This window comes from Musca vetustissima, unplaced genomic scaffold, assembly GCF_032173495.1.
Source record: "Musca vetustissima isolate MV318-11 ecotype Yass unplaced genomic scaffold, APGP_CSIRO_Mvet_v1 utg489, whole genome shotgun sequence".
Classification (NCBI taxonomy): domain Eukaryota; kingdom Metazoa; phylum Arthropoda; class Insecta; order Diptera; family Muscidae; genus Musca; species Musca vetustissima.
Window position 1 is genome coordinate 46832 of NW_026877172.1, and position 72089 is coordinate 118920.

The 72089-nt window shown below is 34.1% G+C and overlaps 7 protein-coding genes across 7 annotated transcripts; 4 read left to right on the forward strand and 3 right to left on the reverse strand.

Annotated features, from left to right (window-relative positions):
• Window positions 1-1415: 1415 nt before the first annotated feature.
• Window positions 1416-2554, reverse strand: LOC133321772 (phospholipase A1-like). The gene is made up of 2 exons (XM_061530848.1): window positions 2470-2554; window positions 1416-2401 (listed from the first exon to the last, which is right to left on the reverse strand). Exons 1-2 carry the CDS (start codon window positions 2507-2509, stop codon window positions 1419-1421), a joined length of 1023 nt encoding a protein of 340 aa, XP_061386832.1. The 5' UTR covers window positions 2510-2554; the 3' UTR covers window positions 1416-1418.
• Window positions 2555-8777: 6223 nt separating this feature from the next.
• Window positions 8778-9871, reverse strand: LOC133321764 (phospholipase A1-like). Its single transcript, XM_061530841.1, has 2 exons — window positions 9832-9871; window positions 8778-9763 (listed from the first exon to the last, which is right to left on the reverse strand). The coding sequence occupies exons 1-2, from the start codon at window positions 9869-9871 to the stop codon at window positions 8778-8780; spliced, it is 1026 nt and encodes a 341-aa protein (XP_061386825.1).
• Window positions 9872-12119: 2248 nt separating this feature from the next.
• LOC133321765 (phospholipase A1-like) lies at window positions 12120-13250 on the reverse strand. The gene is made up of 2 exons (XM_061530842.1): window positions 13173-13250; window positions 12120-13105 (listed from the first exon to the last, which is right to left on the reverse strand). Exons 1-2 carry the CDS (start codon window positions 13243-13245, stop codon window positions 12120-12122), a joined length of 1059 nt encoding a protein of 352 aa, XP_061386826.1. The 5' UTR covers window positions 13246-13250.
• Window positions 13251-20483: 7233 nt separating this feature from the next.
• LOC133321767 (phospholipase A1-like) lies at window positions 20484-21609 on the forward strand. The gene is made up of 2 exons (XM_061530843.1): window positions 20484-20531; window positions 20612-21609. Exons 1-2 carry the CDS (start codon window positions 20492-20494, stop codon window positions 21607-21609), a joined length of 1038 nt encoding a protein of 345 aa, XP_061386827.1. The 5' UTR covers window positions 20484-20491.
• Window positions 21610-24116: 2507 nt separating this feature from the next.
• Window positions 24117-25254, forward strand: LOC133321768 (phospholipase A1-like). Its single transcript, XM_061530844.1, has 2 exons — window positions 24117-24156; window positions 24221-25254. The coding sequence occupies exons 1-2, from the start codon at window positions 24117-24119 to the stop codon at window positions 25252-25254; spliced, it is 1074 nt and encodes a 357-aa protein (XP_061386828.1).
• A 6395-nt stretch (window positions 25255-31649) lies between these two features.
• On the forward strand, window positions 31650-32730 carry LOC133321771 (phospholipase A1 VesT1.02-like). Its single transcript, XM_061530847.1, has 2 exons — window positions 31650-31692; window positions 31766-32730. Exons 1-2 carry the CDS (start codon window positions 31650-31652, stop codon window positions 32728-32730), a joined length of 1008 nt encoding a protein of 335 aa, XP_061386831.1.
• A 30014-nt stretch (window positions 32731-62744) lies between these two features.
• LOC133321769 (prokineticin receptor 2-like) lies at window positions 62745-63824 on the forward strand. Its single transcript, XM_061530845.1, has 3 exons — window positions 62745-62916; window positions 62977-63763; window positions 63821-63824. The coding sequence occupies exons 1-3, from the start codon at window positions 62814-62816 to the stop codon at window positions 63822-63824; spliced, it is 894 nt and encodes a 297-aa protein (XP_061386829.1). The 5' UTR covers window positions 62745-62813.
• Window positions 63825-72089: the final 8265 nt, after the last annotated feature.

The window sequence follows — 72089 nt, forward strand, 5'->3', positions numbered from 1 at the left end:
TTAGAGCGGTTGTTTAGATGATGATCGGTCAATTTTCCGAGTGTCAAATCCACCAAAACCTAAAGTGACCAATTTTTTATTGTATGGCTTTAAAATTCACTTCAAGAAAAAATATTTTGGAAAATATGCAAGACTTAGAAAGAGGAGTTGTTGATCTATAATCGGTAAAAAGGGTGCAAATATCACGAAATATTGCCCAGGCTTTTCGTAGTAGTTGTGTAGGGTATCATATGGTCGGCCCCGTCCGACTATACTGCTCCGCTCACTTGTTGTTTTTTATGCAGGTTTAAATTAATCTGCTTCTAAATAGTCATTTTAGACCAAGCCTATCCGGCCTCCTAATTTTTACTACTTTAACTGGTTTATGTACATGTTTATACCCTCAGCCGGTCAAAATCCAAAGTCATTCGCTGCTGATTATTTCAAAACTGAACTGGTCATGAACTCACACAAATTGCAATACTGTCCTTTATTGGTGCAGTGTATAAAACTAATGAAGTTTTCGGTTTCTCTTTTCCAACGAAAAATATATTTTCTACCTGCAGAATTCAGAACGTTTTGGCAATTTTTATAGCATTTGCAATGTTATGGTAAAAACAAAAAACAAAATTGGACTTGTGTTTTTTGATAAATCGCAGACATTTTCTTCAGAATGAAACCAGCATAAAAGACAACATATGTTGCAATTCTTGAAATTTGTTTCAGTGGTTTCGACATCCCAGCAAAAAAGCTTATAAAAGCCAAAAATATAAAATTTCATGGGGTTTAAAAGGTTTAAACGGACAGCATTTTTTGTGCTCAAAAAATTTTTGTTACATATCCGCATCTATCGCAGCATAGTATAAGTCGGTCGTGATGTCTCCGGCTGTGGATAAAATACTTAAAATAATGTCTACAGTACATTCATGTATTAAGGATTTCTTACTATCGAATTTGTAATAGGTGAGCATAAACATCACTTTCCAAGCATAACATTAACTCTTGATCCTAAAATCATTATAAGTCGTCGAACTGTTATAGGTCATACTTTTTTTTAATTACCTAAAAAGGGTTTTCAAATAGTCTCCCTTTTTAACAAAGTATGGGATATTGGTATAATCATAACATAATAAATAATTTTTGCTGTTGCTTAATTTTTGACAAAAAAAGTTTTGTTGGGTTAGATTATATCCGCAATTGTCTGCTTGATGGAATACACACACATACAATATGGGTACAATAGTTTCAAATATATATTAGAAGAACTGCATCACGTATTGTCTTTAAGTAACTGATATCTTATCTCCGAAAAAGTATGTAATAAATCACAAACATGAAAACATTTGCAATCTCCTAACCGATGAAAAAGAATCACACAAAAATATTTTTAAAAATATTTACTTTATTTAAAAAAACACATGCTACTATATTATAGTAACTTAAGCCAATTTGCCATATGGAGATTCCTTGTTGACGGGAACATAGAAATCACCAGCAACCATATAGGCGTTTGTATCGGCACCCATGCGAACGGAGCTATAAGTGGAGCCACAGCTCTTGGCAACGGCATCTTCGTAGTTTTCACACTTGACAGTGGTGAAATCGTCTTTAGCAACAGCTTCGGCAAAATATTCAACGGAACGGCTGTGGGAGCAGCTGCCAGTAACATCAATACCGCAACCAGGTTGAGATTTGCCACCGTTGGGGTAGAAAGCACCCTTGCCAATGGGTTTCAAGAAGCCCAATTTGCCGCCGTTGGTTTGAATGGATTCAACATAGTAGGCATCAGTGCTGGACAAACGCTTGTCGGGTTTGTCGTAGCTGTACAAGGGTAGGGCAGGGTCCAAACCGATAATGGTGTGAGCTTTACCGGTAGAAATGTTCTTGCCAGTGAAACCAGCAACATGAGCTCCCAAGCTGTGACCAATGATTTCCAAATCGTCCAATTTCATACCGTGATTCTTAACCAAGACATCAATCAATTTGGCAACCTTCGCACCAACACCGGGAACAGCCAAAACGGAGGAAGCATAATCAACGGAACGAGCACGACCCCAGTCGACGGTAATCATGTTGTAGTCACCTACGCTAAAGAAAGCATCACGGATACCATAGTTGACAAAGTCATCTTTGCTGGATGTCCAGCCGTGGATGGTGAATCTGGTGGGATGTGCGGGGTTGAAGGTGGAAGCGGAAATGGTCTTGGAGGAGGTGGTGATTTCTACACCGTTGGGGTTGGATCTGGTGTACAACAAGAAGGTGACAGGGTTGGTGGACAAACGTCCTTCTAATTGTTCAGCAGCTTCCAAGAAACTTTCGGCTTCATCAAGATCGACCCATTCGAAGGATCCATCAGCTTGGGGAACATACCAACCGTTTTCACCGTTGATACGTTCTTCCTCGGGAATGGCGGCAGCGGTGGCTATAATCAAACGCAAACAGAAAGTCAAGTTATGGTCACTTGTCCAGTTATTCTAAATGTTTTCTTACCGGCAGCTACACAGAGAGCGAATACTACGAAGTATTTCATGGTTAAACGAAATAATACAACTGATTCGTTCGAATACTTCCTCTTTTATACGAAATTTGCCATGGGCCGAAAAAGGGGCATGTAACGCTATCTATTCGACAAATGGCGTCACCCGTTAGCCGATCATGACATCGCGTGAATATTTCTTATCACTCAAGTACGCTTGTATCTGAAATCTGTGCAAAATGTTCCTAAACAATTTTTTCCTGAATAGCCAAATAAATGTCTTTGTATTATTATTCGAAATTATCTGTTCGACCACTTGAAAATATTAGTTAAGATTACTGAAACTATTTGTCCAAATTATGGTTTCTTTCTTGCTGTTGTTGTTCCATTCATATAATATAAAACAGTTTTCCTTTTTTTGAAGCGTGTAATGGATTTTTATTCTAATAACATTATCTGTCATGAACTCAACTATTTTTGAATCAAATAAATGCCATTGATATAGACATTACTATTGAAATATGCGATTTGGACAATTCAAAATAGTAGTTAAAATCAATAAAACAATATTGTAGGCTTGCTTTTATTATCATAGTGATATATCTTGACATATTTGGTATTATTTACCGATCGTTGATTGCTTGTTTTTAAATTTAAATCAGGTGATAAGCCACCACACATGAATTTTATCTTTCCTTTGTTAGGGTTTTCCAAGGGGTTGAGAAGCCAAGCCAATTGATAATCTTTAGTTAGAATCTGAAATGTAGATTTTCAAGCAAATGTTTGGAAAAACAATACACCGAAAAGGAATAAATTTCATGATCCGTTTAACTTTAGTCAAGGACTTGTCTTATTATAGCCAATATAATTGCAATCTAAAGGGGTTTAATACTCGTGGTAACCTAACATCGTGAATTATACTTTTGAATAAATAGATTGATACATTTAAGTATATAAATGTATCAATCTATTTATTCAAAAGTTGGTGTGATTGAAATATACATGGACTTTTACGTTTAAAATTTTTCGAAATCATAAAATAAAATATATATATATATATATATATTTTTGTGAATTTTTCTATCAGAATATTTAACTATTTATACCCTTCACCACACTGTAGTACAGGGTATTATGTCTTAGTGCATATGTTTGTAACAGGCAAAAGGAAACGAGATAGAAACATGGCTCCTTTTGAGAATATGCATAGAATCACTTTCTGAGTCGATTTACGCATGTCCTTCCGTCCGTCCATGTATTTTTGTGAACAAAGTACAGGTCGCATTTATCTGATCCGATTTGGATGACATTTGGCATATGTCACTTATTTTGCCCAAGGACGAAGCCTATTGAAATCGGTTCAGATCTAGATATAGCTCCCATATATATTTTCGTCCGATTTAATGTAAATGGTGCACCAAAGTCCCTATATATATTTCGATTTGCACGAAATTTCGCACAGCGTAATGAATTAGGTCTAGAATGATGTGTCTTAAGTTTCCTGAAAATCGGTTCAAATTTAGATATAGCTCCGTATATATTTTCGTCCGATTTAATGTAAATGGTGCACCAAAGACACTTAATATCTTTAGATTTGCATGAGATTTGGCACATCTTTCGGAATTGAGTCTAAAATGATGTGATTTAAGTTTCCTGAAAATCGGTTCAGATTTAGATATAGCTCCCATATATATTCTCGTCCTATTTAAGGTAAATGGTGTACCAAAGTCCCTTAATATCTTTCGGTTTGCCCGAAATTTGGCACAGCGTAATGAATTAAGTCTAAAATGATGTGTGTTAAGTTTCCTGAAAATCGGTTCAGATTTAGATATAGCTTCCATATATATTTTCATCCGATTTAATGTAAATGGTGAACCAAAGTCCCTTAATATCTTTCGGTTTGCCCGAAATTTGGCACAGCGTAATGAGTTAGGTCTAGAATGATGTGTGTTAAGTTTCGTGAAATCGGTTCAGATTTAGATATAGCTTCTATATCTGACCAAATGAAAAATTTAGAGTCGGGTGCAGAATGACATGTTTATAGATCAAATTTCATCTTACTGGTCCTTGAAAAATGCGACGTCTGTTAGGATTCATCTGTTGAATATACCCAAAGTGGTGAAGGGTATCATATAGTCGGCCCCGTCCGATTTTACTACTTTCCTTACTGGTTTTACATTGATAATAGTTTTGATAAATTTCCTCCTAAGTTCCTTTAACAAACTGTATGTACTTTATGGAACGAAATGACACAATTGCCATGTCCTATATATAAGGGCAGTTTAGTTTAATATGAAATATGATTTAATTATTAATGCACCAATAACAATGGCATTCACTAACGGGGGTTTTTTTACTAAAATGATTTTTAAAAACAAATTTAAAAATGCTTGTCATTTCATAACATTCGTTTATTTTCATGTTATGAATTGAATAAACATATATACATACATATGTATATATTTAGTTGTTTACATTCCGTACATAATGTTAGAATTGGACATAAATGATTTATTAGCCATTCAACATTGTCATTTTCTTTATCGCAAAAGCAATGATATGTGGATGGAAATTGGTGGAACATGTATCTGCAACATTTTTTCGGAATCAAACAATTCTCAAAACACGTAGCGTCGTTTTTGCCTATAACCTCAATAATCGTCAGTCAAATTCGATGAAAATTGGCAGTTTATTTCCAGTTAAGCCATTAAAACCAGCGACGAAAAACTGAAAACATCGGACCAGGATTTGGTATACCTCCCATACAATTGGTCTTAAAAAATCGTTTTTTATGTATATAAAATACTCATTCAACATCGATGAAAATTGGCAGTTTACAATTGGAACAAGGAATACATATCATACAAAGGATGTTAAAAAACAAGTGAAAACCAGTGAGCGGAGCAGTATAGTCGGACAGGGCCGACCATACGATACCCTACACAACTACCACGGAACTCAAATTTTCTGCGGATGTTTATTCTGAGCCTGGGCAATATTTTGTGATATTTTCACCCTCTTGCCCGATTAGAGGTAAACAGCACCTCTTCCTCACACTGACATATTTTCCGAATATTACGAGTATTCAGTACAGTTTTTGTCCAGATTCCCTTCACCGTGGTTTGTGTTGTGATGTTCGGCTTTAATTTGTGGTCTTTAGATCGACTCGAAAATAACACAAAAAATTTTGTTTTCGGTCCACTTCATTCCAAAATTAATATCTGATCATCACCGAAAATTATAGGCGTTGTCCTTGACCATAACTGGAACCTCATGGAACATTTAAAAGCGATCAGCGCTATAGTTCCGCTCTCTAGAGTGATAATGGGTTACTAAATAATATACGAATACGGAGATACGTGTAAATATTTAGGTGTAACTCCCACATCCGAGCACATACAACAATATAATTGGTATTAATTTAAAGGTCAACCACTCCTCTGGGATATAATATAAACTTCTCGGGCCTATGTCCTTCATGGGTAAATATATACGTTATAGAGTACAAATTTTGTAATTTTTCACACAAAAGTCAGGGCCCATTTGACCCGCTAAATATTGACCGATCTATATGAAAACAGGCATGCTTATTCTCTGGCCCAATCCCCTTCTCCGTGGAAAATTTCACGATGTTCGGGCCATTATTGCGGCCTCTGAAGCGACCAGAAAAACCGACAAAAATTTAGTATTTGGTCCATTTCATCCCCTAAATATTAACCGATCTTCCCCAAAAAAAATAGGGGTCATCATTGGCCAGAACCCATCCTACATGCAAAATTTCGTGAAGATTGGTCCATAACTGTGGCCTGTATCGTGTTTACAAATTATAATGGACAGACGGACGGACGGACACTCATGTCTAGATCGACTCAGCTAGTCGAGATATGACGATCGGTATACTTAAAGGTGGGTCTAGGACCAATATTTCGCTGCGTTACAAACTTTTGGGGCTGCACAAAGCTATAATACCCTGACAACATAGTTGTATAGGGTATAAAAACGTCAAGTACGGCCGGGCCGAATTTGAATACCCTTCACTATAGGTGACATAACTTTAGACATTCCTTTGCAATATAAATTGCAATTTAGATTGCAAAGTTATGTCTAAAGGGGAACTATATTGATTACATAGCTAGGAATTAGCGAATATTTGGGGTTATCATTATATGAGGGGCTATGGCTAATTAACCCAAACAACGCCAGATATTTTTACGTCAAAATCTTAACTTTAATTTTAAAAATTAAATGTTTTTAATTTATTTTTGAATAAATTTAATTTAAGTCTGAAGTTGGAGAGCATAGAACATGATACAACAATCAAATAAACTAAGTGAATTGATATTGCCATTGTTGGTATTGACGGTATCGTTAAATGAGTTAATGGGGCTAAGCCTAAAGGAGGACCAAAGTTATATTCACACATTTCCTAAAATCGGAAGAAAAAATATATGGGAGCTATATCTAAATCTGAAAACGAAATTTAGCTCATCTTCTAGACTCAATTTAGTACGCTATGCGTGTAAATCAAAAATGTAAAGGGTCTTTGGTACTTTATTTACATTGAATCGGACGAAAATATATATAGGAGCTATATTTAAATCTAAACCTGATATTCACGAAACTTAACACACATCATGCTAGACTTGATTCAGTACGATATGCTGCAAATCGAAAAATATGTAAATACGAAAATGTATATGGTAGCTAAATGTAAATCTGAACCGATTTTTCCCAATTTAAATAGGGACGTACTCATACAATACAAAAACAAATTTGCATTTAAAGATTTAAATAATTTTAATTCGAATGAAAGATTGTTTGTTTTTTGTCTCTCCTGGAAAATTGTGAAATTGGGAATTATTGCCTTTACATGTTAAAGTGGGCCACACACCTCAAATATGTGCGTTCGATCGGTGTGAAGCTCCTAGCCCACACACGTCAAACGGATCCACTAAACATCATTTCACATTTATTTTTGAAGCGTGGAGATGGACCGCGATAGTGATGACGGAAAAAAGACGAAATATTTTTATTTAATATAAATGTATTAAATACTTTTATTTTATTCCGGGAAAAAAACATTTTTATTTGCCACACAGTAGAATATGTGTAAAAACATCAAAAAAAACTTCCAAATACATATGTATTGGATTTGTCAGACGTCAAACATGTGCGCGTCGCACAACGAAAAATAAAAATTTTTAATTTCTTTCGATCGGTGTGCGCACCGGCAATTCGGTGTGAATACCGTACCACAAACGTCAAACATTGCTTCGGTTCACACCGATCGTATGCACATGTTTGACGTGTGTGGGCCACTTAAGCCAGCGATATAGAACCTATACTAATAGAAATTAGTTGGTTGTTTGGAACGTATAAGTACTGTTATACTACATACGCTCGATGATGATATTGCAATATGTGGAATATAAAATCACACCGAGCTCTATAAATATGAATTGCTACTGATAAGTAATCGTTTTACTGATTTTCAAAAAATTACATTACAATTACACATTTTACCATATTCAAGAAATAAAATTACGCACAAATCAATTAAATATAATCTTACAATTTTATTTCCTTCCATTCATGAAAAAATAACTTCTTTGTGTTCCAATCATAAAAATAGACTTTCACGCCACCTTTACGTCGATCGTCTTGACTGAGTCGTGGCATTTCCCAAATTGTACTTATATGACGTCGTTTAGACATCGTAAAGTAATATATCTTATATTTTATATTTTTCTTATATTTATTTTTATATTTTTTACTTAGGAGAAGGTTCAAAATATCCTATCAGACGTTCACATTAATACTAGCAATTGTTTTTGCTGAATATCTACTTGTTTACATTGTTTAAAATTATCAACCAATTAAATGTGACTAAAATAATTTATTAACCATTCAGTATTGTTTATCTTGCAAAACAAACAGTAGCAATATTTTGCACTGAATGTAAACAATAAAAAAATTTCCATTTTATAGAAGTGAATACAGTTTTCACAAAAAAAATACATCTACATTGGAATTTTTAGTCGGGTTAATCTGCTTCGTTAGGTTTTTTTTTAACGATCCGACTTTAACCTAAACACGGAAGGTACTAAAATGTTTTCATTTTCATTCACTTTTCAAGTTATAGTACTAACATATGATTAAAATACAACAATACGACTAAGTCCACTGATAAACATGATTGACAAACTGAGGCTTAGTTATTGTCTATTATAAAATATTATGAGAAACTATCCAATAAAACACTACAATACCAATGTGTCAAGAAATTTATTTTATTACCATTTCATTCCAAAACAATAGCAGTTTAACCCAAAACACCAAATGGATATTCACTGTGCACAGGTACATAGAAATCACCAGCAACCATGTAAGCATTTTTCGTGGCACCCATACGAACGGAGCTATAGGTGGAGCCACAGCTTTTGGCAACGGCATCTTCGTAATTTTCACATTTGATTGTGGCAAAATCGTCCTTTTCAAGAGCTTCAACGTAGTAGATGACAGAGCGACCATGGGAACAGCCACCAGTAAGATCAACTCCACAACCTGGCTGGGTCTTACCACCATTGGGATAGAAAGCACCCTTACCAATGGGTTTCAAGAAACCCAAAGTACCACCGTTGGTTTGAATCGATTCAACATAGTAGGCATCAGTGCTGGACAAACGCTTATCGGGTTTGTCGTAGCTGAACAAGGGTAGGGCAGGGTCCAAACCGATAATGGCATGAGCTTTACCAGTAGAAATGTTCTTGCCAGTGAAACCGGCAACATGAGCACCCAAGCTGTGACCGATGATTTCCAAATCTTCCAATTTCATGCCATAATTGCTAACCAAAAAATCGACCATAGCGGCAATTTTCTCACCAGCTCCAGGAACACCCATAACCGAAGTAGCGTAATCGATGGAACGAGCACGAGTCCAGTCAATGGCGATCATGTTGTATTCACCCTTGCTCAAATAGGCCTTGCGAATACCAGAGTTTACATAGTCATTGCTATTGGAATTCCAACCATGGATGGTGATTCTGGTGGGGTGTTTTGGATTGAAGGGGGAGGCATCAATAGACTTGGTGGTGGGTTCAATTTCATGGGCAGTATTAGGATTCGACTTGGTATACAAGTAGAAGTAAACACGATTGCTTAACAAGCGGCCTTCTAACTTTTGGGCTTGATCCAAATAGGCTTCGGCTTCATCAATATCGACCCATTCGAAGGATCCATCGGTTTGGGGTACATACCAACCGTTTTCACCGTTGACACGTTCCTCCTCTGGGATGACTGAGGCACAAGCTGAAATGAAGGATTATTTGGAATACGTTGGACAGAATTTTAAGAAAACAATAAAACACAGTACTTACCGGCCGCTACACAAAATGCGAGTAGTACGAAGTATTTCATGGTTAAACGAAATATTATTAGATAATTGTATGCCAGTCCCTTATATACACTGTCCTATCTCTATTTCAGTTCTATCTATTTCATTGCATCGACAGATATGAAATCTACAATTGACTTTATCGGCTTGATGGTATGCAATTTTTAGTCGCGTATTTAAAAAAAAATGCTTTGACTAGTTCTTTCTTTATCGATTTAAAAATGAATGTTTTTAAACACAAACATACTTCTTATCACCAATAAACCTGCAAATATTCCATAGCATTAATTATCATATAATGGTGTTATCCTTTTCAAACTCGCCTTATTTGTATGTACATAGAAAATTAACTAGAACCACATTATTTACACATTACAATAGTAAAGTTCCATAACTAATTACATACAAGAAAATACACATTTCGAGTACTTAAATATATGCCAAGCCATAAGTAGGTCATATATGATAAATGGACATACTTATAAATAATATTCTAAGAATGCCTACTTTTCATCCCTTCCCTGAATGAGTGATAGTTTTTTAACCAACCATTATCATTAATAATTTATTAAAATTGTGACTTATACGCTTCAATATTTAGTAAGTGTAAGGGTTGATACTTTGGATTTTCATAATTAAGAATAAATTGTAAGATACAAATGGTTATGCATTCTTATAATTGCCGTAAAAACCCGTTTGTTTCGGTTAGCATAGCTACTTCTCTCCATTCAAATTTCGATTTTTATTAATGTGCGCTTTTATGATTTTAATTTTTCTATCTTCACGAAGATATCACATTGGAGTAAATGGAGTCCACTGAGTAAATGGAGTCCGAAACTATCTCGGAAGCTGGTCAGCTGAATGAGTACTGTTAAGCACGTTCAACAGCCTGAGATTTTGAATATCAGGTAGTGGCCATTTAGTTCCTTTTGTCTCTTATAGTACAAATTTCCAAAACTACCTCCATATCTCAACACTACATGTCAATTCTGACCGCAGCAGAAATCTATATGTTTACTAAATTTGGTACCAGTATTACCTATCGTTCTTTTGTATTACTTATTTCCAAAACTAATTCCAAGTTTAATAATTCGAAGTCTATTGTTTTACCCAAATTTTACCAAATATAGTACCAATTAGTTGAAACTTTCCAATAGAAATCATATTTCCCAATTTCAGGATTCCAGCCCGACCGGTTCTCCAAATCGAAATCGTATCAAATTTGGTTCTATACATTTGGTACTATACATCCAAATCCCGTTCTTCAATAGTTCTCTTAATTCCAAGTTTTATGATTCCAGCTCTATGGGATCAAATAATTTCGAATATTATTATATTTAGTACGCATCAATACAAATTTCCATTACTACCTACAAAATACAATCCAATAGAAATCTTTTTTCATATTTTCAGAATTCCAGCTCTATTGGTTTACCCTAAACATAAATTGTACTAATCCCACACCCCAACAGTGACCCTGACTCCAAATTTCAGAATTCAAGCTCTATCGGTTTATCCACAATTCAATTTGTACTAAATTTAGTACTGCTTACTATTTTTCGTATACATGCGTACACATGTCCAAAACCACCTTCTTATACCGAGCAACATTCTCAACATTCATTCGCATTCCAAATTTCAGGTTTTTAGCACTATCCGCTCATTTGCTAGAAAAAAGTACAAAATTTAGTACTTTTTAGTTACATATAGTTCGAATTTCCAAAAAAAACCTTTAGAACATCTATCCTACATTTCATGTGTAATCCTCATTCTAAATTTTCGCCAAATACAAATGGTACCACATTTAGTACTTTTTAGCACTTTTCGTGCCGTTCTAGTATGAATTTCTAAAAAATCAGCCTGACACCGTCGCGACGCGTCGGACTAAGAGTGATCCTCACCCACCCTCACCCTTGACCTGCCAGCAAACTTGATACAATTTTATGCAAATTTTTGCTTCAAAGTTCATGAGTGGCAAGGAAGTGTAGAAACTGTCTGCTTCACCCAATTGTACACTTTGCTCAAACTTTGCCTTTTCAAACAACTATTCACAAAATACGCCTTGAAATTATTTTTAATTTATATTTTCTCTTGGAATTGAGGGATGCTCTGGCAATGTACTAGGTCAATGCGACACAATTTTAAATTTACTTGTAATATGACATTTGACCCCAATTCGATTCTCAGCCTTAATACCAAGTTCAATATATTAAATTCCCACCAATTTTTAATTAAACAATTTATTTTTCACAAAACATCATTCAGATCGATTTAACCCAAAACACCATAGGGATATTGGCTATTAACTGGTACATAAAAATCACCAGCAACCATATAGGCATTTTTATCGGCACCCATGCGAACAGAGCTATAGGTGGAACCACAGCTCTTGGCGACGGCATCTTCGTAGTTTTGACATTTCATGGTTGCGAAATCGTCCCTTTCAATGGCTTCAACATAGTAGGAAACAGCCCGACTGTGAGAACAGCTACCAGTAAGATCAATTCCACATCCGGGTTGTGTCTTACCACCATTGGGATAGAAAGCACCCTTGCCAATGGGTTTCAAGAAACCCAAAGTACCACCGTTAGTTTGAATGGATTCAACATAGTAGGCATCAGTGCTGGACAAACGCTTGCTGGGTTTATCATAACTGTACAAGGGGAGAGCAGGGTCCAAACCGATAATAGCATGAGCCTGGCCACCGACAATATTCTTGCCAGTGAAACCAGCAACATGGGCACCCAAGCTGTGGCCAATGATTTCCAAATCTTCCAATTTCATGCCATAATTTTTAACCAAGAAATTGACCAAGCTGGCAATTTTCTCGCCAACACCGGGGACAGCCAAGACGGATGAGGCGTAATCAACGGAACGGGCACGACCCCAATCAACGGTAATGAGATTGTAGTCACCCTTGCTCAAAAAGGCTTTGCGAATACCGGAGTTGACATAATCATCCTTGCTGGAAGTCCAACCGTGAATTGTGATTCTGGTGGGGTTCTTGGCATTGAATGGAGAAGCATCGATGGATTTGGTAGTTGCGGTAATTTCGTGACCAGTGCTTGGATTGGACTTGGTGTACAGATAATAGTTAACAGGATTTGTGGACAAACGACCCTCGAACTGTTGAGCATGACTTAAGTAAGATTCGGCATCATCGAGGTCCACCCATTCCAAAGATCCATCGGCCTGGGGAACATACCAACCGTTTTCACCGTTGACACGATCCTCCTCAGGGATAACTGAGGCACAAGCTAGTGTAAAGTAACATTTATTCTAGACAGTTCTGTTGAGTGAAATGAGTTTTATAATTTCTCTTACCAGCAGCAACACAAAAAGCGAATACAACGAAATATTTCATGTTTAAACGAAATAATATCGCACAGATGGGCATTCTTTCCTTTTATACTTTACGCTTTTAACCCTATCAGAAAGTGATTATCAGTGCAGCAGATAACTAAATCATTTAGTTTTTTTATCACATTCTTTGTAGTCACTTGGACTTTGGAAATTTGCATGGGTTAATCAATTGCAGGTGTGGAACTGGATTGTTCTAGGTTTTGTTGGGAAAGATGTAGCAGTTTTTATGGTTGTCATGGTAAAGCAAATCTTCGGAACAAAAAAGCTGATATCATTCTAAGTATCTTAACAATTATCTAAAAAAGGATCACTATTTAAAAGAATATCTGAATATTAATTCACTGTGTATAATATAAATTAGCATGCCAAAAGAAACCTATAAAAATATCCATAGATCACCAAGTTCAGCCAGCGACTTTTTAATCTTGACCTTGTTCTTATAGAATTCTAAGCTCAGAAACTTTTCAACCAATATATTGTCATAGTTTGTGATCGGTATTTGAACACTATTACTCAGTATTGTCAGTAGGAACCTTATTTGGACCACTCACTTTTGGACCACTCATGTGGAGAACATTGTGGCTGCATATTTTGTGTTGTATATGTATACCCTCAGCCTTATGGCTAATGAGGATATATACAGGGCAAAAATTTACCTTATCCAAATATTGCTTTAGATCCCTTTATTCTTTGGACCAAATCCACATTTCAGACAATTTGGATTTTATTTACAAATGCCTATCCGTAGACGGCGTACGATAACTCTCAAATGGACATCGTAATATTTCTTCCAAACGTAGTTTAAGTTCGAAGATAATATCGTCCCACTACTTCTGGCACCACCACGCACAATGGCCAACATTTTGCTAAACATTATTTTTATAATACCATGCAAACGGACGATCCATTACCAAGTCTAGATCAAGCTTGAAAATAGGACCCATTTCAAACTTGATCTAGACTACCATCCTAAATATTTTGTGGCTCTGTATATTACAATGCTACTTATGTATATTTTGGGAATATGTGTTATTGATTGGCATCTGCGATTGATCGTTCGGAGGAGTATTGAACCTGGCTTTAGGAAAAACTTCAAATACTCATGTCAACCTTTTAACTTCGATTTCATACAATTTGAAAGAGTTATATATTTATGTCGGGTCCTAATACTTTGGATATGATAGGGTTTATAATGATATCCATCATATAATATATTGTAAATAAACCAGTCAGCGGGACAGTATAGTCGGACGGGGCCGACCATATGATACCCAGAAAATCTATCTTTATGCGGTTCTATATTCTGAGCCTGGCAATATTCACACGATCTTGACCGATTATAGGTCAACATCTCCACTTTCTAACCCTGGTAGATTTTTCAAATCTAGTTTTCCCGAGGTGAATATTTACGCTATAAATATAAATTTGGTCACTTTTGACCCTCGGAATATTAAGAGATCATCATCTAAGCCGCCGTTCTAAGTATTTGGTCAGATTCTGGTCACCACATAAAAATAGCTTCTAGTGCAACTATAAAATCAGGCAAAAATTAAAGTTTTCGGCTCATTGTTTAAATATCATCTCATCTCAACATCAAAGGAACTTGTAGGCATCATCCTTGACCATAACCGGAACTTAAAGTAAAATTTCAAAGCGATCAGCGCCCTCTTGTGGGACAATAGTAAAACTAAAACAGTATCATAACACATAACCACCTTTAAATATTTACGTATAACTCCCACATCGGAGTCCATACAACAATATAATTGGTATCAATTTAAAGGCCAAACACTCCTTCTCGGGTCTATGTCCTTTAGAAGAATATATAAGCCACAGAATACAAGTTTTGTCAGTATTCGCACAAAAGTCTGCGTCCAGTTGACCAGCTAAATATTTACCGATCTACATCATAGCAGTCATGCTTTTTCTTTGGCCAGATTCCCTTCCTGGCCTAATTGTGGCCTCTAGAACGACCAAAAAACAGACAAAACTAAAGTTTTTGGTAAATTAATATTAACGGATCATTACCAAAAATAATATGGGTTTTCTTTGACCAGAACCCATCTTACATGCAAAATTTCGAGACGATTGATCCATAACTGTGGCCCGTTTACAAATCATAATTAACAGACGGACGGCGGGACACTCATATCTAGATCGACTCAGCTAGTCGGGATATATTTAGAGGTGGATCCAGGACCAATATTTCGTAGCGTTACAAATTCATTAAAAATTCTGCTTTTATCGATTATGTTTTGGAGAATCTATTTAGTTTCCCAACAAGAGAACGGGTAGATCTGTTATGTGGGGATTTTATAATGTTGCAAGCCCGATTTTGCATACGCCAATGAAGTATAACATTCAGAGGCGATAATGTCGAATGGTCTGTTGAAGTAAGTGGTATGAGTTAAAAGAAATCATGGATTAAGCCATTCATCACAACTGGTACATTTATGACAAAGTCCAGAAAATAATTAAAATTGTCTACCTATTGAGCAAAACCCGACCTTTAGAAACTTTTCAATGATTCTCTGCGTTGAGCATCGATTTATGAATCAATTTAGAGTTGACTTATTTTGAAGTGGCAAGAGCCTTGGAAAAATATATAAAAAAACATTACGTCATTTTATTAATTCCAATATAAAATCCTTTAAAAATTTGCGAAAAAGTAGAGTAACTTCGGGTAATGTGGACCACCATTTTCTTTTTTTGATATTGTGGGCGTAACAACGGTAAAAAATGAAAACAAATTGTTTTCACAACATAGTAGATTTGTTGGCTAAATATATTCCAGGTCGATTATTATATATATTTGTCTATAAAAATGTTAGTGCATTGTATTTCAAAAAACTCTAAACTGCGAATAAAAATAACTTGGCGTGTAATGTGGACCAGTATGTGTGGGTAATGAGGATCAGTAAGTTAAAGGTAGATTGTGGATTGGTTGTGATAAATTTTAATTTATTGCACTCTTGGGTAACAATGAATGCAAAAATATATAAGTTAATGTTTTGGAATAGCCCCCATATAAGGGTACCGCCCCATTTGCGGTATTTTGAAGGTCCTTGCTTCATTATCCAACCGAAGCACCTCTAATTCCGCATATCGAGTTTTCAGAGGATAGAATACCTCCTCGCATATAAAATGCGCCTATTTTTCGAACTCGTCCTCATGAAAAGGTCCCACTTTTTTATAGTGGTCCACATTACACGACATTGAATATTTTTGTTTAAAAATAATTATCGGCTTCGAAAATTAATAAAAATTAAAAATCACCGATTGTAATTACAGCTAAAACGTATATTTTTGTTAAAGAAAACAAGAAAACCACATAACTTATTTATATTCGATAAAAACATAGTGTTCGACTATTTTGCAAAAACGTTCGACTATTGTGCTAAAAAATTTTCAAAACACACTTTTACAATTTTCTACTACTAAATTTTCAATATTGCAATTATTTATTAAAAACCAAGTTTGATGTTTGTTTTCACTAATTATGAAAACATTTATCAAGGCGGCATTGACATATTTCAAGCATTTTCTTAGATCTGGGGGGTGGACCACATTAGACGCCTGGTCCACATTACCCGAAGTTACTCTAGTTGTAATTTAATCTGAATCATTTTTTTAAATAAACATTCTAGAAAATATTTCTAGTTGTTGAGTACTACTAAACAAGAAAACATATGTTATTTTAAGATATTGACTTAAGATTAGTTTTTCATTCGCTCAAAATAGATTCAGCTAGCTAATCAGCTTTGTTTAAGTGGCAATTGAACAATAATATTTAACACTGTCACTGCTTCTGTTTTCATTTAGGCATTATCTATTATTATCTATTCTTTGTGTGACAAGAACATTTGATTTTCTAATTTATACACAACAATTTGAAGTGTTCAGATTATCGATAATTTCTTTTGACATATTATTGTTGTTTATTGGCAATTCGAAGATAACCACACACGAACTTTTTACGCCATATTATTTACTTTTATTCCATGTTTTGGAGAGTTGTTGTAAGGCCTTAGTTTTTCACTTCAGCGAAAAAACGTAAGGAAGATAACATGAGAAAGCCTCTACAAATGTTCTTGTACCATTGATGATAATTGTGTATTATGTATGCGTATATATTAAGAAGGATGACATTTTTTTAGATTTGGTTAAAATTTAGTTAATTTATACACGATTATAAATTTATCACTAATGAGAACGCATTTGTGGTTGGCGCAAGTATTATTTATGAAGTCCATAGAAATGAGCCGTGTAGACATAAGGGAGCAATAATTCCTTTAGGAATTACTCGTTTTGGCATGAGTTCCCCTTACATTGTCCGCCTAAATAATATTTACGGACCTATATATATATATATATGTATCTGAAAAGCTGTGTACTACCGTTCACAGAACAAATATTATCAATAGCCCTGGAACAAATTTATTCGATATGATACATATAACATTCTTATTTAATATCGGACATCCTATTTTGGGAGCAGCCAAAATCGTATATAACAACTTCCAAGGTCCGCGCTTTTGGATTCCGCCGTTTGTTTCCTGTATAAAACGGCTTCATTATTAACGATTAGGAAAATATAAATGTCCGTAATATTTACCCTCTCAGAGAAAATATTTTTTGAAGTCCAAAAAATACTTTTTAACAAATCCAAGTCTTTTTTTTTAATAATTTTTTTAATGTCCACTTTCGTATGGTAATGAAAAATTATTAAAAAAAATCACTCTCTTTGTGTTCTTTGAACAATGTATTAAAAAAATGCGCTTCCGATGGCTTTAAATAACATTTATTTTGAAAACCTTGATGGGTCTTGCAAAAGTATTCTTAGAAAAAATATTCATTTGAAGAAGTAATTTTTCAAATATTATATGATTGTTCTTAAAAATGTAATTTCGTCCACTGCCTCTGTTAGCGCTTGAGATTTCTTATACCGTCCATCATAAGGTGGAGTGTATATTAAATTCGTGTTTCCTTGAAATATTCACCGAAGACCCTATGTATATATATTTTTGATCAAAATAAAATTTTATGTTGATTTATGTTTTCCCTCTTTTCTGTTTTCCGTCTGTTGAAGTCACGATAGAGATCGTATGGGCGAACTCGCGGCACATATCAACTCACTATTTAAACGGATGATGAAAATAGCTACCCTAGGTGACACCACGGGGAGGTCAGTGTCCACAATTGAGATGAAAGAGGAACAAGATAAGCCCGGGCTTCGCCTCGTTAAAGCCAATCAGAGCCGTTGCTTGGTATCTATCATCCCCTACGCCACCCCCTATTCATTTTACATATTTTGAATGCCATCCTCATGGAGGAGTGTGTAAAATGTTCGGTCATGCTGAACTTCGTTTTATGTTGTTTAACATAAAAAAAATTTGCGAAGAATTTCAGAATCTCAGTGTTTGCTGGCTGTATATAAGGTTTTCAGAAATCCAAACTATTGCTGGACCTTTAAAATTATATAAAAACCATGTCTAGTATTAGTAAACAAAATAGATTAAAAAATATAATACGCTTCTGATGATATTTTTTAGATCCTCACTTAAAAAATATTTCCTAAAAAATTTACGCTCTAAAGACCAATAAAAATATTAAAAATTAAATCACTTTCTTAACATGTTTAAAAATGATAAAAATCCAAATTTTTAAAAACTAATAAATATATTAAAAAAAGTAGAAACTTAAGAAGATCCTTATAAATAGTTTTTAAAAATCTACGCTGTTGAAGATCCTTACAGAAAACATATTTGTTTATATCAGTTTTTGATGAAATTTAGGCATTATTTATAACCTCGATTTGTACTCTTAAACAAATTCACGCTATTTAATACTAAAATCTATTCATTTAACAATTGACGCATCTGAAGACCCCTCACACATTTTTACTGCAGTGTATACCCTGCAGCAAGAATGTGCCTCATCGAAATATTCCTTTGGACCAGATCTGTTTCAAAAAATTTTGAGTCGATTTACAAATGTCCGTCCCTCTATCTGTCAGGGTGGATGCGATTTTTTCGGTCATTTCTCTTAGCACCTCCTTCATAAAGATTTAATATTTTAAAAATGTCATAGAAAGCGAACAAAAAATTACAATTTTATGCAACTGTCATAATATTTTTACAAAGGCTGGATAAAGTTTAAAAGTGAGACCCTTCGGCCCACTCCAGTTGGTACCTGCCCTACAAATTCTCAAAATGCTAAATATGTATAAATCCAATATTAATTATTTTTGATTTGATTTTAACACATCGTAATATTTTTACAAAACCCAGAACCAGTACGTTCGATCTCCTGCTGGTAACTCCCTCACAAAGGGTAAACATTTTGAAACGGTGTATGTTTTATTTGAAGCGAATCGGAACTCAATTTAAACCATTGATGGCATATGGCGTCTATAAGACAGACGGTTTCTTCTTTTATAAAACATCTACCTTATATTAAAAGAATAGTAAATGCTATGTGATCTAAATATGACAGATCTTAATATCGATACGAAACATAATATGTACCATCATCTCTGATGCCTTCCAAGTCCATATATTCCTCTATATGTATGCCTGAATGCAACATAATGTACTTCTAAATTACAGAAGAAAACTAATTATTTTAGCTTGCATATGCCATTCTTTGTAGCTGTTTACTGCCTCAGCTTTGCAAGTTAAACAAATGAAAGGAAAAATTTTAATAATTTATTAATGTGACACTTTATCAGCTTAATAGAAGACCCCAAATGTTTCGAACTTTCGTAGTCTATATCTATAACTTATATCAGACAATGATTTTTTTGAAAATTCCATTGTTTTGATTTTGAGTGAATAAATATAAAATCGCACATATAATCTATGACACGAGCAGCACAGTGTTACAAAATCTATAGTCAGCTGGTGAAAATAGTAAGAGGTCAAATATATGGGAAACGTTATAGTTATAGATCAACATATATGATTCTATATCAAAACTGTAAATTTCACCCTATTGCAACATGGATTTTAAATCAATTTTCTGAAATATATACTGCAAAAGGGACTAGTTGATACATTTTGTTTACTGAATGCTCTGAGCCGATATACAGCTATGGAACGCCACACTGTGCACCGTTGGGTGTCTTGGTGCCTTATCAATACCATCAGGTTGACGTGATACTACATAATCTAAATGCACAATCAAAAACTCCTTGACAAAACATATTAACTGTGCACCAAAGAATGGAAAATCCGTATAAATAGCCATTGTGCGTGTCCAAGAACATGACATTCAGCAAAATGAAATTCTTGTGGATTCTCGCCCTTTTCTGTTTGAGCGGTAAGAAGAAAATCTGAAAACTATACAAAACATAGACCGTTGTTTGAAAATTTTAATACTTTATATTTGCAATTTTTTAGTCTCTGCCAATCAACCTTTCGACGACAACGAAGGACAAATTCACGGTGAAAATGGTTGGTATGTGCCACGAATTGATGGCACCTTTGATTGGGTGTCCAAGGAAGAGGCTGAGAACTACTTAGAAGCTATGGAAAATATTGAAACTTATGGTCTAACAACAGTCCCCGTTAAGTACTACGTCTACACCAGAGCTAATCCCACCAAAGGCACACAAATTGTTGCCACCCTCAAATCGATTAATGCCTCCAATTTTGATGCCTCAAAACCCACATACTTCGTTATCCATGGCTGGACTCAAAGTTATACTTCCGGCATGAACAAGGAAATCCGTACCGCTGCCTTAAGAAGATTCGACTGTAATGTAATTGTTGTGGATTGGGCCCGTGCTCGTTCGGTTGACTATGCCACCTCGGTAATTGCTGTACCCAAGGTTGGCAAAAAGGTTGCCGAAATGATCGATTTCTTGAACAAAAACTACAATATGCCTTTCGAGACTTTGACCGTGGCCGGTCATAGTTTGGGTGCCCATGTTGCCGGTTATGCTGGCAAAAATGTTCAGAATGGCAAAATCCACACAATCATTGGTATGGACCCTGCCCTACCCCTGTTCAGCTATGACAAGCCCAAGAAGCGTTTGTCTGCAACCGATGGCGTCTATGTGGAATCTATTCAAACCAATGGTGGTACTTTGGGTTTCCTTAAACCGATCGGAGCTGGTGCCTTCTATCCAAATGGCGGCAAGGAACAACCTGGTTGTGTATTGGATGTTACTGGAGCCTGTTCTCACGGTCGTTCAACCGAATATTATGCTGAAGCATTGGAATTAGACGATTTCGGTGCTATTGAATGCCCTGACTATAAGCAAGCCGTGGCTGATAGCTGTGGTGCCAAGTTCTCCTCGGTCCGTATGGGAGCAGTTTATGATATCTACGATGTAGATGGTATTTTCTATGTTCCTGTATATAAAACCGCCCCCTATGGTGTATTAAATGAATAAAAGGAATGTAAAACATAGGTTTTAAGATATTTATTAGTATTTCTTATTATTTTGTAGGGTAATAATTACCTAATAATAGTTACTAATGTAGTGTGTAATTAGCTATTTAGCCCTTGTTAGGGTTTGTTACCAAGAAATTATTTGTAAAACTTGTCCTTAAGGAAATTAAGGGGGTTGCCTATGCAACCTGAAGATACTTCTGTCTGCTCTGTTAAATGCACGAAAATGCCTGTCGCAAAAATGTTTCCGCCTTGCCTCAAACCTAAAATGGAAAATACTGAATTTTACTGAATTTTTGGAGGATTCGTAAAATGTTTACCAATATTGATTGTCTTTGGTAGGAAGACCTACACAACTACTACGAAAAGCCTGGGCAATATTTCGTGATATTTGCACCCTTTTTACCGATTATAGATCAACAACTCCTCTTTCTAAGTCTTGCATATTTTCCAAAATGTTTTTTCTTGAAGTGAATTTTTACGTCATACAATAAAAAATTGGTCACTTTAGGTTTTGGTTGATTTGACACTCGGAAAATTGACCGATCATCATCTAAACAACCGCTCTAAGTATTTGGTCAGATCCCCTTCACCTTGTAAAATATGTGATGTTCTGTATATAATAATTGCCTCTAGAGTTTTCGGTTCATTGTACGCCCTGAATGAAATCTCAACTTCACCGAAATTTATAAGCATCGTCTTTGACCATAATCGGACCTTCAAGTACAATTTCAAAGCGATCAGCGCGAGATTTCCGTCCTCTAATGGAGTAATAGTAATAATATGCACATAGTCACCTTTAATTAATTACGTATAACTCCCGCATCGGAGTACATACAGCCATATAATTGGTATCAATTTGAAGGTCAACAACTCATCTTGGACATACTATCAACATCTCGAGTATATGTCCTTCAGGAGCAAGTATATACGCCCCAGAATAAAAAAATTGTAATTTTTCACACAAAAGTCAGGGTCAATTTGACCCGCTAAATATTGACCGATCTTTATCAAAACTGCGGCCTCTGGAGCGACCAAAAACCGACAAAAATTTAGTATTTGGTCCATTTCATCCCCTAAATATTAACCGATCTTTATCAAAAACAATAGGGGTCTTCATTGGTCAGAACCCATCCTACATGCAAAATTTCGTGAAGATTGGTCCATAACTGTGGCCTGTATCGTGTTTACAAATTATAATGGACAGACGGACGGACGTACGGACGGACACACATTTCTAGATCGACTCAGGTAGTCGAGATATGACGATCGGTATACTTAAAGGTGGGTCTAGGACCAATATTTCGCGGCGTTACAAACTTTTGGGGCTGCGCAAAGCTATAATACCCTGACAACATAGTTGTGTAGGGTATAAATATCACCGCGATGTGTCAAAGAACTTTCATAATATATCTTCACAGATGATGAACTATCTATCAGTATGAGCCCGAAACAAACTTGCAATCGACTATGTGGGTCTTTGATGGCGAGTCAAATCCTATGAAAGTTGTTCGTGGAAGAAATATACATAATTGGTTGCCCTATCTGAGTGGTACAATTATAAGTAGTATACCACAAAGTGTTTGCTGAAGTCTCTGAAATAGTATGAACAACAAACAGGAGGCAATACGAGCTCTCACACATCGGCTCAAACATTGCCTATGTGTGGCTGTATCGTCGTGGCTTGTCACCAGAAAAAATCGTATTCAACGATTATCAGAAAATTGGTTGGGTACATGAAAAGGTCTAAATAAGGTGACCATACGTCTTCTACTTTATCTGGCTCTCATTTATAAAATTAAAATGAAGTATCTGCCATCTATTTCTAAAATATGTCATCTTAAACATAATCAAGTACGCTATGCCAAATATACATATATACAGAGACTTTAGTACACCATTTACGTAAAATCGGAAGAAAGTATATAAAGGAGCTATATCTAAATCTGAACTGATTTTCACGACACTTAACACACATCATTCTGGGCTTAATTCAATACACTGTGCCAAATTTCGTGCAAATCGAAAGATATATAGGGACTTTGGTGTACCATTTACATTAAATCGGACGAAAATATATACTCGTATGGGAGCTATATCTAAATCTAATACGTGTGTCTATCTCGTTTCCTTTTGCCTGTTACAACCATGTCATCATTAGGACCGAAATAAATATAGCCCTCGCTTTAATCTTGAAATGATATATTTCAAAATTTACGCACTGAATTTTAAAATGTTAGCCTTACAGTAAAATTATGTATAACTCCGTTTTAGTATGCACCATTTTTAACTTTGTATATGCAACTTAACTAGTTTCTCCTGCAAACGGCTGTAACATATAGAATACATGACTTTAATTGTCAAGGTTCTTCTTTCGTTTTGCATTTAGGCTAATTCGGTTAATTTGAATTTCGTTTGATATTCGCTTATTGTATGCAAATCCAAAACCAATGTAAACAAAGTACTATAAAAACTCAGCGAATAAACTCAAGTGTATTGTAGTCAAATATGATAGCCTTTGGATTACTTGCAGTTGGCATTTTAACCGGTAAGAATAAGAATTTGTAACCCAAAATAGGACAAAAATAAAAGTCATTGTCTCTTAGTTTCAGCCAATCAGCCATTTGACAACAACGAATCACAAGTTCATGGTGAAAATGGTTGGTATATTCCCCACGGGGATGGCGTATTTTACTGGATGGATAATAATATAACCGAAAGGAATATCGACTTTACGAATATAACAGAGGATATTGAAATGCTTACTTCACCTATAACATTTCACTTGTACACTCGGATAAATCCCACTTTTGGCAACATCATATCATCCAATGTGGATTCAATAGAGAATTCCAATTTTAATGGAAATAAACCCACTTACATAATTATACACGGTTGGACCCAAAGTTATCAAACAAATACACTTCGGAGTGTGGCTTTATCCGCCCTGAGAACGTTTGATTGTAATGTCATTATGGTTGATTGGCCTCGGGCCCGTTCGTGGGATTATGCCTCATCAGTTGCTGCAGTACCTATAGCGGGCAGACAAATTGCCAAAATGATTGATTTTCTTAAGACTAACTTCCAGATGTCATTACGAGATTTGGTAGTCACCGGTCATAGCTTAGGTGCCCATGTTGCTGGTTTCGCCGGCAAGAATATTCAGAATGGCAAACTATCAAAAATTATTGCCATGGATGCTGCACTGCCGCTTTACAGTTATGACATACCACAAACCCGTTTGTCATCTACGGATGCCGAATATGTCCAAGTTATTCATACCGATGCGGGTTTGTTGGGATTCGAAAGACCCATTGGTCATGGTGATTTCTATCCAAATGGTGGAAATAATCAACCCGGTTGCAACAATGAAATTCAAGGGTTTTGTTCCCACGACCATTCGGTAATTTATTATGCCGAAGCTTTACAATTTGATAATTTCGGTAGTATAGCGTGTGGAAATTATCAGGAAGCTGTGAGTAAACATTGTGGCGATGATTTGTCGGCGATTCGAATGGGCGCTGTTTTACCCGGCGAAGAGGCTAGTGGAGTGTATTATGTTCCGCTTCGAAATAATTCACCATATGGCATACTCGATTCAACAGATGCGGCTTATAAACAATGTAACTGTTCAGAGGTGGTGTGAAACTTTAAAATATTATTAGTAATGTTTTTATTTTTTATTTGTAGTACGTATTTATATTTTTATGAAAATTCAAATATATTGGCAATCCATAGTCAGGTTAATGTTATCTATAATCTCCCATATGATTTTTGCAAAAACCTTGAATGGTAGTGAAGAAGTTCCTCGGATGCACATTTCAGTATACAGTAGAGTGCAAATTAATAGCACTTCAAAACTACTTATTAATATTTGCTTTATATATATATATATTAAATTTTAGTAGATGATTTATTTCTACAAAATTTTTGAAATCACCATTTTGTGGCATTGTTATTTATGAAAATAGTGTGTCAGATTTTAATTTGTATTTGTTTTGTTTTCGGCCGCGAACAAAACTAAAATTTCAAAAACTTTTTGAAAACATCAAAAGTGTTTAGTAAGTGTCCGCAGAAGCTTATGTGGTACTTTCTGAAAAAGATATAAACAGTACCCATTAAAATAAATAATTATCAATCTATCAATCAATTTCATTGCCACGTCCAATACAAATTTCGAAAATCAGGTTGATTATATTTATGATTTTTGTTGTAAAAAATTATATTTTTAAATATTTTTATAATAATACACATCGTAGTTAACCATTTTTTAATAATATTGTCTTACAAATTTAAAAAGTTTTATCACGAAATACTCGAAATGGAATGAAATATTGCAGAAACATCTATAAAAATACAAAAACTTTCTAAATAACTTGAAATTTAGTAACATTTGATACTTTTTACACACGATCCTTTTGAAAAAGATATAAACAGTACCCATTAAAATAAATAATTATCAATCTATCAATCAATTTCATTGCCACGTCCAATACAAATTTCGAAAATCAGGTTGATTATATTTATGATTTTTGTTGAATTATATTATGAATTTCCAAAGACCCCAGGTTCTTCAGCTCTATGCATTCAATAGACTTCGTAATCTTAAAATACGAACTTTCACTTGATTTAGTAACATTTGATACTTTTTACACACGATCCTTTTACAGAAGCCACTAGCCCTATTCGTCCCTTTACTCATAAGGGACACAGAATGCCAAATTATAGCCATTTCAGTTGGAACGTAAGCCATGAACCCCGTACTCTTAATACAAGGGATATTCTATGAAGAGGATTTCTATTATTTTAAAACCCGAACTATCTTTTTATAGTCATATTTAAAAATGAAATATGACTTGAACTATCATATTACCTTAATGGGATAGGAAAAAAATGTATAAACATGGACCTATAAGCATAAAGTCGGTTTTGATTGTCAAATCTGAGTTTTAATGGTTAACCCATTCATGGTCAACTCTTCGATAAAAAAACCAGTGGGATTGTAAGAAAACCAGTATATTGTATTGTGTCAATTGACATGAAATTGAACATACTTAAATATGCGACCTTTATCTCTAAGTAAACCGATTTAGATCAATACCAACACATGCCATTCTGCAACCTATTCTAATTTTTGTAAATAGATTTAAAGTAAAATTTACACACGCTATTTGGTATGTTTCACTGTTTCAAATGTAATTCATATCAATCAGGCACCCATTGATTATTTGGTGTACAATAAGCATGAATAGGTCGAAATTATGTATGGAAGTTATGTTATATCTAAATCTGAACCGATTTCAAGGAAACTTGCCAGAGATTAATTTATACTAATTTTAGTACGTTGTGTCAATCGGTCTTGCTATGGGTTTTTAGTGCAACATTTACTTAAAATCGGACGAAAGTATATATAGGAGCTATATGTAGATCTGAACCGATTTCAAGAAAACTTGACACACGAAAGGTTATAGTAACTTCAGTACATTGTACAAAATTGTGTGCCGGTCAGCCAAACTTTGAGTCTTTAGTGTACAATTTACATTAAATCGGACGAAAATATATATGGCAGCTATATCTAAATCTGACCCGATTTTTTGGAAACTTGACACACACTATTCCATGTGTCTATTTCGTTTCCTTTTGCCTGTTACAAACATATGCACAAAGACATAATACCCTGTACCACAGAGTGGTGAAGGATATAAATATAATTATCGGCTATATATTTCATCTTCCACAAACTGTCACAATTTTGAAATTTTAAATTTAATAAAACATGCACATTCTCGACACTACCAATGAGACCTCCGCACACTATATGCTGATGATATATATCGGCCGACAACACCCACTGACACTTTTTTATTTGTTTGACGAAATTGTTCAAGAAATTCTAAAGAATGTCTCTATCTCACGGCAAGACGTTGTTAATTTCGGCCGAACCATAACATGGCCACCTAAAATCTATCTAACTTGTATATTCTTATGCTAGAACAAACGAAATACCAGTGAAGGAATTATAATGAAGGGTACTGTTATAAAAGACATACCCTGAAACTTGGATCAATATTAATAATTTTTGGTAGAAGAATTTTCTACCTAATAAAAGAATACAATATAATAGTCATTTTGGCAGAAAGTTTGCTAATTTTCGTTGTACCAAATTACAGCCAATTCAGCTGAAAAACGTGCCCAAAGTACTGAGTATTGACAGACGAACACTGCTAAATTGACAAATATATATTTTATAAGGTTTCCGAACTACTCTGCTAAATTTAAGAATATAAAATGAATACATTTTTCGCAAAAGTAGCTTAATGTCCAAGTAGTTCCTTATACAAAATTTTATTGATTGCATATAGCATTCAATACTGCGAGTATTCTGATTTATGCCAATTAGTTGCATTTTCAATTTGATTATAATATTGTTATTTGTATGTGTGCATGTGGTTCGGTATAAATTCCTATTCAATTAAAATTTATCATTAGTTACACTTAAATAAGAAATAGTATAGTATAAGCCTCTTCGAATTCATTGCAGTTTGGATTCTAAAATATTTTTTTTTTTTCAACCAATATTAAATTTTTATGATTTGGCCTAACAATCAGTATTGAAATTCGTTCGAGTTCGAAAAACGCATATTTTTATCTTACAGCAAATCTGATGACTTGCATATTTATGTATGGTTTATGGTGACACTGTCTCGTATTAACAACAAATTCTTTGAACAGAAAATTTCTTTCAATTTTCCGGACAGCAACTAATATAATCGGATTGCGGTATCAATGAATGTTATATCGATCCCATGAACTTGTGATAATTTGATAAGAATATGAGGGTAAATGTATTATAACTGACCTTGGACAAGCCGGACTATATCAATCATAGACATGTAAACGTGTACGAGAAGGTACAATAACAATATAATCCAATTGTTATTGCCACCACATAAAAAAGACATGTAGAAAATATCGTATAGACTTAATACAAATCACAATTCCTTTATGTTGTTGTCGTTTTAATGAAGTGACATGGTGTTAAAGAAGAAGATAAGATTTACCAATAAATCGACAATAAAATCACATACCAAAGAAAATAACTTTAGTTTGCTATCGGTTACATCGCTTGCACTGCAATTATAAAATAGTTTGTTGGAATTTTATTTCAGAGTAAATAACTACCGTATGTTTCCGATAGATTTAGATGTTGTTGTTTTCCGTGTCACTAATCCAAATTGACGATAGCATCGATAAGACTTTATGTCGCCACGGAAGTCGTGTCATTAGTAAGTTAGACAAAAACATATCTGATTATGTTTGTGTAGTAGTAGTAGTTATTTATAGTATCTCTAAGTAATTTATTAATTCTTTGATGAAGTTCTGTGTCAAGGGCAGGAAAATCTACAGATTTGGAAGTATACATCTTTAAAATAAAACTTAGAAACTACTCTATATTATATATACATACATTTCGGATAACACTTTAAATATAATATTAGTGGAGTATTATAAGCCGTTCTAAGTAGTTGGTCAGATTCCCTTCACCGTGTAAAATATGTTATGTTCTGCATATAATAATGGTCACTAGTGCGACTAGAAAATCTTGAAAAATAAAGTTTTAAGTTTATTGCACTCCATAAATATCATCTGAAGATCACCAAAAATTGTAGCCGTTGTCCATGACCATAACAGGAAGTTCATGTGAAATGTCAAAGCGATCAGCGCGACATTTCCGACCTTTAGTGGGGTAATAGTAAAACTAAACAATATCATATAGCCACCTTTAAATATTTACGTATAAGTTCCACATCCGAGTGCATGCAACAATATAATTGGTCCATGTCCTTCAGGAGTAAATATATACGTCCCAGAATTTATGGCAATAAAATCTTTACAAAACGAGCATTCGCCAAACTAATGTTCGCACGCACATAACAATCGAGTGAGAACGCACAGAAACGATCGTTCGTGGCGTTGGTGATTGAAATTCTTTCTGACATTCGCTCACCAATGAAAACGAACATTCCCTTCGCGATGGTCAAAACAACAAACGTTCCACACATGCCCAATACTTTCTCTTCTATATACATTCTTTCGCTATGTGTGTTTACTTTTGTTACGATATTTTTGTTTTTTGAGTTTTTCGAAAGAACGTTCTTCAGCAATGAATCTTCGCGAATGATCGAACCGACGACGCTTGCAGTGAAGGTTTATCGTACGTAAATTTTTCGTACAATGTGAATATTCGTGAGAGATTACAAATGCTTGTTCATTCTTTATAACTTTATAATTCGCGATAAATTGAAAACAATCGAATTCTCGATGTAAGCATTCGTAAGAGCGTATTTTAATCGTTCGCCGCACCGACTAAATATCGACCGATCGACATTAAAACATCCATGCTTACTCTTTGGCCAGATTCTCTTCCTGGTGTGAAATTTCGGTGTGTTCGGGTCATAACTGTGGCCTATAGAGCATTAGAAAAACAGAAAAAATAAAGTTGTTGGTCATTTCATCCCCTAAACATTTGTTTGTCTAGGACTAATATTTCTCGGCGTTACAAATTCTTGGGGCTGCACAGAACTATAATACCCTGACAACATAGCTGTGTAGGGTATAATTAAATATTTCATATCTTAATATCAAAATGAAATGAAATAGTTGGCTTATGTTTTATAAGGATAGCTTGATTAAATTTGAAATATAGCCGATTTGGTTGAAGCTTGTGATCAAAATCCCAAAAGTGCCAAATAATGGAGTGTCCGTGTTTGAAGCTACAGCCATTAAAATATTCTCTGGCACTACTGAGTTTAGCATACCAAATATTTATGATTATCTTAAAATTGGTAATAATTTTCACTTTCCTGGCCCAAAGTCGTTTGGTTAAAATCGTATAGTGGTTTAGTTCAATAAACTTAATGTTCAGCAATATTTTGATCATTTTGTGGAGCAAAGTTTGGTTCAAATAGACTTGGGAATGTTAATAGGTGGTGCAAATTTTGGTTCAAATCAGATAGTTCGTTCTCATGATATTAGAAAATTATTTTTAGCAGAATTTTGATCATTTTGTGGGGGAGGTGCCATAAGGAGTGAACCGATATTCCCTATCTTCGAGCTTGATTTAAGTTTGGAAGAAATATTACGATGTGCAAAGTTAGGACGAAATCAGTTACTACCTTTGAGAGTTACCGTGCTCACTAGATGGGAAAACAGGGGAGTGACATTTGTAAATCGAATTCAAATTGTTTGATACTGAGTTGGACCAAAAATATATGGGGTCTAAATCCACTATTTCGATGAGGCAAATTTTTGTCGTAGCAAAGTGTACATTCTCTCATGTTGTTCAAATCAGTTTAGGCTTCGATATAACTTTAGACTGATCAAGCATATTGCCGTTTCTACTTGCTGGCAAAATAAACACGTAGTGTGGCGATCTATATACAATTATTTATTTGGGATACAAAAAAACTAAGGGAACTGATGAGGATCAGTGGCGAGATCCGAAACTATAGTCTTCCCTGCCTTACGGACAATGCCCCTGCTAATAAATATTAGTTTTTTATAAAAACAATAAACTGGGATTCAGCCTGACTATTTTGCAAACACAAAATTATTTAAAATTTCAAGATTTAATGTGTCCGCTTAATAATATATATACCAATAAAATAATTTAATAACTTTCGATTGAATATATTTTTATATATTTTTTTAATTTATTTGACATAACAATGAACGGTAAATCGTTTTTAATATTCACCGACACTTGAGATTTTGATCGCTATTGCAAGTAACAAACTTATCAAGAGCATTTATTTATTGCTTACGCATTTCAACCAATCAGAATGTCAAATTCAGAACTGATAAAAGAACAAAAAGAACTATTTTCATTTGAATTACTCTTTAACTGTGCACTAAAATAATTCGAACCAAATCTAAAGTGATAATTTTTAATGATATCAACTGTACTATCACTGGACAATATTTTTGGAGGTAAGAGCATATAAGCCGGTATTCTTTGTTGGGTATTTTATTGCTATAGAAATGAAGTTGACAATTGCATTGCTGTTTACATTCATAGCTGTGGGTAGGTTCTAGAGATTTCATTTGAATTGTGAAGGTTGCGAATTGATGGTGAAATGTGTTTTATTTCTCTACAGCTATTGGTGGCACCAGCTTTGATTTTTCCAATACCAAAGGTTGGTTGGTGCCTCAAATCGATGGCGGCTTTAAATGGATGACGCGCGAACAGTATGATATGGAAGTGGCCTCCATCGAACCTCGTGCAGTTCAGGTGAAATTCTATTTATATACGAAATCAAATCCCACCACACCTAAACAAATTACTGTGAACGATGCCAATGCCTTGGCCGCTTCGAACTTCAACAAAAACAACCCAACACGTTTTGTTATTCACGGTTGGAATAACAATTATCTGTCCGATGTCAATGTAGATGTTCGCTCAGCCCTGTTAGCCAGCGGTTCATACAATGTATTCTGTGTCGATTGGAGTTCTAGCGCCCAGACCATCAATTATGCCAGTGCCCGTTATGATGTGCCAAATGTTGGTCAGTTGGTTGCCAATTTTATTGATTTCCTTAACGACAAAGGAGGCATGCCGTTTTCCACTCTTGGTCTCATCGGTCATAGTTTGGGTGCCCATGTTTCGGGATATGCTGGAAAACTTGTCAAGAGAGGCAAGGTCAACACAATTGTAGGGTTAGATCCTGCTTTACCCCTTTTCAGTTATTCGGACTGTAGTACTCGTTTGTGCACCACTGATGCTAGTTACGTTGAATCGATTCAAACAAATGGTGGTACTTTGGGTTTCTTGGAACCCATTGGCAAAGGAGCTTTCTACCCGAATGGAGGAAAGACGCAACCTGGTTGCGGTGTCGATTTGACGGGATCATGTGCTCATAGTCGTTCCTATATTTACTATTCGGAAGCTTTGCGTAAAAATGATTTTCCTTGCATGAAATGTGGTACCTATACTGCGGCAGTTGGCAATCAATGTGGTTCGACATATAGTTCGGTGCGTATGGGTGCACCTTCTAATTATGGTGTAAGTGGTTATTTTTATGTACCGGTTAATAGTGCTGCTCCCTATGGTAAAGGATCATAGATTGGTTTTGTGATGATTAATAAAGATGTGATGGCACTAAAATTGATTGTTTAAATAACAAGGGTTTTAACATACCAAAAATTGGGAAAGCTATTTATATAAATGCAATCTCAAAACATTTGCCTTAATGGAGAAAGATCTGCAAAGTAGTATTTTACTCATTCTGAACTCGGAATGCTTAATAATTGTTTGTCAAAATATGGACTTGTATTTGTTTTGTAACTCTTAATGTTTATAACGGTTCAGTACTAGGAATACTTAATTCGGTTGGAAAATGGAAAAAAAAACCTTTAAAATACCAAAGTCCTCTTCGATCTCTATCGTATTTTCAACATAGTGGCGGACATGGTCCATCAATAAAAACTTTTACGTTGACCCTTATGGACGAGCGTATAAATATTTTGCGACATTCAACGCAAATTTATACACTCTTCTTTAATGCTAATGCTGATATATACGTTTTCATACTACAAAAATTGTCGCATCGTTTAGATCCGAACCGGTTTAGATCCGAACTCCCGTTGTTCCGATATGAAAATGAAACCTAGATTACAGTGAACGAATTTCTACATACTTATTTAGAACCCAAAATGCCATAGGTATGGATTTTTTTTCAAGATACAAATATATGGAATATATTTGAATGGGATTAAAACATCATATTGAATTTATCAATATCAAAATGAGAACCTCTTTTACTTTTATAGTCCAGCGTAATCCCAGGACTGACTATTTTGCAATAATAAAATTTTACAAATAGATTTTAATAAAAATATAGTGCCTTTCAAATACCTATACAGGCCATTAACCTTATAAAGGAACTAAGAAACCTGAAAGCAAAAAAAAACTTCGCTCGTTTTTTTCCAGTCATAGCTAATGCAGCAACTTTCTTTGCAATTATTGAGTTTTGGTTTTCATATCAGAACCATAGAAAGATTATTCCTCGACAGTTGTAATCCTCTGAAGCTGTAATAGAAAGGCGTGAGAGATAATTTATCATATGACATTTTTTGTAAGTTTTCCATATAATTCGTCCGTATTTGTATTTTAATCCCGAAAACCCCCTTATACGCATCAATAAATATGTCTACATCTCCATTTCTTGAAACAAAGTTAATTCTATTGCAATAAAATGTAAAACATAAGATGTTAAAATTGTTACTTTTTCACGAAGCTATCATGTCATTATAAGACCATTAGGAACCCTTTAACTTTTTTTCCCAACTTTCTCCATCACGTTTATTCAAATTTAGACAGATGATTTATTCCTCGAATATGTACCTTTGTACTGTTTGAGAGTTAAAAATCGTTTGGCCTTATACCTTTTTTTCTGCATGACTGCATTAGTTTGTCATTTAAGGGCCATTAAATTTGCAAATAGCTATGTCCCGCCCATTCCATAAAGAAAAAATCATTTGTTATTAAAGAAAATAGCCTTGTGTTTAATGTTTCCTATGAACGTGACCTTTTTTTATATTGGCCAGCACAAAACGCAATACCGCCCACTATTGATGCGTGTTATTTTCCACTTACAAGTTTTGCTTGTGTGCCATTTTTGTGAGGGCATCCTTTCCAGGAAAATGGCTATTTTCTTTTCGGTTTTGATAACAACAAACAATATTATCTATCATATAGGATTGTGCAGATGTTGACAGCTGGATGATGTTGTGGTCCATGTTATGTAGTTGTGTGTGTGTGTGTGGAAAGATATTAAGTTTGTTTTCGCCAACAGTTTATAAACTCGTGTCAAGCTGATAGGCCTATGGTCGTTTGACCAGACAAATGTTGAAAACTTTACGCGTAGATCGTAAATATTGAGGAATTGTTTTGTGAAAATAAAATGAAAATAATAACACCTCGGGGAAAGGGTTTTGTTGTTATCTTTCGTAGAAATATTTGTTGATGAAGTCAGTCATTGACCTGTGAACTTTAGCCACAAGAAATTTGTATGTGACATATTTAATGACATGCTTCTCTAATGTGTGGTTTCAGCTCAACTAGGATAAAAATTTAAATTGTTGTCATAAAAAATTGGGTCTCACTTACATTAAGTGTATCAAATTCCTGCCGATCATTATAATAAGTAGCAGTAACAATATTTAATGCCCCATCTTTTAAATTCACATGTTTTGATATATTCTCCCGATAAAAGTCCTACATTAAAGAAATTGATTTAATAATGCCGAATGTTTTTTTAACCACGATAGAGTTCGCAATATTTAAGACAGAGCTTTAAAATTTTGCAAAAAAATTGCAGTTACTCCAAGGATATTTGATATTAGAAATTGAAATAATATCGTAAACGTTTTGGTATAACCCCCATATAAAGACGATTTGATTGTCTAGTATTCAGGATTTTTAGAGGTTACACAATATTTAACAGAAAAAAATATAGGAACATGTTTTTACATAGCTCCAATATATCGCACTATTTTAGAAATTATTATTTCTTTTGACGTGACTGTAGTTAGGCATTCGGTTAGAGTTGTTAGTGGTTCTAAGACTTCTTCACAATAAATTTTGGATGTCCATATTTTGGTTTGACCCCAAATAACGGTACACATTTTTTTTTTGATAACTGTAATTTATTTTTTTTTCTTTTCTTTAGATTAATAAGTTCGGCTCGACCGGGCCGTTAATTCCAGGGCTTTGTAGTCAATTTTTCAGGACTTTGATTGGGGACAAAAATTTGCCTACGTCATTTTCATTGGAACCAAATTCGAACCTAACGTCGTTTATACCAGGGCTTCGTAGTCGGGAAATGGTTCAGATTAGGTTAAGTTTGGTAATGTGCAGTCACTAAATGTAACTGCAGCACTCGGAGACCGTCCGGTCCATTGTGATCATCCATGAAAGATATGGAGAGATCTGTAGAAGAGAAAGGGGGGATAGAAAAGACATGAATACATGAATAGTATTGATGGCTGTAGAAAATTTGGACAGAAAACATATTACGTGCTAAGGTTGCAATTTCCCAACCACTGTAGATAGTTGAAAAGAAGCTTAGACACGGTGGAAAGTTAGCACCCACTAATCTGTGCCGTCTGTAGGCCAAGACTGGACAGCGACATAGGAGATGTTCAATTGTCTCCGTCTCCTCCTCGTCATCACAGAGTCTGCAGAAATCAGTAACATCACAGACCCACTTACTGGTAAAGGCCCTGATATTGTAAAGACCATGTCTCTTGTCATTACTCTATTTTCAGCTTTTCTCTGGTTCAAAAGTGAGTTCGTTCTCTTGACTGACAGAGTCGGCAAGATAGATCTTGACACATTGCATCTGGGTTTGTTGTGCCAATGTTCATTGGCTCGTTCGTCGAAGAACACTTCAAAGTGACAGATGGGTGGTTTGATTGAGTCACTGATTGCCAGATCTGTGGATTGAGATCTTCTAGCTAGTTCGTCAGCTTTTTCATTACCCATGATGTCCAGTGTCCTGGTACGCAACACAGCCAATAGCTGTTAGTAAGTGTTTCCAAACATACTTACTTACAACTACAGTCGCAATCCAACATATAGGTAAACTCATGGCATAGCCTTTCGTTTTCCATGCCCGTAAACTCAATTTCGCCAAAGATTTTGTTCAACCACCAAACAAGAGATTCACGGTGTTATACATCCAGTGGATAGTCGATGGTTTTAGTCCCCAATTTTTCCCAATTGAATGAACCATATTCGATTTGAAAACCAAAGAAGCAACACAGTGCACAGGCCCGTTTTACTCTTCATAACTATGTTTTTATCAAAAAGGTTTCCGATTTAATGTTGATCAAATCGTTTATTCAATTCGCTTCAAATTAAATTTAAAAGTTTATAAGATGTTGACCCACCTTCGGACTTGATCTAGGCTTGGTAAAGATAATAAGTTGGACCGATATTACCCATCTTCGAACTTGAACTAAGTTTGGAAAAATATTACGATGTGCAAAGTGTGGATGAAATCGTTTACTTTCTCGAAAGTTATCATGCTCACCAGCCGGCCAGCAGACAGGCGGATACTCCGGTGTCGTTGTTTAAATCAGAGCTCTGTGGGCCTATTCCGTAACTTTTAACAACATTCGATATTGTTTAAATTTCTTTTGTTATTGTAAACACAATAAAACAAACAAATGAAATTTTCTTACAGAATACAACATTTCAGCCACACTTTTACACTTCATTGCAAATAACAAATAAATGTCAGTATCCTGATGATGGAAGTTATTGGACGAAAGACTCTTTGGTTAGAATCAATGATGCCATCCCTACAATAAAGGAGACTTGGATTATGCATCCTTTGGGATGTTACATTATAACTATATATATATACATTATAATGTCGGTGAATGAACACTGAAATATTCCCTATAGTAGATTACTTACTTAGTTGAATTGTGGCAAAACATTTGTTCCATAAGCCGAACTTAAAAAAATTTCCAGGCTCATCGGCTCATCAGCATTTCCAAATTGATAGACCATATTCCGAGAAGTTGTCTTCCACTTGATCTTTCCATCGAATTCGTAGGCTACAGTCGTACTATTTAATATAATTTAAATAATATCCTGATGCACGGATAAATATAAAATATTTTTTACGCTGACAAAAACGATGCCACTCACAAATATTCTAATAAGTCAACTAGTGACAGAATTATATTTTTTTATTTTAGCAGCTAAAAGGAAACATTTATATTCTGTACAGTAATATGAAAATATCTATTAGTTCTGGCATACGCCTTAAAGTAGTCAAATGTAATATATTTCAAAATCATGAACCAACTCGATACCGAGAACAGTGAATTATTTCCTTGAAACGGTATATTTTCTCCCTAGTATATTTTCATTATTTCACATGGCGAAAACGTGATTCCATCTGCCATGTAATTGATGTGAAAATAATTTGGCCTCCGGCTGGCTGGTCTTGTATCCATTAGATATGTCACTCCATATTTGTTGAGTGTCAGATATGTTTTGGTGTGCAGGGTGGTTTGATAAGGCATTACTTCACTGACAGGAAGAAGCATGTGGAAAAAATGGAAGCTTTAAATTTCGTCAATCAAATAAGAAATATGAAATTTTAAAAGAATTCCTCTTCGAGTTACAACATCTTTGGAAAAGAAAAATCGCACACTGTCACAGCTACGTTGTTTGAATTCACATCAAATGGATATATCTTACCTCCAGCCATTTAAATCAAAATTCATATTGAATATGACGTGGTGATATTGTTCTCATCCAGAATGTCGATAAGAGACGAGCATTAAAACGTCATCGAAAAAGAAAACTTTGAATGTTTAGATATTCCATTTAATGCTGTAATTGAGTTTTCCCAAGGAAGTCAATTTCATTATCGGGAATTGTGAAGTAAATTTAAAAATGTTTAACGTTAAGTGTGGAGTGAGAAGTGTCAGATGTTATCTTCAAGTTACGGTGTTGTATTGTATTAATTAATTGAACATTTATAATGTCATATTCCAAATAAAGTATTTTTGGGTAATTCAATTGTTGAAGAGCGTTTGAATTTAATTTTTGATGATTCTATGTTTTGGTGGAATTTACGATGTTCGGTCTCTATAGGTGATAATATTTGTAAATTATGTTAATAAGATGGTGTGTATTGGAGAGAGGGGGGCCTTTGAACAGCGCTCATAAAATCTCGATTTAAAATATTTTTGTCCGTAACTATAATTTTTATTTACCTTTACCCTTCAGTCCGCCTCTCCATGTTATATTGTAAACAAAGTACATGTCGCATTTATTATCCGAATAAGATGAAATTTAACGCAGCTCACTTATTTGGCCCAAGGAGAATCAGTTCAGATTTAGATATAATACCTATATATATTTTCGCGGATATTAGTTCTGTAAAATAACTGACATACGCTTTCAAGTAGTCAAATGTAATATATTTCAAAATCTTGAACAAACTCTATACCGAGAACAGAGAATTATTTCCTTGAAACATTATATTTTCTCCCCACTATATTTTTCATCTTATATGTAATTGATTTGAAAATAATTTTGCCGCCGCCTGGCTGGTCTTGTTTCCATTAGATATGTCACCCCATATTTTTTGAGTTTCAGATATATTTTGGTGATCGGTTCAGATTTAGATATATCTCCTATATATATTTTCGCCCGATGCACAAAACTCCCACGGCTTGTCCGATTCTGACAAAATTTTGCACAGCATACTCAATAATGATCAGACAGGTTTAAATAGGTTCTCTGTAGCTCTGATATATATGTTCGTCCGATTTTAGCTAAATGGTGCAATTAAGACCCAAATATTTTGTATAACGCACTGAAGTTTTATAACCTAACATTTGTCAACTTTTATTGAAATAGCTCTCATATATATTTTTTAGTCCGATTATAAGTAAATGAACCACATAGACACAAAATATGGCCGATTCCCACACATGTCTACAAAATATACTGATGTAAGTATTGCCTAAGTTGTGTCGAAATGGGTTCAGATTAATATATATATATATATATATATACAATATATTTTCTTGCGATTTTAGGCTAACGATGTACCAAACTCCAGAAGATGAACAACCAATTTTACACAACGCATAACATTAAACTTAGAATGACGTTATATAGTTTTGAAAAATTGGCGCGGATGAAGACATAGGTCCAATATATATTTTCGATAGACGTCATGAGATTTTGCACAGTGCGCTGTGCTGCAGCATACCATACGTGTGTCACGTTTGCTTTATATCGTAAGTAAACGACTTTAAATATGTCCTAATGAAATTTAGCATAGGTTGCAGAATGACATGTCGGTTCACATATTGATAGAGTTATTTTTAAATCCGATCAATTTGATGTCGTGGTCCTTCAAAGGCGACCCGCCCGACTATAATATTTTTAGAGCAATGGTTTTGGCTGGCTTTTTCAGTTGTCGACCGAAGGTGCCGTTGTAAATATTTATTTATTTGTAAGAGCGCTGAGAGAATTGTGTGATCGTTTTCCTTCGTTAAACATTTTTCTTAATTAAAAAATTGGTTGCGGTTCGGAAAAATGTTAAACCCAGATTCTAATGAGCGCTGTTCAAAGTCGCCCCCTCTCCACTACAGAAATTAAATTTCAAAAATATTCTCACAATACCGAATAATGGTGGGCCCGTCTATATGGGGTTTACCCCGAAAATTAAGTCAATATTAATAGTTGTTGATACGAAGATTTCAACACCCAATGAGAATTGAAAACACAAAATTACAGATAATTTGGAAACAAAAATTAGGGCGGATCGGTGTATGCTAGGAAACCCAAAATTCCAAACTACAGCCAATTTGATTGAAGATAATTTGTATAGCTCGAATGCTAAGTTAGTTACGTTTAAGACAATAACTCTTTAGTTTAAAAATGGTCGCCAACAGAGAACATACCAAGGCGTCGATTAGTGATATAACCATTAAATCATCCTCTGGTGCTGCTTGTCACTAGGTTCTGAAAGTCAACTTTCAAATTACTAGTAATTTTCACTTTCATTATGATCACCATTTCCACCTGTTAAATTGGCCGCAATTTGAGTTAAAATTTTGCCACATGCCAATGTTATATAGCTATCTTCAAGTATAAATTATATTCACAAAAATATGAAATTGTGACTTTGACCTTACCATCAAAAAATTAATCAGGCCCCAACCAAAGAACGTGGCCTATGTTCTTGGCTTCTGGATTCTTAATAACTTGCCAATGGCTTTCATACCCGAAAGGAATTTTCCAATTTTTCTATTCATAGTATACTTTTAGGCGGAATCGAAATATTTCCCTTTTGTCTACTGGGAACAGTTGATAAGTGGACTGTATTTGTCGAAGTATACATACAATATTGGTTGTATGTATATAAAAACGTTAATATGTTGCTAGAAGAAAATATAAAACTATACATGAGTGTGTTAACATTGTAAAATATTCCTATACCAATTGTCTCAACTGATTGATGGCACCAACTTTTGTTTTATTTTGTAATTGAATATATCGAACCTAACATAACTCTTCATAATTGAAAATGTTATGATGGCCTTCATGTGCAAATTCAATCAAATGCAAGTGTACGAAAATAAACAAGTCGTTTTCTGTTGTCAACACAATTAGTAATTGTATTCATCATTGTGTGAACACACTTTCAAGCCTTTGTAAATGACTTCACCAATACAATCACATCTCTTAATGAAAACGGATAAGTGTTGTCTCTGTCTACCAATTCATTTCGGTCTTTGTTATATGTGAACTTGACAATAGTTCTGGGGCGTGTGTAAACACACACTTTTCATTTTACATCGAAGGCAATTCGATCAAGTGTCATAAATAGATACAATAGAACCAGTATTCTGATGTTTAGGTGATTCCAGTGCCCCAGCATTTAAAAGGACCCCCGTATTCAGTTGAGTGGCTACACCATCCACCTTCTTGTCAACACAAACATTTTCCCGCCCAGTAATCTAGAAATGTTCTTCTGCATCGGAAATTCATCATCCGTAACGCATGAAGGAGGATGAAACGAAACAAAGGACTAGTTGGATGGGTGGATTTGTTTCCGAGTGTTGACAGTGGGGGTGGTGGTGGGGCATTTACGTTTACACAGTTAAAGACGTTCGTTTGTCCCCCTAATAAAATGATAACGATACGAAAGCCAGATGTCCATGTTTATTCTTTGGGCGGTAAATTGTCTATTTGCTACAGTAACACTCACACAAATACACATAAGTCAGACACAAGTTGCAACTTTGTGTAAAATTTATTAAAGTGGCCTTTTAAATAATTTTCAACGGTGCTTAGTAATAGAATTATCATTGATATCTTGAAAATAAATTATTTATTTTTAACGCTATTTGTGGAAAGCCGTTGCTGTAATGTCAGTGTTTTAGTTGCGAATGGGTGAATTATTTGCATTGTATCGTAGGTTTTGGAAATTGTAGAAAAATCGGATGGCGCTGATCAAGTGGTAAAACACATTCAAATTTTGCAGATAAAAATAACATTTGTGGTCCATTTGAAATTATGGGTTTCGTCGTTTGCAATGGGTAGACATACGTATGGAGATCTAGAATCTAGATAGTACGATCGCCGAATAGCGAATAAAATACGAGCGTCCACCATAAAACTGTTTTAAACCACTTACACAAAGCTGGATTCAAAAAGAAGCTCGATGTTTGGGTGTCACACCAGAACAACGCTGGACCACATACATCTACAGTGACTCGCCAGGGACTTCGGGATCTTGGTTGGGAAGTTTTAATGCATCCGCCATACAGTCCAGACTTGACACCAAGCAATTATCATCTTTTTCTTGCATTGCAAAATTTGGTATCTAGGGAGGATTGTGAAAATCGACTACTAGAGTTTTTTTTTTTTTTTTTTGCAAGTAGAGAGCAGGACTTCTATGAAAGAGGCATTATGAAGTTACCTTTAAAATGACAACAAATCATACAACAAAACTGTGCATATTTGACCCAAATAGGACATTCCGAAGCATGTTAAACAAAGTCCTATAGTTCATATAAAATAATGGATTTCTTTTTCCCCAACCTAATATATCACTTACATAACATTTAAAATCGATTTTTAATATATTGATTGATGCTATAATATGTAGTTTACCGTGAGTTTCTTATAATTTTCAGTTTTACAAATGGTCATTAATCTTGAGACCACCAAACCACTGTCCACAATTGCTAAACCCTAACTAAACGCTGTTTCATTAAAATACAAAAAATGTCAATATTTGGAAGGCGACCTACCAAATGACAAACGTATAAAAGAAGAGAGAGACAAAATTAAATTAAGCCCGGACATTTTTTGTGGTACTTTTCATTTCAATTAATTTAATATGGATAAGGGAAATTGTTTTCCTTTTTTGTATTTTCTATTTCACAAAAAAATATTTGGTGTATAACTAATCTTTCTCAAAGATAAATAATAGCATTTCTTTAACGCAAGGAATGTAATAAAAAAAGCACAACAGAAAAATCTCTGCTACATTACCGCCCCAAAAATTATATCCTATTTAATTTGTTTTCAAAAAAAGAGAGGAAAATCACTTAAACAATGCTATGAAGAATGTCTGACGGAAATGTGTTACATCCGCCTGCAGCAATGCGAAAGATATCAATGAGGGATCATAAAACGACAACCCATTTGTTGTCGTTTTATGTGAAAAGATTACGCCTTTTATTTTTATGGTTTCGACAAAATAAAGGTGACTATTTTGCTTTATGTTTTTATACTTTTGAAGGATTAAATCATAAAATCGACTATCGAAAATATATTTACAATTCGTTGGCTAACATAATTACCCTTTGAGCCCCAATTTTTCTCGAGCCCATGGAACCATTACCTTTGCACATATTTAATGCAAGTAATTAGGAACTAAATTCGATTACACATATATCGCAAAGGCTAGGACTTTCAACATATCTTGAATAATACTTTGAATCTAAAAAAGTGATGTTATGGTGTTCCGCATTACACGATAATTTATTTAAAGTAATATTCGGCTTCAAAAATAATTAAAAATTTAAACTCACGGATTGTAATTACAGCTAAACGTACATTTTTATACCCACTCTGTGGTACATATATTATGTATTTGTGCATATGTTTGTAACAAGCAAAAGAAATCGAGATAGACCCATTATTCCGTTTGAGAATACGCATAGAATCACTTCCCGAGTTGAATTATGCATGTACGTCCATCTGTCGTCCGTCTGTCCATGTATTCTTGTGACAAACCCAACCCAAGGACAAACCCTACTGAAGTTGGAAACCCGTTCAGATTTCGGTATATCTCCCAAATTCCGATTTTCGCTAAATCGTGCACCAAACTCCAAATATTCGTCCGATGGAGACAAAATTTTGTGAAGTTGGAAAACCCGTTCAGATTTCGATATAGCTCCAAATATTCGTCCGATGGAGACAAAATTTTGTGCAGTTTTATTGAAATCGATTCAGATTTATACATACTACCTATATATTTTCGTCCGATTTTATGTAAATGGTACACCAAACTCCAAATATTTGTCCGATTGATGCAATCTTTTACACAGCGAACTGAATTATGTCCAGATAGATGTATTCGAAGTTTTGATGAAATCGGTTCAGGTTTACATATATCTCCCATATATAGTTTCATCCGATTTTATGTAAATGGAGCACCACACTGTTCACATATATACTTTAGTCTGATTTCAGGTTTAGATATATATATATATATATATATATATATATATTCATCCGTTTTCATCTAATGTTGTACCAAATAACAAATAACCGATTAAGACGAATTAGTGCACAACGTACCAAACGAAACCTAGAATAACATGTAGTGGATTTTGTGTCGAGATACATTTGGGACAGCGCACTGCAACATACGGTTACTCAAATACGTCAATTTATATATATATATATAGCACCATGCATATTTTGCTAGATTTCATTCAATTTTTCATAAATTTCATAAATGTGTTGTTTTAATTTAGTTCAAATATCTATGTACTTCACGCAGTTAATTTCGTCCGATTCCATTTCAATGATTCCCCAAGTATGCTATGTCTATTCTATCTACAGAATATTATACATATGAGCGTCTCTTGTATGTACCCAAAGTAGTGAAGGGTATCATACTTTTGAGCTTTCCTTACTGGTTTCTTGATGTCCCCATGAAAAGGTCCCATTTTTTATTGTGGTTCATATTACCCGCTACTTTTTTAAAATTATTTTCGGCTAAACAAATAAATAAAAATTAAAACTCACCGAATGTAATCACAGCTAAAAGCCTATTTTTTGAGGAAAATAAAGAACCAGTTAACTTCATTATATTTGAGAAAAACAAATTGTTTGACTCTGGTGCTAAAAAAGTGTTCAAATCATACATTTCAGTCAGAGCATAACTAAATTTTCAACCTTGCAATTATGTATTCAAAATCGTGCTAGATGATTGTTTACACTAATTAGGAAAACATATCTCAAGACAGTGTTGCCATATTTCAATCATTTTCTAAGATCCACATCTTGCACATAATCCACACAACCCAAAGTCCATATATTATTATTGATATAGTATATCCCGAATTCTTTATACCATTATACTCGTTCCTTATTGATTTCTTTTCACCCACCATTACTTTCATTTATTTTAACTTTGTAATGAACTTAAAGTACCTCAATAATTTTTGTTTTCTTTCAAAAATAATTTTAACCAGAGTGTGTGCTGTGTAACGCAAAAAAATCGCCCATGCATACCGTCTCCGTATTGTCGTTTATGCTTTGTTCTTCCCTCTTTTGGGTATTGCATTTTATTATTACATTCTTCATTATTATTATTATTATTACTACTTCAGTGATCATAATGTGTACCCCGCTTCCCCCCTTTTGTTAGGTGTAACGTCGGACACCTTACCCCTCCACTAGCTTTAATAAATGTAATGCGGTAATGGATGCTGGTACCCCTCTCATTTTTGATACTCGTTTTTTATGAGATCGAAGTGTGGTGAATTTCATTCTCCTTCTACCCTTTGAGTTTTCAAAACCACTTCTTGGCAAAACGCAATCGTTCTTTCCTTTGGCAATCGTGGAGTAACTCACAACAGCAGACTTAAAATAAAATTTCGTTTCATCATAAATTTGAGTGTTACATAAGGTGTTATCAGAAATTTTGCTAAGTAAAATTATTTAACATAAAAACCAATATCACCTGCTTAAAATAATTTCGGTGGCACTACAAAAACATCTTTATTAGAATTTCTCTCGAAATCAACTCCAATTAAAATCTATAAGATTCTGAATTAGAAACAAATTCTCCAATCTGGAAAAACAGCTTAACCTTGCGATATAAAATTGATGCACAGGTAATACCACTGTCCTAGGAAATCTGAAATATTAAATAATTCTATATTAATTAGATCTTCAGCAATTACACATTGTAATATCGCTGTGAATGGCGGTAATGTATATGGAGGAAGATCTGTGCAAATTAAATACTCCTACTGTAAAATTCCCGGAATTCTAAATTTACTCTGTATTCGAATGAAATCCAATCTTTGTATGACTCGAGCGCTGTCAGGAATTTGTCACCCGCTGTAAGAAATTGGTTATCCTCTGTAAGGAATTTGTCATCCGCTACCGATATACATACCACCCTTCTTTACATAACCTACTGGTATATGCGACTTACGTAACATTTTGTTGGCGAATCCCCGGACCCATAATTTTAAGCTAATCCATTATAAGTACAAGAAATTAGCACATCATATTCTGGACCTTACAAAGAAGAAGATTTCATATTGTAAGAAACTATACAAAACCAATGTAAACCATCCTCAATATAGCCACGTGAGTCGAAAAGTTCTTCGAGGCCTCGACGTTCTTCAAAGATGACACATTTTGGTGGTAAGTGAAAGAATGTGATAAATTTTACATTAAATTATATCCATATTGTATTTTGTATAGCCATATCAATTTGAAATCTCTCTATCAAGTTACAAAATTCAAGTGAAATAATTTCAAGATTTTTGAAAAAAAGAGTTAAGTTAGTTAAATTGTTCTGGGACTATGATGTGCAATTTGAAAATTTAATTATTCTATACTTTCTTATAAAATGTTCCAAAATTTTATAGCTGTTAATTACTTTAGTTACCTTTTGATTTTGCATTACGAACATTGCCAAGTATAACATGAAGAACATTTGAATTCAAGTAGTGTAATCTATAAAGAAATCTGCATAATTTAAATTTTCCCCTAAGAATATATCAAAGTACTCCTGTACAGCTCCATTTTGTATAAATTCCCCTCCAACCCTTAATGGGTAATTATTAAGAAAGGATCATACCATAGAGTTGCATCAAACATGTTTGAGTTTGATGTTACTAATAACATAGCCACACCTTATCATCAAACTTATCTTTATCTGTCTAATAAATGAATTTGAATTTGTTTCTTAATGCAAAAATGAACATGTAAGCTTTTCTTATTTACGGTGGTGATGTATTGATAAGGGAAAAGACAGTTGAATTAGGGATCTTAAAATAGATAAAAAAATACCTTTAAGATCAAGGTTGGGATGGGTAATGAGGCTTTAGATTCCAAATCATCAGGAATCTTTTAAATTAAGAATTACGGTAGATAATGATAATTGCTTTCCACCAATTGGGGTGTTTTCTTTTGTATGGTTGGAATGATTTTTTTAAATTACATTGATTTTTTTCTTCCAGATTAGTTTCAGTTATTAAAAAAGGGATTCTTTATAAATAAACTTGTTTGTGTAGAGATAGTAGGTACTGAGACAATAATAAGACACGAACCCCCCCAACTGACTGAAGTTAGCTTTCTATGGCTTCCAGTCTTGTTGTTGTCCAGAAAACTGTCCATCATGATTTTTCCTACTTCTCAAGCAGTGGTTACATGAGTTAATCATCGTGTTCATTACAACATTCATATTAGTATACACGTGTACACTACAAACACAATTTTCGCCCTCTTCTTTAAAAATAATACACACATTTTTTTTGTGTTCATGTCCCACACTTCCTGTCATGTTTTCACCAACCCAAAAAATAAGGCCCCTTCATTTACCTATCCAAAATCCAACCAGTAATTAATGCAAATAATTAAACATCGTTGACATTTTTGTGTTCCTTTATAATTACCCCAGATAAATATTTGTTTTGAAAGGTGACAGCATAATTACTCATCTTAGCCAAACGCTATCGCCTTACCGACATTTTAAATTTAAATCATTTTAATTGTCTGCAATAAATGAGATATGTGGCCGCAGGTTGTAGTTTTTATTTTCGGATATTATATTTCACAGAGGGGTGGGTACTACTGAGTGCATTTCCCATCAAATAATAGGAATTTCTGTTTTGTTATTTTTAGTATATTTTCAAGTTTTCAGTAAGATTTCGGCGAAGTGAACAAAAATAATACAAAGAATTTTGTTTATCCATTAAAGTGAAAAGTGAATTTTGATGAATATCAATGTAAATCTGATTCCACGAAAAGAATTTAAAAATTTAAACTTTCTTTCAAGTTATAACAATTTAATGAGATGTCTTATAATATGAAGAAAAAAGAAAACAATTTAACAAAAATGAGTATTTCACAAACATTTCTCAAAGTTCCATATTCTGCCATCATAATGGGAATATAATTTAAAACATTTCGATGATAATTATAAATAATTTTAAATTTATTAGAAAACTTTTAACATGTTATAATTATTATGTGGTATGTTCGCATCTTGCATATATCAAAAAAAAAAAGAACATAATTAATTTAAAATGAATAATTAAATTTATATGAGAAGGGATCACGTACGCACCAAAACCGATCCATTACGGGTTAGTAAACAGGGGGAAAAGAGATTTTATTCAAAAGAGAAATGCCAGTCTTAATAATTTGTAGGGTAAACTGACTATTTCGAATAACGACTATCCCCTATACTATGGTAGAATACGCCTATATGGAAACTGTTATATGGGGGCAACCAGAAAAAGTGGACCGCTATTTATAATTTGTAGTGGAGACATTTGGTACCCAAAAATAACAAGAAATAACACAATTCGGTTTAAAAACGCGCTCAAGAACCCCAAAATACCAAAAATTGGGGTTGCCCTTATATGGACCTATAATTTTTAGAAATTTTGTAACCAAAAATAATCCATTGTACCAAATTTCAGCGAATTCGGCTTAAAAACCCCAAAATACCGAAAATTGGGGGTACCCTTATATGGGGGCTAACCGAAAAAATTGACCTATATTCATATTTTTTGTGGTGAGATTTGGTACCTATTAAGAACTCAAAATACCAAATTACAGCCAATTCGTTGGAAAAACGCGCTCAAGAACCCAAAAATATCGAAAATTAGGCGGTACCCTTATATGAAGGCTATGCCTAAACGTGGACCGGTTTAGCCCATCTTCGAACTTAACCTGTCTGCATCTATCTCAATTCATTCAGATTACAACAGACGAACGAACGGACATGGCTAGATCGTCCAAAAAATTTACCCTAATCAAGGGTCGGAAATGAATATTTCGATGTGTTACAAACGGAATGACAAAATTAATATACCCTCCATACTATGGTGAAGGGTATAAAAATCATAGGAGTTGCAACATTGTATGTGCAAAATTCTAGCTCTCTTATAAATATTAAAAGCTCTGTCATGATTTCTGCAGACTGTCGAAAATTGCTAAATCGAAATAGACGTTGCGTACTTACATTAAATCGGAGGAAATATATGAGTCCTAGGTATATTGAAGCGGTATTTTCTAACCAAAAGGATCAACTTGGAAGCTTACGAGTTAATAAAAGATTTCCTTGTAAAATGTTTTCAATATTGGTCCATGAATTTTTTAAATTTTGCGAATTTAAGGTAGTTTTAGGTTATTCTGTCTTATTTTAAGTATTTTTAAAGTCCTTGCACCTTTGCCTTAGAGTCAAAGGTGAACAGAAATGACACTCTGAATACCAATCAACACATGTTACTCGCCTACGCTGATGACATCGACATAATGGGTCGAACATTGAGACCGGTAACAGCCACCTTCGAACAAATTGAGAAGGAGTCTGCCAAAGTGGATCTGGCAGTAAACGGCGAGAAGACCAAGCTGATGGTATCAATGCGCAAGACGTTCAGTAGACTTGGACGAACTGTGGAATTTGAAAACTACAGCTTCGAGGTAGTCAAAGATTTTATAAACCTTAGTACCACCATAAATAAAACTAATGACATCAGTTTTGAAATTCAGAGAAGGATGGTTTCAGTAAGTAGTTTAGAAAACAAACCAAACTCACACTCTACAAGACGCTGATACTACCCATGCTTGTATATGGATCAAAAGCATGGGTGCTTACGCAATCAGTTGAGGTAGCTCTTGGAGTGTTTGAGAGAAAAATTCTCCGGAAGACCTATGAGCCGATCTGCGTTGAAGGCGAATATCGCCGTCGAATGAACCATGAGCTGCACCATCTATTCTCGGACATCGACATAGTCGATACGTTGGCTAGATCAAGTTTTGAGAATGGATAAAGACGCTCCAACACAAAAGGTATATAAAAGCGAACCAGCCGATGGTTAACGCAGAATGGGGAAGGCCACAAATTAGATGGAAAGATCAAGTGGAAGGCAAAATTGCCGAACATGGTCTTTCAATTTAAAAAAAAAAAAACTGCGCAAAATCTTTTTTAAGCTCGGCTTATCGAACGAATGTTCTGTCACAAACTAGCTAAGTAAGTAAGGTCTGTATACAAATTAACCGTTCTATTTGAGTGGTTGTAAGGCACTCCTCTGTACAAAATATTATTGAGACACGGTGCTCCCGACCGTTCTTGTTGAGTGGTTGTAAAGCACTAATTTACATAAAATCTCAACACCAACAACCACAGTCTTACACAGAAAAAAAATTGTAACCATTTGATAAAAAAATTCAAAAATCCAATTAACATTCGATTGATTTTTCGCCGATAAAAATAATGTTCATATTTACAATCGCCGATAAAAAAATTGTAATCCCATTCAAAAATATTTTGATAAAGCAATTCTCATATATACTAAAAATTTTGTTGAATTTTATTTTGTTAGTCGATAAAATATTTTTCATATTGACAATCTTGTTTATCAAATTATTATTATTATTTCAAATTAAAAAGTACGATACAAAACCTTTTAAACAGCAATTGCCGATTTTTACCCTTATTATTACAGCTCTCCCACAAAAATACCTCAAAATTTTCAGTATTTTAACGGCTTTAAACTAAATGTGTAGCTCTATACCGAATAAAAACTTATATTTGTTATCCATCTTTTACAATCTATTCAACAAAGTACTTTGTAATAACGTAATAAAAAATAATATGGCATATTACAAAAAAATTATTAAAAATCGTCCAACAAATTTAATAATTTTTTTTGGTCAAACTCGTTTGTTGATGGTTTTTTTGTGAATTGTTGGTGTTTGATAAACATTTCCGACTACGTTTGAAATATGTTATCGACATCTTTTTGTCGAACGCTGATGAAGCTTTTAATCAAAAATTTCGGGGTGGCTTTTTTTCTGTGTATAAGCGTTGCATGTGGGATTTTAGACTCTTATCTTAAAACACTCCAACGATCAAATCTTCTGTAACACAAAATTCTGTTCAAAGTACCGATTGAGCACATAATATTGTGTATAAGTTGGCATAGTTTCTTTCAAAAATTAACTATTTGTTTGATCCCTTGTCGGAAATTGTACATGAGTTTTAAAAAGCATATCGATTGAAAGAAATTATTGACATCTTTTGATTCTTCAGCCATCGGGCAACACTAATACAGAGTTGAGGAACCACTGAACATGAAAATCAGACAAATATAGCCGTCTTGGAGAGCCGGAAGAGAGAAGAGACCGACAATATGATAGAGGAGGTGAGTAAGGATATCGCCAAACTCACAACCAGCAAGAAACAGTTGTTTGGGGCACAAAGTTGGAAGTTGACCAGAACGAACCGGATGAACAAAATGTGCGAGAAGCAGACAAGGGCTCAAAAGGATAATCCTGACCGTCCCTCCATTTCTATGGAAGCGGCGAATAGAATATGGTCTCCGGATGAGCAGACGACCGATAATAAGGAAACCTACGTCGAAGCAGACTAAGTCAAACCAACTTTGAAGGAGTCTGCCACAGAATCCACTGACGAAGGTAAATGAAGTTGGCACTGATATCAGGAAAACGAGTGCTGAGTCGGAATTTTACGCAAAGACTTCTAATATATAATTTATTGATATTAATTTATTTTTTTTTTATTTTTTATAATTTACGTTTATTTATTGGCGATTGGCCATTTGTATAGAAAGGAAAATATAAAAACATTCATATGTTGATGCAAATTTTTAAACAAATTCGAAAGTTGAATTTTGACCTTGAATTTCTCTGCAACAAGTGAACCGAATTTGACGACTTGGATTTACAGAAAATTTCTTATATTACATGTAGAACAAAACAAATATAACAATATATTTATCCGTTCAAAAGTTATACACTTTCGGACAGGAAAAAACAATTCCGAACTACTGTACGGCGGATGTTAACGTTGAAGTTTCTAACCCGCTGAAACAGTTCCTCTTTCTGTCTCATTTGACCAAACGGTGAAATTTATGTCCACCATATTATTAACCACTTGATGAATACAATATTTCTATCAAAGAATACAATATTTCTATCAATAAACGTTTGGCTTGTACAAAATACTATTCTGATTAACTGTGGTTGATATTAAACGGTACTATAAGATTGTTTGCTTTAGCGTAATTCCTTGTCAGGTGACATATACCGAAATATCCTCAACGGCTACATCGGGATGTAAAAGACAGCTAAAGTTTGACAGTATTCATCTTAGAAAAATGTTTAGTGTCTCCTTTTTCTCAATTCGTGGTATATCACAAACATACCTATAATAGTAAAACAAAAGAAAAAAATCTTCTGAAAACTTTGTGAAAAAAACAAACTTGAAATAAAATTGCCAATTATGCGACAACAAAAGTTATTCGTTTTTCAATTAACTGTATTATTACAAAGCTTATTATTTATGCTGATTATTGAAATGTGTCAGTCCTTGGTTGGGGGAAACGGGAAATACGAATCTGCATGTGAAAGATAACAGAGACAATGACAAAATTATTTCGTTTGCACACAAAAATCTAGCATTCATGTGTCAATAGCAACGATGTGATAATAATCAGAGGGGGATGATGTGCTCAGGAGGGATACGAGTTCATCAAATATATCCAAGGCAAAATAGGAAAAAATATTATATCAGGATTATTGTTTTCCAAAAAAAAACCCAAAGAAATTATATTTATTGATAACACAGGAACATTTTCAGTTTTTGTATTACAATAGAGAATATATTGATTTTGTATAAACGGTTAGATAAATAAATGTTTATAATAGAAATACTGACATAATATTCTATGTCATTATGTTTAATACCTTACACCATATGGTGGTGTTATATTATTTTTTTCATTCCAAAACACTTCGAAATTTACCCTGGATTATCAGCATTCTATGTTGATTTCTCTATGTCCGACTGAATGTTGGAATTACGATAAAGCTCACACTATTAAAGTAATATCAACAAAATTTTACACATATATTGCTATTTGGTACTGAAAATGGGATACATCGGACCAATATATTTTATACCCTACACAACTACGTTGTCTGGGTATTAAGCTTTGTGCAGCCCCAAGAGTTTGTAACGCCGCGAAATATTGGTCCTAGACCCACCTTTAATTATACCAATCGTCATACCACGTCTAGCTAGGTCGATCTAGACATGTGTGTCCGTCCGTCTATCCATTATAATTTGCAAACACGATACAGGCCACAGTTATGGACCAATCTTCACGAAATTTTGCATGTAGGATGGGTTTTGGCCAATGAAGACCCTTATTATTTTTGTAAAGATCGGTTAAATTTTGGTAAAGATCGGTTAATATATAATTTTATATCGGTTAATATGTTTGTCTGATTTTCTGGTCGCTCGAGAGGCCGTAATTATGGCCCTAACTTCGCGAATTTTTACATGGAGACGGTGATCGGGCCAAGTTTGTATTCTATAGCATATATATTTAATCCTGAAAGACATAGAACCGAGAAGTTAATAGTATATCCAAGAGGAGTGGAGATACCAATTATATTGTCGTATGTACTCGGCTTATCGATTTGAAATTGTCCATGAGGATCCAGGTATGGTCAAGGACAACGCCTATAATTTTTTGGTTATGATCAGATAATAATATTGGGATGAGGTGGACGAAAACTTATTTTTTTGTGTTTTTTCCTTCGAGTCACATCACATCATAACCCACGGTGAAGGGGATCTGGACAAGTAATTAGAAGGGCTGTACTGAATATTAGTAATATTCTGAAAATATGTCAGTGTAATGAATAAGTGCTGTTGACCTCTAAAAGGGTGCGATTTATTTGCAAATGGTGCAAATGGAGGAGCCTATGTCTATTGGCTTTACATGAAATATTGCATAGGGTTTTGGATTGAAGACGTTGCAAGTTTAAATATAGCTGCCATATATAATTTCTTCCGATTTCATCAAAACGATGTAAAAAATAACTAAAGTTTGTCCGCTTTGGACGAATTAGTGTACAACGTATCAAATCAAACCTAGAATTGGATTGTATTGGATTTAGTGTAGAAATAAATTTTGGATAGCGCATAGTCTTGCAGCATACCAAATGGTGGATGCTAGGGTTGCTCAAAGGCGTCCATTTATATTATATATAGATCTTATATATAGATCTTGCCCGAAGATTGGCATTAAAGTTTTCATAGATTTCAGATTGTATCTGTGTGGATTGTTTTATTTTAGTTCAAATATCTACAACTTCAGGCAGTAAATTTAGTTTGATTCCTTTTCAATGGTCCTCCAAAGATGATATGTCTATTCTACCTAAAGGATATTGTACATATGAGTATCACTTGTATGTACCCAATTGGTGAAGGGTATCATATAGTCGGCCCCGTCCGGCTTTTGAACATTCCTTACTGGTTTAATTTTGTTAAAGGAAAGTTTAAACCGAATTCGGTGTTATTTGTCATTAACTTTATTTTTTTATTGTTAAAAAAATATTTTAGAAAATATTTATATAATTTTATATCGGACACCAATTTTATGTGTTTTTTCCTATGTTTAAATTAGCTTTCAGATTTTTTAATTATATATGTTCTGGTGGATATTATAAGTATATATATAGTAACAATTTTATGTTGAATTACTACATTCAACCATATTCATTAATCACTACTGTTAATACCAAACCAATTAAATTTGAGTCCTCAATTTCAATAAAATATAATTTTCCTCGTGGTAAACATAAACATTACAAACTAAAATCGACAAACGCTCTTCTCATTATGTTTACATTCTAATCCTCCTTACATCATTTGTCAAATAGAATGTATACAATTAATATACACTCTATTTCTCTCAATAAATTGTCAACGACGTTGGTTCAATACAATAAATTTATCCATAGCTGGGGGCTATTTAAATGTAATTATTCAAATAATGTGTGCTAATTATAACCAGACCTCCTTTAATTGCTCTGTTTCGACCATAATGATTATAAATTCGGTTCGAATATCTATGGAAAACTCTCATTTCCAACATGTTGACATTTAGGAAGTAAATCATTTGAAAGATTTAGCTATGTCAGCTTCCGGAGGCAATTTGACCAATTTCATTTGCTTTAGTATGCTCTTTTAAGGAGGTATGTTAATATATAGGTCAGTGGGGTTAGAGTTGTAGTAAAATGATTTAATAGGAGTTAAGACCACTAATGATATTAATACAATTAACAGGCTATGAATATTTAAACATTTAAGCATAAGGTACCAAAATGTCATACATAAGATAATAAATTCTGCCCTAATTCCGTTATGAGTACAACTGAAAACCTTGTATTCGGATTGTATAAAATATCTTCGAAATGTGGTATATTTTTACGTATCGGGAGAAAAGTTAACAAGTTATTTCCACAAAGTCACAGAGTGGTACTTTTTATACCCTTCACCACACTGTGGTACAGGGTATTATGTCTTTGTGCATATGTATGTAACAGGCAAAAGGAATCGAGATAGACCCATAGTTCCTTTTGAGAATATGCATAGAATCACTTTCTGAGTCGATTTACGCATGTCCGTCCGTCCATGTATTTTTGTGAACAATGTACAGGTCGCATTTATGATCCGATTTGGATTAAATTTGGCACAGTTCACTTATTTGGCCCAAGGACGAACCCTATTGAAATTGGGAAAAATCGGTTCAGATTTAGATATATTATATATAGCATATATATTTTCCCGATATATAGTCCCTATATATCGTTCGATTTGCACGAAATTTGGCATAATGTGAAATGGTGCCAAGCACCAGATTTAGATATAGCTCCCATATATATCGTCCGATTATGTAAATGGTGCACCAAAGTCCCTATATATCTTTCGATTTGCACAAAATTTGGCATAACGTACTGAATTGAGCCTAGAGTGATGTCTGCCAAGTTTCGTGAAAATCGGTCCAGATTTAGATATAGCTCCCATATATAGTTTCGTCCGATTTTATGTAAAGGGTGCACCAAAGTACCTATATATCTTTAGATTTGCACGAAATTTGGCATAACGTACTTAATTGAGCCTAGAGTGCTTTATGCCAAGTTTCGTAAAAATCGGTCCAGATTTAGTTATAGCTTCCATATATAGTTTCGTCCGATTTTATGTTAAAAATTCACCAAAGTTCCTATAAATCTTTCGATATGCACGAAATTTGGTATAGCATACAGGATTGAGCCTGGAATGATGTGTGCTGAGTTTCATGAAAATCGGTTCAGATTAAGATATTTATATATTTCCGTCAGATTTAATGTAAATAAAGTACCAAAGTTCTAATATTGCATAGATCGATTGATTTTAAGTAATTGACGAACCAAGGAACCAATATATGGTTGATAGGAACAAAACGTACTGAAATTAGTATAACCCAACCTGTGACAAGTTGTTGAAATCGGTTCATATTTGGATATAGATTCCACATATATATTCGTCCGATTTTAAGTAAACGGTGCAAATGGTGTTTGCCAAATTGACATGAAATTTTGCACAACGTACAAAATTGACCATAGAATAACGTAGTTTGGTTTTCTAGAAGTACAGACATAGCCCAACGGACCAACATTTGTCCCATTGTAACAAACAAATGACATAGATTGATCTAAGTTGATTCACATTTAGATAAATATCACATATTTTAGTTCATCCAATTTCATGTTAATTGTTCTGTTTAATATACCCATAGTGGTGAAGGGTATCATATAGTCGGCCCCGTCCGACTTTACTACTTTCCTTACTGGTTTTATTTTTCTTTACACAAATTTGTATAGGCGTACTAGAAATGTGCCAAAAAGTACTAAATATAGTGCCATTTGCATTTGGCGAAGCCGTGGAGCTAGAACTGTTAAATTTAGAATGGGGATCATTGATAGAGAAATTCGATTTGTAAGTATTCTAAAATTACTATTTGTACTAAATTTTGTACAATTTTATGGCATGTGAAAGGATAGTGCTATAAGTTTGAAATTCGGAATGCGAATCAAGGTTGAGAAGGGCCGATATAAGGAGGTTGTTTTGCAAGAGTGAACTCATGTACTCGTAAAGTACTACACATTACTTTATTTGGTAAATTTTAATTTGGCGAAACGGATGGAGTTGGAATGCTGACATTTGAAATTAACATTACCGTCGGAGTGTAGGATTGGAGAATGGATCTCGTTTTGGTAATTTGTACTAATGTGTACTAACATTGTTACAAAATGAATTTGGGCGAATCGTATCCTAATATTTTTGAAGTTAGAATCACTCTTGGGGTGTATAAAGTTATGAAAATTAGCACTAAATGGTACTAAATTTTAATTTGGTTGAACCGATCCTGAAATCGGGGAATATGATATCTATTGGTTGTTAATAACAACCGTAATAAAATTTGGAGTTAGGATCACTATTGGAGTATGAGTGAAGTTTGGGCAATTCGTACTTATGTGTACTAAATAGTATAATTGGAATTTGGGTGATCTCGAATCCTGTAATTTGGAAATATGGTTGGTATTGCATTTTTGAGGTAGGTAGATATGGAAATTTGTATTAATGTGAACTAAATTTTGTACAATTTGATTTTGTGATTCCTGAAATTGGGAAATAAGATTTTTATTGACAGTATAATATAGGTAGTTTTGGATATTCAGACTTATGTGTACTAAATGGTACTGAAATTTGTAGGAAATTCGTACTAATGGTACTAAATTAATGGGTAATACATTTTGGTAAAATATAGGTTTGGGTGAACCCATTGAGTTAGAATCATGAAATGTGAAACTAGTTTTGGGAATAAGTATTACAAGAGTACAAAAGGTAATAAATGGTAACAAATTTATTATAGAACTCGATTTCTGTTGCGGTCAGAATTGGTGTGCAGTGTTGAGATATTGGGATAGTTTTGGAAATACATACAACAAGAGGTCAAACGTACTAAATGGTACTAAAATGGTCGATATTGGTGTGTAGGTTGATTAGCTCATCTGACATGTGCAGTTTTCTGTAAAAAAATAATATTATTACGTTCTTGGATTTTACTTAATCCCGTGTAGACGTTGTTTTATTTCCCAATACAGTTCGTACTAAATAAAACGCGGGTTCTTTCTGATTACGAATATTACAATGATTTTATTGACTCAACTTTACTTTGCACTTTACTTTACTTGACGGTTTCAATTCGCGATCTGATTCACAACTGACTAACTGCCTTGCTATTTCCCCTATTTATATGAGCCTTGCCTGTCGCTACAGAAGTTTCTAGACGATCTGGTAACACCTAGATTACGAACAATCTACCAATGCAACAACCACATACAAACTTACATTGAGTGAACAATAACAACAACACATATACAGGCGAGGGAGTAACAAAGAAAGAGGAATTAAGCGATCATCAATGATGACGTTTAACAAGAATTGTACGTCAATAACAAAATAGAAAATGAAAGAGGAAATGGAGGGAGGTAGAAAAATCTATACAGTAGTTGTTGTTGTGAAGTTATTCGAATAAACTGCGTAGTAGAAATTTACGTTACAATTCAAATTCTTAAATTAACGGAATTCATCTAAATTAACTTAAATCTAAAGTTATATTCGTAACAATATGTTTTAATAATTCCCACAATCACTAAAGGAGTAGCGGGCATGTTCTTGTCTAATATAGAGGGCTACATTTAGGAGTACACCAGATATCGATTAATTTTATTTATTTTAAAACTACCAGTGAAAGAATTACTACCCAATCAAAATCACAGTCAATTCACTAAGAAAACTATCTCAAAATATCAAATATTTCGAAATTAATACAATTAACATTTTCAACACTCTAGGAGTAATAGCAATGTGTAGGCAAAATTTCAAAGATCTATGTTAAATATTACAAGATCTACAGTGATTTCATGGCTAAATCGACGAGAACATATATATTTTATTCGGCTGATACGATCAAAAAATAAGCGAAGTATCATTTTTGATCTTAATTTCTTGGAATAAATCACATCGAATGTTGAATAATAAGTACTGCATATTTTTAGGCTGATTATATAAATATTTCGATTTTCTGTGGGAACAGTAAATTAGATTGAACAGTACAAGGAAACTACTACACTACGATGTTGTCATATATATATATACATATTAGTCCACAATTTTCTACAGCACCATAATAAGGTCCCAACTCATATTCCGCAATTTAAATATTTTAGCAGCATTTTTCCACCGAAGGGCCTTTAATTTTGCATTTCGGATTCATGGAGATTGAAAAAAAATGCTGGTTGTTTTATAGATTTTTCCGCCGAAGTGGCTGTAATTTAACAATCTGCGGTTTTGGTGAGTAAACATTTAGCATTCTGTGTTCTTGTAGAATTAATTAAAAAGAATACTATTTATTTACGACTTATCTATTCCCAACTTAATTATATTACAAAGATATCCCCTACCTGATTTATATGAGAACAGTTTCAGTTACACTGAAAAAATGCCAATATACTTTCAACAAACTCGTTAAATTCACACAAACCATGTTTGATAAATTCCTCTCTTGTGTATAATTGTCCAATGAAGGATATTATGATAAACTCCATGATCAGGTTACCATTTTGAAAATTAAAAATATGCGTATTATGAATATAATGGAATGACATTTTAGCACGTAAAAATATATTTAAAAATAATTTATATTGTTATTAACTTGTTCGTGCTTCTCCACAGTGATGGTATATTAAATGGGTCGACGCTGTATTAAATAAAAGAAAAATATATATGTATCGCAGACTGACTACTGGCTTCAACAACAAAGAAAAGCACGTGCCATATTTTTACAGACTCACCAATTGCAAAAAAAAAAAAATGTTTTTAGACAATATAAAAGAAAACACCTTCTTCCCCTGAAATCAACGAAACTTTGAAATTCACATTCACGAAAATGTCGTAAAAGTTCAAATGTCTTTTTCAGGTGAAATGTCTGAGAACTTTAAAATAAATGTCTATAAAGTTAAGTTAATGACGGTCAAATACAAGTGAATAGATATGTACAAGTGTAATAAAAAAATATTTTGTTATAAAAACGGATGTTCGCTACCACTATTAGGATGCCTCAGTACACACATCGATTAATTCCCTAAAACAAAAAGTTGAGAAAAGTGATGATATATGCTCTTTTTAAAATTCTTTTAAAATATGAATTCAACTTTATCATTATATGAATTTAACATTTATCATGATAATATAAAACCTTCAGCTGTATTGGGTATATGATATAGGGTGTAAACTATTATATCCACTTCGTTTGTAAAATGTTCTGTTCTTTAGTGCTGGAACATACTTATAGTTACATATTTGGTCTGTTCCAGAAACTACAAGAATATACCTTTTTGTTATATGATAATTTTTCCTTTATGTTATCAAAAAAAGTGAGAGGAGTAGTATAGTCGGACGGAGCCGACCATATGACATCTTTACAACTACCACGAGTCTAACTTTCTGCGGATCTATATTCCGAGATTGAGAATTTTTCGACATTTGCACTCTCCTGAAAATTTAAATCATAAGATTGAAATGTTTATATTTTACACAAATTTCTTGGCTTACTCGATCCCCATAAATATTGACCAATCACTATCAAAACAGCAAATTTTAATAGTAAACCCGTACACAATTTGTGATGTTCCTCTTATAATTATGTCCTCTAGACAGATTAGAAAACCGGAAAAAAATAATTTTTGGTCCATTTCATCCCCTATATATAATCTGATCATTACCGAAAGCAATAGGTGTCGCCATTGACCTCAACCGGAACATCGTGTTAAATTACATAGCGATATCAAAATACGTAGACAACAGTAAATACTCAAGTATAACTCACATATCCTCTAGTAGATACATCTGTATAATTGGTATAAATTTAAAGGTAAACCATTCCTCTTAGATTTATAGTCAACTTCTCTTTCATGGGAATTTTCCCTAAAATCTGAAACCCCCAAAACGTGGACAGATACTGATAACACATGGTAGAGTATAAAATCCTCAAATTGCTGTAATTTAAAATGGTCTTAAAATTCCATACTTTGTAGGATAAATACCTATATATACCTTATATGGTCGAAAATGATTATTGAGATGAGTTCCAAACGGAAAAACGAAATTAATATATCCTCTAACTATGGTGGAGGGTATAAAAACGGACAAAAATAAAGTATTTGGTCCATGTCATCCCCTAAATATTAACCGATCATTACCAGAACATTACAAAAGAAGTCTTCTTTGATAAGAACCTACCAATTTACAAATTATAGTCGAGATTTGACTAATTTCCAACAAATATTTTTGCACGTTGTGTTTGTTTTAACAGCTTAATCTACATTCAAAGTCTAAGATCTGTATCTCCACCGGTTCCATTCAAATATAATATTTAGTACCTTCTAGTACTAAATTCCAAACTTTTTTCACACATTTTGCGGCTTTACAAACTTCTGGGTGCACAAATAAATAGTAGAAATGTCCAGATTCTTTTAGTACCAATTAATATTTCAGTTCTAATGACAACAACAAAGTTAACTATCAAAAATATATCGAACATTTTTTTATTTTGAAAAAATAAAAATTGAAATTTACAAATTAATTTAAAGTTTTTTCTGAAAAAACAGAACAGAAATGTTCGTCCCACATCATTTATTGTTCCCAAAAACGAAGTTCTTCGCTACGATGGAGGAGATAGCTAAACGACGCAATAACAAATTAAGTTGGTGTGAGTGCATTATATTTGACAAATCACAGATATGGAAAAAGAAAATTCGTAAGTCCCTACAAAATCTTGTCATTTTTATATTTTTTTTGAGAAAAGAGAGGCTTTTTTATATGTCCAAGGATGGACATTTTTAAGACCAGGCAGATGCCACTTCAAAAATCTAATACATTGATGTGTTACAAACATCATATAACACATCTTAATAATATATTTAAAAATGTTCCTTTATTTAAAGCGAAATTGCATCTTTATAGCTAATAGGTAACGCGTTTATTTTATGGAATTCAAAAATTGACCTATGTAAATTTAAAATTAATACCTTTTTCAAAAAACTTTTCATTTATGATTATTAAATAACGTTTCTACTTACATAAATTGAAAGTGTATCAATTATTTATTTTTTTCATACATCTTTATTTACTTTAAGGTATCTTAAAAACGATGTGATGTGGAAAATTCAATTGGGAAGTTTCTTCTCAAATGATGAAATTGATCTGTCAAACTTTCAAATGTCATTTGAGATGAGTAACAACTGACTGAAGAAAACTTCAAGTATTGACTGAAATGAAATAAACGATTCAATCTTAAGAGCACTTACCGAGGATGAGTAAAATTTAAAGTGCCAGGATAAACCACAAAGGAGATATCATACACAATTTACAACACAGTTACCACAGTGTGTCCCAGAACAAATGCCATTTTGACAAATACAAAAGTGAAATATATTGTCAAAAATAGTTGTAATAGGAAACCTGTATACACCATCCTGAGAATATTCTCGCACTGCATTGCATTAAACAAGTTATTAAAAAACCATTTACAAGGAAATGCAAAAACCACATCATCGTCAACATGCAAAGTTTTATTTAATGTCATAAACATGGAAAGCTTATGAATTTGTGCGGTTACGGTACATCCATCCAATGGCTGAACTCTTTATTTTTGTGAAATTTGCAATTAAAAATGTTGTAACAACACACATACACACACGGTCCGGACTGAGCAAACATTCCCGCCTCAGCAATAACGGTATCTGCTGAAACTGAAAATTTCCACATTAATAACCTGGAATAACAAGTGGGACGAATAATTGGCCACTGCAGGAGCTGAGCAGAGCCACAGCAACAGCAACAGAAGCATAATAAAGTCCTAATTGCACTTGAGCTGCTGTTTATATTTTATAACGACAACGAAATGGAATATTTTCTGCGAGAATATATGGCTCGTAGTATATTGCCTCATTTAAATGTGGCCACGATAGAGAAAATGTATCACATCGGCAGCAGCAGCAGTGGTGGTGGTCAACACAAAACAAACACTACAACAACGACAACAAATTTTACCATAACGAATGCAGCCATAGAACCGAGTGACAGCGACGACAGTGTCATTGACAGTGGCGATAGCAACCTGTATTTCATCGAACCCCAACAGCAATTACTTTTGGATGCATTCAATTCCGATATGGATGTACGGACACAGTCCGATACAGATTATAGTGAATATTTGAGTGGGAATAGCACAACGGCATCGTCTACATCTACGTATCATCTGTTAGAATCACTGGTCAGTGTAACGACCACAACGATTTCATCGATAACGCATCAACTGACACAGCACAGCGCGAATGAATCTTTCCGCCTATTGCGTGGTGACCATAACGTCAGCACATCCATGTATGCCGCCGTCAATTGTGATGGTGAATGTCAGCCTGATACGAGGCTGAATGAAACATGGTCGCTGGACGCGTGTGGAGATGATGATGGTGGCGAAGGTGACACGCTGTCATCGATATATTTTATTACAGCAGTTTATCTCCTCTACATTCCGATATTTGTATTCGCGCTGCTGGGTAATGGCACCGTGTGCTATATTGTCCAATCAACACCACGCATGCGCACCGTCACAAATTACTTCATTGCAAATCTGGCCATGGGTGATATATTGATGTCACTGTTCTGTGTTCCCTCCTCGTTTATATCGACCTTTATACTGGGCTATTGGCCGTTTGGCATAGCGTTGTGTCATTTTGTCAACTATTCACAAGCCGTGTCGGTGTTGGTGAGTGCATACACATTGGTTGCCATATCGATAGATCGATACATAGCTATAATGTGGCCGCTGAGACCGCGAATAACGAAGAGGTAAGTTTAAATGATATAATTTGTATTAAATTTTTAGAAAAAACTTTGTGGGATTAGTTAATTAGGCAAAAACCGAAACGATTCTTTCTTAAAAACGTACTTCTATCAGTTCCATATTTACCGAATAGTTTATAATTCTTTTTTTTTTTTTTGAAAGATATATGCTTTTTTGATGTTTAAAAAAATCGATTTCACGACCCATTAACATGAAAGGAAGGCTAATAAAATTGTAAATCATGAGAAGTATATTTTCGGCATATTGGTTTAAACCAAAATGTGCATATCACACCTTATATGTATGACACTATCATAAGATAGAATACACATAAATATCGTGTTTACAAAAATCTGTTCTTTTGTAACAAATAGTGAAATTCGACGTAGAATAATTTTGACTTTAACGAAATACTGGTAACATGCAGTCTTATTGAAGATTTCGACACATTTTTGCAATGTGTTTACTTAACATACTGAAGTCAACAAAAAATGTGTTGCCAATATTGTTAATTTAATACTGTAAATTTCTAAAAAAAACTTTTGAATTTAAATATATAGTTTGTTTTGAGACTCGTAGTGAAAATTGACGTAAAATATTTTATTCTTTGACAATATCCACGAAAAATGAAGTTTCATGTCACTCTCATGCAATTTGTTGAAAAAAAGTTCTGGGAAATTCGTATGAAAAATTGGTAATATAAATTTGTGAATTTTGTGTCCTAAATTGACGTCTATATATTCGGTATATATATATATACTTTTTTATACCGATTTCTTTTGTTCAGTGACTTAAGCTATAATTTGATGGAGAATATGTTTGTCTTTTATACCATCCTTCTAAAACGACATGTTGTGGTAAAATGTGTCATAAACTTGTAATAAGATCGATTTCAACCCTAAAATGAGTTCTCATATTTTTATTAAGATTTTTGGCTTTTTCGAGTTTTAGGCTGAGACCCCATTTTTAATAAGTTTTTAATCATTTCTGGAAAAGGGGAACCCTCTTCAGAGAGACGACTGAGGGTTAACGTATTAGACAAAAATATTCCTCAAACTTATAACTGTACCAGTAAGGAAATTTCAAAAATCGGAGGGGCCGACTATATGGTACCCGTCACCACTTTGGGTGCGTGCAAGAGATGCTCATATGTACAAGATTCTTCAGATAGAATGGCAGCATCTGGAATGGAACATTGAAATCGAATCGGACGAAATTATCTGCATGAAGTAAAAACATTTGAACTAAATTAAAACATACACATACCAATACGAAATATATGAAAATATGTATAAAATCTCTATATAAATAGAGGTATTTGAGTAACCGTGGCATCCACCATTTTGTATGCTATGCAATATTTCATATAAAGCGAACAGACATAGGCTCCTCCATTTGGACGATTTGCTTAAAATCCGACAAAAATATATGAGGGAGCTATATCTACACCTGAACCGATTTCCTCCAATTTCAATAGCTATATCTAAATCTGAACCGATTCCAGCAACATTTTGCATACATCAATCTGGACCTACTTCAGTACTCTGTACAAAATTTTGTCTCATCCGGGCCAATATTGGCAGTAAAATGCTCCATTACATAAAATCGGACGAAACTGTATATGGGAGCTATATCTAAATCTGAACCAATTTCAACTAAACTCGGCACATGCCAATATAGTCCTAATTCAGAACCCTGTGTCTCAATCGAACCAAAATTGGCAGTATGGTGCACCATTTACATAAAGTCGGCCGAAACCGAATTTCATCCAAATCGTATTATAAATGCGACCTGTACTTTGTTCACAAAAATACATGGACGGACGGACGGACATGCATAAATCGAGGCAGAAAGTGATTCTATGCATATTCTCAAAAGGAACCACAGTGTGGTGAAGGGTATAAATATTGCCAAAGACACTATATACCTAAACTGCAAGGATTTCGAGAAATCTCAATCCGAATATTTTAAAATGTCTTGGAAAAGGGAAATATTGCCACGCCTTTTTAGATTACCTTTCGACGAATGCTTTCCAAATTTTTTTGGAATTTCCCGAAAATTATTTTGTTTGTGTTGAACATGTCATCAATATTGGTCTTCGTTTATGGATAGATCGAAAATATTACCCTTTGGTAAGGATTATGTCAGATCAGAATAGAATGCTGTCAGTTTGATCAGTTCCTTATGTTGAAGTCACTATAGAGATCGTAATTTAGAGTTGAAAACAAGGTCCATTGCGGTATTTTGAAGGTTTTTAGCTGCATTCCGATATAACATTTATTTCCAAACAATAACTGTGAATTCCTGTTGTGTTCCTGAAATTTAGTAGCCATTAATGCAGTCCCCCAAATTTGAGTGCACTCCTATATCCTACAGGATCTATACCTAAATTAGGATCTACTTGATAGGTTTTCTACCAAAAAAAATCCGCCAATTCGACTAAAAATCTAACAAAAACATATAAAATACAAAATGCAAAACAATGAATTTCGGAAAAAACAAATGTATATTTTCAATACATTTATCTCTAAATATTCCTAATCTAATAAATTCTGACAAGAAAAAATATAATCCCCTGTTTGAAAGCATTTCGTTGTTTTAATAACTTTTTCATTCTTTAATTGCCTGTAAAACTTTTAAACGGCTTTTGCACTCTAAAAAACGCAAAAACTTAAATGGCGAAACTTTTGTCCGCAACAAGAGATTCAGTTGGGAAGTTCAAGTGCCATCCATGGCCATCAATTATCTTCACCACCTACACGGATAGTTGCACAGCAGCTACTCCAGTTTCGTTGAGTGCTTCACACCGATACAGATGAAAAACTTGTCAAACGATTCCATAAGGGGAAAAACAAAAACCAAAACTGAATAATGAACGGTGAAAATGGGATCGTAGAAGACCTCTCAACAGATTTAATTAAAGCAAACTAGGCGACGTGGAAAACAGATACCGGAAAAAGAACAGTTCAATCAATGAAAGACCATTTATTAACAAGATGTGAATTAAATCGATTCTTTAGAATAGAAGGTGAGAGCAAGGCGATGGTGTAAAAATAGTGTCGTTGTCTCGTGGCAGCTCGTAGGAAAAAATTGAAATGAATGACTGCAAAAAAGGTAATCATAGAATTTTGCTTCAAGTGGAATTTTTGTTTGCTTTCAACATGAATTCTATTCTAAATGTGGTGTAGGTTGTGCTTGGTATTCTATTCATCATGCCAAGTTAATCTTTGTTTAACTGATGACCATTGCATTGCATTGTGTAGTGGCATTAAAAATAAATGCAATTTTCTATAACTCACTTGTGGGATGTAGTGTGTTCGAAAATAGTTAGAAATGTAGTTTTATTCGGATACAAGTGGTTAAAAGAATTAAATTGAACCGGGCAATCACAAGGATAATAAGGGTATAACAAGGGTATTATGTATTTGTGCATATGTCTGTAACAGGCAAAAAGAAACGAGATAGACTCATGGTTCCTTTTGAGAATATGCATAGAATCACTTTCTGAGTCGATTTATGCATGTCCATCTGTCCGTCTGTTGATGTTAAATTGTAAACAAAGTACAGGTCGCATTCATTATCCGATTTGGATTAAATTTGGCACAAGTCCCTTATTTGGCCCAAGGACGAATCCTATTGAAAATGGTTCAGATTTAGATATAGCTCCCATATATAGTTTCGTCCAAACTCCTCCAATATTTTTCAGATTGAGACAAAATTTTGCACAGCGTACTGAATTAGGCCCTATATGACGTATGTGAAGTTTTTGTTTAATCAGTTCCTTTTTATAAATTTCCTATTTATATTTTTCATAAATTTCAGAATGGGTTTTTATTGGTTTAAATATCTATGGAGATCACAATTTTTTTGTCTCGATTAAATTTCAATGGCCTTCCAAAGATTATCATCTCATGTATGTATCCAAAGTGGTGAAGGGTATCATATAGTAGGCTTCGTTTGAATTTTGATCTTTCCTTACTGGTTTTGTCAAGAAAAATGTAGCAAATAAACTAGTAAAATCGTGGCTAAGTTCGGCCGGGCCGACCTTTTTATACCCGCCTTCATAAGGTGACTATGCCATTGTAAATTGTCTGGTAATAGGTTGTTTGGAAAAAATAAAAACTAAATTACTGGAAAACTGATCTGAAAACGTCAACTTTCTAAAAATTATGCGGGTGTATTTTATTCACCACGAATCTGATATTTTTTGGTAGGGAGATTTTCTACCCAATGAGAATCCAAAATATCAAAATGGAGCCAATTTGGGTGAAATATACCAACTCCACTTTCACTAGTGATGCAAAATTTTTTAAAATTCACCACGAATTTTTAATATTTGCATTCTGCTTCATATATTTTTTGTTGATGTCAAAATGCAATTGAAAATATTCTCCCACATTTTATGGACTTTTACTCACTTTATATAAAGCTTATTTCTTAAAAAAAAACTACTGTAACAAGGTTTTGACCTTATAGGGGTTGACTTTGCAACTATTTTACTTTAATTTCAAAACATGTGTACCTTTGGAGTATCGTCATCACAACTAGATGATCAGATTCCACTCCATTGAAAACCTAAATATCTGCCGTATACACTATCTTAAAAATGTTAGTTTAGATATAAACTTTAGTCGGTCACTTATTTCTTTTTGTAATATTTGTGGAATTGAATGGTCGATGGAAGTTTGTTGATCTTACAGTGTTTTCAAGACAGCACCAACAATAATTTAAATGTATAGCATAATTCCAGCAAAATAACCTTTCAATAGGACATTCAAAATAAATGTTCGCCCTATCTGAAACAGTTGCTACATCGTGGGCTTTAAAACATAATTCCAGCAGTTTTTCTTTCATCATTTTCCGAATTTCGAACCTGTCTATTATATAAATCGGGTTTAAAATTAGCATCTTCCACTTATACACACATTAAAATCTCCCCTTGTAGTTGTTGTATTATCGATAACAAATAATAAATAATGATATCGGAAAATCCCGGGAATATCGATGTCAAAAAAATAGGGAAATCCGATTTTATATATTCTAATTTGTATATGTGGATTATTTAATAAGAAAGACGGGTATACAAATTACAATATATAAATTATTCACACGAATGCCGATTAGGCCCCACATCAAAACATTTTGTTTCGCGGACATATTCCCTCTTAAATAATAAATATTTGAAAAGTACTCATTAAGACAATTATATACTCTGATATTATTTTTAGACACGTGAAATGTGAGTGTCTTATTTCTAATTAACTGCCACATGTTGGCCCCGTAAAGTCCACTTCCAATTTTAATGATTTACTACATCAAAAGTTCTGCGTCATCCATCAGCTACACCATTTCCCAATTGTCAATGTGTGTTTGTCACCAATACAATGGAAGGCCAAACGGAAGTGTGAACTGTTCTCCAAATTCTCGACATAATATTTATTTGATATCAGGGATATCCGGCTACAAAGCACTTTGTTGTTGTTGTGTTTTTTTATTATTATCCTTCTCCATGCCTCCCAACATTAAATTGAGTCTAATTATGTTTTCCGACTACTGCTGACTGAGGACGTCTACGGAGAAAACAATCAGCAGTGACTCTTAGTATTTGTATTGAAAGTGTCTGTCATTAGGCTCGTGTCTTTCGGATGGTTACGTGAGTTCGTTTCCTTTATTCGGGTGGGCTTAGGATAATGATAAACAATGCCAACACAAACACATATATCAAGTGACAATGTAAACCTTCCCTCTATTTCACGAACACAGTCAATGCAACATTTGTACTTGGCCTCTAAATCATTATGTCCTGGGAGCGTATCCTGTGTGAACTTAAACATCGCCTACTCACTCTCTGGTTCATAGGCTCATCCATATCGGTTTACTATATAAATAAATTAACTGAACATTAACATGGAGAGGAACTCAAATGTATAGGTGTTGGGGGTGGGTGGCATCCGTTGGTTGGTCAACAATTGTATGAATGTCGAATGTTTTGTAAGATGCGTCATTCACAAGTAGACCAAACAACAGAAAATGGGAATGTTCGGGCTTAGTTAGTTTTTTTAATGAATTACAAGTATTTTGCATTAGTGTGACATAATGAGCTGTTAAATTAAGTGTCACCAACATGTTGACCTACTGTAAGAATGTTCAAAGTGTTTACTTATGTCTTATTGTGGCGAAATAAAGAACTTTACATGTTGCATGATATTTGTTTTTGAAGAGTAATAGAAAATCAATTCTTTGGGAAGTTAATATTTATCCAATAATATGCATATTTGAAATGTGGAAAACCGAATATAAAGTATATTAGCGGAAAAGGCAATGGACAAGGATATATGTATATTTTCAAAAGTTTGAACCGAATTGAATACAGTTTAGCGTGGAAATTTTCTAAAAGGAGAACTTAATTATTTCGTTATTCGTGTATACTTCCTAACTTTCTTAAGATGTCTTATTTTGTATAGGTTGTCTATAAATGCTCCTGTTGCCTATTGAGGATTTCTTTTAGTGCAACTTAGAAATTCGGACCACCTATTTAGAGTGGGTGGTTAATGTAAGTATACTTACATTAACCACCCACTTTAATAACGATCCCGATTTACAAATTTGTTCCTGAACAAAATAGTTCATTGGAACTATTACGAGAAAGGAACTGTGGTACAGGGTATTATGTATTTGTACATATGTTTGTAACAGGCAAATATAATCCAGATAGACCCATGGTTCCTTTTGAGAATATGCATAGAATCACTTTCTAAGTCGATTTATGCATGTCCGTCCGTCCGTCTGTCCATGTTAAATTGTAAACAAAGTACAGGTTGCATTTATGATCGGAATTGGATGAAATTTGGCACAGCTCATTTGTTTGGCCCAAGGACGAACTCTATTGAAATTGGGATTCAGATTTAGATATAGCTCACATATATATTTTCGTCCGATTTAAGGTAAATGGTGCACCAAAGTCCCTATATATCTTTCGATTTGCACGAAATTTGGCACAGCGTAATGAATAAGGTCACGAATTATGTGTGTAAAGTTTCGCGAAAATCGGTTCAGATTTAGATATAGTTCCCATATATACCTTCGCCCGATTTTAGGTAAATAGTCCACTAAAGTCTCTGGAAATCTTTTGATTTGCACGAATTTTGACATAGTGTATTGAATTAAGTCTAGAATGATGTGTGAAAAGTTTTGAGAAAATCGGTTCATAGCTTCGCCCGATTTTAAGTAAATAGTCCACTAAAGTCCCTGGAAATCTTTTAATTTGCACGAAATTTGGCACAGTGTAATGAATAAGGTCACGAATGATGTGTGCAAAGTTTCGTGAAAATCGGTTCAGATTTAGATATAGCTCACATATATATCTTCGTCCTATTTAAGGTTAATTGTGTACCAAAGTCCCTATATATCTGTCGATTTGCACGAAATTTGGCACAGCGTAATGAATAAGGTCACGAATTATGTGTGTAAAGTTTCGCGAAAATCGGTTCAGATTTAGATATAGTTCCCATATATACCTTCGCCCGATTTTAGGTAAATAGTCCACTAAAGTTTCTGGAAATCTTTTGATTTGCACGAATTTTGACATAGTGTATTGAATTAAGTCTAGAATGATGTGTGAAAAGTTTTGAGAAAATCGGTTCATAGCTTCGCCCGATTTTAAGTAAATAGTCCACTAAAGTCCTTGGAAATCTTTGGCTTGCACGAAATTTGGCACAGCGTAATGAATAAGGTCACGAATGATGTGTGCAAAGTTTCGTGAAAATCGGTTCAGATTTAGATATAGCTCCCATATATATCTTCGTCCTATTTAAGGTTAATTGTGTACCAAAGTCCCTATATATCTGTCGATTTGCACGAAATTTGGCACATCGTACTAAATTTAGTATAGAATGATGTGTGCAAAGTTTCGTGAAAATCGGTTCAGATTTAGATATAGTTCCCATATATAGCTTCGCCCGATTTTAGGTAAATAGTCCACTAAAGATCCGATTTAAGGTAATTGGTGCACCAAAGACCTTATATATCTTTCGATTTGCACGAATTTTGGTATAGGGTACTGAATTAAGTCTAGAATGATGTTGCTAAGCTTCGTGAAAAGATCCATAGCTAGGCCGATTGACACAACGTACTGATGTTTTATAAATTAGTCTCTGGCAAGTTTCCCTGAAATCGGTTCAGATATAGATTTATAACAAAACGCGTCGTCTGGTAGGGTACATATGTAAAATATACACAAAGTGGTGAAGGGTATCGTATAGTCGGCCCAGTCCGACTTTACTACTTTCCTTACTGGTTCATCTATCAAAAAATCAAACTAAACGAAGGAAG

Coding starts and splice junctions, on each gene's coding strand:
- LOC133321767 (XM_061530843.1), top strand. CDS start 20,492: ATGAAATTCTTGTGGATTCTCGCCCTTTTCTGTTTGAGCG. Junction 20,532..20,611: donor CGCCCTTTTCTGTTTGAGCG/GTAAGAAGAAAA, acceptor GCAATTTTTTAG/TCTCTGCCAATCAACCTTTC.
- LOC133321765 (XM_061530842.1), bottom strand. CDS start 13,245: ATGCCCATCTGTGCGATATTATTTCGTTTAAACATGAAATATTTCGTT. Junction 13,106..13,172: donor CGCTTTTTGTGTTGCTGCTG/GTAAGAGAAATT, acceptor ACTTTACACTAG/CTTGTGCCTCAGTTATCCCT.
- LOC133321768 (XM_061530844.1), top strand. CDS start 24,117: ATGATAGCCTTTGGATTACTTGCAGTTGGCATTTTAACCG. Junction 24,157..24,220: donor TGCAGTTGGCATTTTAACCG/GTAAGAATAAGA, acceptor TCTTAGTTTCAG/CCAATCAGCCATTTGACAAC.
- LOC133321764 (XM_061530841.1), bottom strand. CDS start 9,871: ATGAAATACTTCGTACTACTCGCATTTTGTGTAGCGGCCG. Junction 9,764..9,831: donor CGCATTTTGTGTAGCGGCCG/GTAAGTACTGTG, acceptor CCTTCATTTCAG/CTTGTGCCTCAGTCATCCCA.
- LOC133321769 (XM_061530845.1), top strand. CDS start 62,814: ATGGAATATTTTCTGCGAGAATATATGGCTCGTAGTATATTGCCTCAT. Junction 62,917..62,976: donor CGGCAGCAGCAGCAGTGGTG/GTGGTCAACACA, acceptor TAACGAATGCAG/CCATAGAACCGAGTGACAGC.
- LOC133321771 (XM_061530847.1), top strand. CDS start 31,650: ATGAAGTTGACAATTGCATTGCTGTTTACATTCATAGCTGTGG. Junction 31,693..31,765: donor GTTTACATTCATAGCTGTGG/GTAGGTTCTAGA, acceptor ATTTCTCTACAG/CTATTGGTGGCACCAGCTTT.
- LOC133321772 (XM_061530848.1), bottom strand. CDS start 2,509: ATGAAATACTTCGTAGTATTCGCTCTCTGTGTAGCTGCCG. Junction 2,402..2,469: donor CGCTCTCTGTGTAGCTGCCG/GTAAGAAAACAT, acceptor GTTTGATTATAG/CCACCGCTGCCGCCATTCCC.